Source organism: Pan paniscus, chromosome 2 (assembly GCF_029289425.2).
Source record: "Pan paniscus chromosome 2, NHGRI_mPanPan1-v2.0_pri, whole genome shotgun sequence".
NCBI lineage: Eukaryota > Metazoa > Chordata > Mammalia > Primates > Hominidae > Pan > Pan paniscus.
The window spans coordinates 90,395,212-90,467,300 of NC_085926.1; the positions used below are offsets into that span (position 1 = coordinate 90,395,212).

A 72,089-nucleotide genomic window follows, 5' to 3' on the forward strand; every position below is an offset into this window, starting at 1 on the left:
AGTGCATTTTAAACTTAAACAGTGGCTTGATTTTGAGTATAGGTTTTCATTAAGAGAAAAAAATCCTTTCTTTGATAATAGTTGAAAATATTTTGAATTTTATTTAAGTTTTCCTTTTCAAAGTATTCTTCAGATGGACAGTCTTTTTCAGTACAAGCGAGCTTATCTATCACAAGCCCTCAGCGGATCTTAATGATTTTTAACACTTCAAGCCCCACCTGCCTCTCCTACATCATCCAGTGGTAACTTTTCTGCTTTCAAGTTCTATATTTGCTTCTAGCTGTGGCCCTGGGCTCTAAGATGTCTTGTTTATCTTCTTTGTTTGTTTGATTGAGACGGAGTCTTGCTGGAGTGCAGTGGCAGGATCTTGGCTCACTGCAACCTCTGCCTCCCTGGTTCAAGCGATTCTCCTGCCTCAGCCTCCTGAGTAGCTGGGATTACAGGTGCCCACCACCACGCCTGGCTAATTTTTGTACTTTTAGTAGAGACGGGGTTTTGCTACATTGGCCAGGCTGGTCTTGAACTCCTGACCTCAGGTGATCCACCCGCCTCGGCCTCCCAAAGTGCTGGGATTACAGGTGTGAGCCACCGTGCCTGGTCTTGTTTTTCTTCAGTGGCATTTATAATATGGGTTTGTCTTGCCAATCAGACTCTAAGTCTCTTCGGACACAAAACTGTTTGCATTCTTTAGCCTCCATCAAGCATCCTGCCAGGCTCAAGACATGTAAAAGCCATTTCATAAATGATTGATACTTTTTGAATAATTTATTTTACTTTTAAAGTGTATTACTTTCTCAGTTTCAAACAACAGGTATACTCATGTCAACATGGGTTAATTAATTCAAGCTTAATATCATATAATAGAGATCTTTTAAAAGTTAAAGTAACTACGAATTGCCAGGAATGAAAGACGGATATAAGATAGTAAATATTTAAGTTAATCGACAAGTGTATCTGGCAGGGCTGTGACTTCAAATGAAATTTTTAAAATTCTTTGAAGAGTTAGTGGTTAGTCTCTTTCATGAAACCTATTCTATAGCTATTAAATATTATATTTAGAAAAACATGTATTATATCTAATTTCAATTTGTGACAGGCTATAGTTGTACCCTCAGTAAAGAGGTATTTTTTTAACAATAAATTTCACCTTATGTGCTATTCTTTAGCTCTTGCATTTAAGTCCTAAAAATAGACTTGAGAAAGTCCTCTGACTGGCTTTTACAAAATAGCATAATTTTGGACTTAAATATATGAATTTATATGTTTAATGACTGAGTATGGATTATCATGATGTTAACACCGAACTGTAGTATTAACATTCTCAAGTGTTAATTTGAGAATTTTAGAAATCCACTTCTTGATTTATGCTGGGGATTTAAATGGGCACAAAACCACTACATCATTTTTTTATTTCATTAATATAATTTCAAGGGTTACTAATGTTATTCTTCCATGATCATTTCAAGTCGTCACATTTAGTATGCTTAACAAAACAACTTCTATTGACTCACAGAAAAACACATATTCAAATCTATTATAGACAAAAGGAATTCATCCATGATGAATGATACAAGCTTGGATCATTACCGGTTTAATGAGTTCACTTTCCACTTTCTGTGGGAATCCTGCAAAGTATACTTTGGTTTCCAGCAATCCATTTTCAGGCTTAAAAAGGGGTCCAGGTTTATCTATATCCATTACAGCTTCTTTAGCTATTTTAATGCTAATACTATGTTCTAATTCTTCCACAGACACCTACAATTAAAAAGAAAACTTACCAAATAACCAAGCATTACTACGTGTCATTTGAAATACTGGGATCTAAAAATTATGTTATTATTCCAATAAAATACTTCTGTAATCATTTTAATGTAATTATTAATTTGCTACAACTCATTTGGAATGTCAAATTATGATAAATGTGATAAAAAGGCATTTAGGGTGGCAGCACCCTATATTGGCAGTACTTGATCAAAATTTAAAAGTGTACCATATTTTAAAGTTAAAAAAAGTACTATTCTGTTAAGCTTAAACATCCCGTTATACATCTTTCAATTCCCGGCTGCTAGAAAATTAAGTTAAGTGAGCCATTCTATCTTAGGAAAAATTTAAGTGGTCTTATTTTGCAATTGTCTGATAATACACATATGGAATCAACAGTGTAAATCAGTTCTTAATATAAAGTAAGAAAAATCAATATGTTCAGTATTCTGTTAATTGCACACAAATTATTCTTTCTTTTTTTTTTCCTTTTTTTTTATTATACTTTAAGTTTTAGGGTACATGTGCACATTGTGCAGGTTTTACATATGTATACATGTGCCATGCTGGTGCGCTGCACCCACTAACTCGTCATCTAGCATTAGGTATATCTCCCAATGCTATCCCTCCCCCCTCCCCCCACCCCACCACAGTCCCCAGAGTGTGATATTCCCCTTCCTGTGTCCATGTGATCTCATTGTTCAATTCCCACCTATGAGTGAGAATATGCGGTGTTTGGTTTTTCGTTCTTGCGATAGTTTACTGAGAATGATGATTTGCAATTTCATCCATGTCCCTACAAAGGACATGAACTCATCATTTTTTATGGCTGCATAGTATTCCATGGTGTATATGTGCCACATTTTCTTAATCCAGTCTATCATTGTTGGACATTTGGGTTGGTTCCAAGTCTTTGCTATTGTGAATAATGCCACAATAAACATACATGTGCATGTGTCTTATAGCAGCATGATTTATAGTCCTTTGGGTATATACCCAGTAATGGGATGGCTGGGTCAAATGGTATTTCTAGTTCTAGATCCCTGAGGAATCGCCACACTGACTTCCAAAATGGTTGAACTAGTTTACAGTCCCACCAAAAGTGTAAAAGTGTTCCTATTTCTCCACATCCTCTCCAGCACCTGTTGTTTCCTGACTTTTTAATGATTGCCATTCTAAGTGGTGTGAGATGGTATCTCATAGTGGTTTTGATTTGCATTTCTCTGATGGCCAGTGATGATGAGCATTTTTTGATGTGTTTTTTGGCTGCATAAATGTCTTCTTTTGAGAAGTGTCTGTTCATGTCCTTCGCCCACTTTTTGATGGGGTTGTTTTTTTTTCTTGTAAATTTGTTTGAGTTCATTGTAGATTCTGGATATTAGCCCTTTGTCAGATGAGTAGGTTGAGAAAATTTTCTCCCATTTTGTAGGTTGCCTGTTCACTCTGATGGTAGTTTCTTTTGCTGTGCAGAAGCTCTTTAGTTTAATTAGATCCCATTTGTCAATTTTGTCTTTTGTTGCCATTGCTTTTGGTGTTTTGGACATGAAGTCCTTGCCCATGCCTATGTCCTGAATGGTAATGCCTAGGTTTTATTCTAGGGTTTTTATGGTTTTAGGTCTAACGTTTAAATCTTTAATCCATCTTGAATTGATTTTTGTATAAGGTGTAAGGAAGGGCTCCAGTTTCAGCATTCTACATATGGCTAGCCAGTTTTCCCAGCACCATTTATTAAATAGGGAATCATTTCCCCATTGCTTGTTTTTCTCAGGTTTGTCAAAGATCAGACAGTTGTAGGTATGCGGCATTATTTCTGAGGGCTCTGTTCTGTTCCATTGATCTATATCTCTGTTTTGGTACCAGTACCATGCTGTTTTGGTTACTGTAGCCTTGTAGTATAGTTTGAAGTCAGGTAGTGTGATGCCTCCAACTTGGTTCTTTTGGCTTAGGATTGACTTGGCGATGCGGGCTCTTTTTTGGTTCCATGTGAACTTTAAAGTAGTTTTTTCCAATTCTGTGAAGAAAGTCATTGGTAGCTTGATGGGGATGGCATTGAATCTGTAAATTACCTTTGGCATTATGGCCATTTTCACGATATTGATTCTTCCTACCCCTGAGCATGGAATGTTCTTCCATTTGTTTGTATCCTCTTTTATTTCCTTGAGCGGTGGTTTGTAGTTCTCCTTGAAGAGGTCTTTCACATCCCTTGTAAGTTGGATTCCTAGGTATTTTAATCTCTTTGAAGCAATTGTGAATGGGAGTTCACTCATGATTTGGCTCTCTGTCTGTTGTTGGTGTATAAGAATGCTTGTGATTTTTGTACATTGATTTTGTATCCTGAGACTTTGCTGAAGTTGCTTATCAGCTTAAGGAGATTTTGGGCTGAGACAGTGGGGTTTTCTAGATATACAATCATGTCGTCTGCAAACAGGGACAATTTGACTTCCTGTTTTCCTAACTGAATACCCTTTATTTCCTTCTCCTGCCTAATTGCCCTGGCCAGAACTTCCAACACTATGTTGAATAGGAGTGGTGAGACAGGGCATCCCTGTCTTGTGCCAGTTTTCAAAGGGAATGCTTCCAGTATTTGCCCATTCAGTATGATATTGGCTGTGGGTTTGTCATAGATAGCTCTTACTATTTTGAAATACGTCCCATCAATGCCTAATTTATTGAGAGTTTTTAGCATGAAGGGTTGTTGAATTTTGTCAAAGGCTTTTTCTGCATCTATTGAGATAATCATGTGGTTTTTGTCTTTGGCTCTGTTTATATGCTGGATTACATTTATTGATTTGCATATATTGAACCAGCCTTGCATCCCAGGGATGAAGCCCACTTGATCATGGTGGATAAGCTTTTTGATGTGCTGCTGGATTCGGTTTGCCAGTATTTTATTGAGGATTTTTGCATCAATGTTCATCAAGCATATTGGTCTAAAATTCTCTTTTTTTGTTGTGTCTCTGCCCAGCTTTGGTATCAGAATGATGCTGGCCTCATAAAATGAGTTAGGGAGGATGCCCTCTTTTTCTATTGATTGGAATAGTTTCAGAAGGAATGGTACCATTTCCTCCTTGTACCTCTGGTAGAATTCAGCTGTGAATCCATCTGGTCCTGGACTCTTTTTGGTTGGTAAGCTATTGATTATTGCCACAATTTCAGCTTCTGTTATTGGTCTATTAAGAGATTCAACTTCTTCCTGGTTTAGTCTTGGGAGAGTGTATGTGTCGAGGAATTTATCCATTTCTTCTAGATTTTCTAATTTATTTGCATAGAAGTGTTTGTAGTATTCTCTGATGGTAGTTTGTATTTCTGTGGGATCGGTGGTGATATCCCCTTTATCATTTTTTATTGTGTCTATTTGATTCTTCTCTTTTTTTTTTCTTTATTAGTCTTGCTAGCGGTCTATCTATTTTGTTGATCCTTTCAAAAAACCAGCTCCTGGATTCATTGATTTTTTGAAGGATTTTTTGTGTCTCTATTTCCTTGAGTTCTGCTCTGATTTTAGTTATTTCTTGCCTTCTGCTAGCTTTTGAATGTGTTTGCTCTGGCTTTTCTAGTTCTTTTAATTGTGATGTTAGGGTGTCAGTTTTGGATCTTTCCTGCTTTCTCTTGTGGGCATTTAGTGATATAAATTTCCCTCTACACACTGCTTTGAATGCGTCCCAGAGATTCTGGTATGTTGTATCTTTGTTCTCGTTGGTTTCAAAGAACATCTTTATTTCTGCCTTCATTTCGTTATATACCCAGTAGTCATTCAGGAGCAGGTTGTTCAGCTTCCATGTAGTTGAGCGGCTTTGAGTGAGATTCTTAATTCTGAGTTCTAGTTTGATTGCACTGTGGTCTGAGAGATAGTTTGTTATAACTTCTGTTCTTTGACATTTGCTGAGCAGAGCTTTTCTTCCAAGTATGTGGTCAATTTTGGAATAGGTGTGGTGTGGTGCTGAAAAAAATGTATATTCTGTTGATTTGGGGTGGAGAGTTCTGTAGATGTCTATTAGGTCCACTTGGTGCAGAGCTGAGTTCAATTCCTGGGTATCCTTGTTGACTTTCTGTCTCGTTGATCTGTCTAATGTTGACAGTGGGGTGTTAAAGTCTCCCGTTATTATTGTGTGGGAGTCTAAGTCTCTTTGTAGGTCACTCAGGACTTGCTTTATGAATCTGGGTGCTCCTGTATTGGGTGCATATATATTTAGGATAGTTAGCTCTTCTTGTTGAATTGATCCCTTTACCATTATGTAATGGCCTTCTTTGTCTCTTTTGATCTTTGTTGGTTTAAAGTCTGTTTTATCAGAGACTAGGATTGCAACCCTTGCCTTTTTTTGTTTTCCATTTGCTTGGTAGATCTTCCTCCATCCTTTTATTTTGAGCCGATGTGTGTCTCTGCACGTGAGATGGGTTTCCTGAATACAGCACACTGATGGGTCTTGACTCTTTATCCAGTTTGCCAGTCTGTGTCTTTAATTGGAGAATTTAGTCCATTGACATTTAAAGTTAATATTGTTATGTGTGAATTTGATCCTGTCATTATGATGTTAGCTGGTGATTTTGCTCGTTAGTTGATGCAGTTTCTTCCTAGTCTCAATGGCCTTTACATTTTGGCATGATTTTGCAGTGGCTGGTACTGGTTGTTCCTTTCCATGTTTAGCACTTCCTTCAGGAGCTCTTTTAGGGGAGGTCTGGTGGTGACAAAATCTCTCAGCATTTGCTTGCCTGTAAAGTATTTTATTTCTCCTTTACTTATGAAGCTTAGCTTGGCTGGATATGAAATTCTGGGTTGAAAATTCTTTTCTTTAAGAATGTTGAATATTGGCCCCCACTCTCTTCTGGCTTGTAGGGTTTCTGCCGAGAGATCTGCTGTTAGTCTGATGGGCTTCCCTTTGAGGGTAACCCGACCTTTCTCTCTGGCTCCCCTTAACATTTTTTCCTTCATTTCAACTTTGGTGAATCTGACAATTATGTGTCTTGGAGTTGCTCTTCTCGAGGAGTATCTTTGTGGCATTCTTTGTATTTCCTGAATCTGAACATTGGCCTGCCTTGCTAGATTGGGGAAGTTCTCCTGGATAATATCCTGCAGAGTGTTTTCCAACTTGGTTCCATTCTCCCCGTCACTTTCAGGTACACCAATCAGACGTAGATTTGGTCTTTTCACATAGTCCCATATTTCTTGGAGGCTTTGCTCCTTTCTTTTAATTCTTTTTTCTCTAAACTTCCCTTCTCGCTTCATTTCATTCATTTCATCTTCCATTGCTGATACCCTTTCTTCCAGTTGATCGCATCGGCTCCTGAGGCTTCTGCATTCTTCACGTAGTTCTCGAGCCTTGGTTTTCAGCTCCATCAGATCCTTTAAGCACTTCTCTGTATTGGTTACTCTAGTTATACATTCTTCTAAATTTTTTTCAAAGTTTTCAACTTCTTTGCCTTTGGTTTGAATGTCCTCCCGTAGCTCAGAGTAATTTGATCGTCTGAAGCCTTCTTCTCTCAGCTCGTCAAAGTCATTCTCCATCCAGCTTTGTTCTGTTGCTGGTGAGCAGCTGCGTTCCTTTGGAGGAGGAGAGGCGCTCTGATTTTTAGAGCTTCCAGTTTTTCTGTTCTGTTTTTTCCCCATCTTTTTGGTTTTATCTACTTTTGGTCTTTGATGATGGTGATGTACAGATGGGTTTTTGGTGTGGATGTCCTTTCTGTTTGTTAGTTTTCCTTCTAACAGACAGGACCCTCAGCTGCAGGTCTGTTGGAATACCCTGCCGTGTGAGGTGTCAGTTTGCCCCTGCTGGGGGGTGCCTCCCAGTTAGGCTGCTTGGGGATCAGGGGTCAGGGACCCAGTTGAAGAGGCAGTCTGCCAGTTCTCAGATCTCCAGCTGCGTGCTGGGAGAACCACTGCTCCCTTCAAAGCTGTCAGACAGGGACATTTAAGTCTGCAGAGGTTACTGCTGTCTTTTTGTTTGTCTGTGCCCTTCCCCCAGATGTGGAGCCTACAGAAGCAGGCAGGCCTCCTTGAGCTGTGGTGGGCTCCACCCAATTCGAGCTTCCTGGCTGCTTTGTTTACCTAAGCAAGCCTGGGCAATGGTGGGTGCCCCTCCCCCAGCCTCACTGATGCCTTGCAGTTTGATCTCAGACTGCTGTGCTAGCAATCAGTGAGATTCCGTGGGCGTAGGACCCTCTGAGCCAGGTGTGGGATATAGTCTCGTGGTGCGCCGTTTTTTAAGCCGGTCTGAAAAGCGCAATATTCGGGTGGGAGTGACCCGATTTTCCAGGTGCGTCCGTCACCCCTTTCTTTGACTCAGAAAGGGAACTCCCTGACCCCTTGCACTTCCCAGGTGAGGCAATGCCTCGCCCTGCTTCGGCTCGTGCACCATGCGTGCACCCACTGGCCTGCGCCCACTGTCTGGCACTCCCTAGTGAGATGAACCTGGTACCTCAGATGGAAATGCAGAAATCACCCATCTTCTGCATCGGTCACGCTGGGAGCTGTAGACCGGAGCTCTTCCTATTCGGCCATCTTGGCTCCTCCCAAATTATTCTTTCTTTAAAATTCAAAAATGATTGAGGCAATAAGAAAAAAATACATAAATTGGAGTTTCGCAATTTTGAGAGTTGTTTGGGTTTTTAAAAAAGGTTTCAAGTAAGGATAAACAACAATAAAAATTCCTTCCACAAAGACAAGTTGAAGAACCACTGCTGCAATCGCTTCAAGTAAAACTATAGCACTCAAAGAGTAAACTCTTCACTCACTAACCAATAATATAAGCCAAACAATAAGCATATGAAAACACCATGATAGGAAAGGAAAAACTATCCTCCAACATAAAATAAATTTAGAAACACAAATTTAAAGTTGGTCAACACTCCTTCTTTAATATAGCCAATTAGCAGCATGTGAACAACTATTCTCTCCTTTACAGACTTTCTTAACTTAGCCTACAACACCTGACCCTGCTTGCTTCTCTTTCTACACTCTAACCACTACTTCTCAGTCTCCTTTGCTGTATCTTCCCCTTCCCACAGCTCAGGCCCCAGATCTTTTTCCTGTAGCCATTCAAGTATTTTAAGTGAGACACCATGATTCCACTCCAGGGCATTTGGAAAATTTGGAGGTGAGGAACACTTTTATTTGTCACAATGAGTAGGGGCCATGCTGGCATTGCAAGATGATAGACAATCTGCATTATGTACATAGGCTAGTCATGCAGAATTAATAATAATAAGTAATGCAGAACTAAAAATAAAATATCAAGTATTCTTAAAATCTTTTGAACACCCCTGCTAGGTATTCATGTAGGTAATATTCATGCTTAAAATCATCTGAGTTTGTACATACATAGACACAAAATATTTGCTGCACTATTTTAGCATTCATTACATTTTTCAAGAATGTAATAATCTTGAAAACTAAGAATAGATTGATATTTGTTTTGTTAATATCTTTACCAGGAACTTCTCACCACTTTGGGAAGTTAATAATACCAATGGCAACACCATGTATGCACTTAATGGTATTTGAGTTGCTAGTATAACTCCCCAGCATTAGTCTTCATTTGTAGCTTTTACTTTATGCATAGAAGCAAGCTTTGACTAGTGTTGTCATTATAGTTGACTACGTACATATTGAAATACATATTATTTTCTTCTAAATTACCGTCCTTTTATTTATCCATATTAATATAATAATGAGAGCATTAGATTGGTTTTGATTGGGTATATGTGAAGGTAGTTTACATTATTGATGCATTTCATTATAGAATAGTAAAGGAGCATTATATATTTTCAGACATTGGATGAGATAGTGTTTGGAACCACTGGTCAACACAAACAGTTTCATGGCCTTAAAACCCCTCTTCATGCTGAGTATTCAAAAATTTGAATTGAACGCTTAACTTTAAAAATATATCCAGAATCTGACCACTTCTTACCACTCTTACCATCAGCACACCAGTCAAAGCTGTCATCTTCTCTCCGTGGGGTTATTCCAACAGTCTCCTAACTCCATATCCTGTTCTACTCTCATTCTGGTTTCCACAAAGCCATCAGCTTCTGATCGGGATTATCTTTTAAGATGCAAACTAGATCATGTCCCTTCTCAAAACCATCCAGGGCTTGTCCATTTAGCATAAAATCCACATCCTCATCATGGCCCCCAAGGCCCTAGATGATCTTATTCTAGACCACGTTTCTAATCTCATTTTCTAACTAACTACTCTCCCCTGCTGCTACATTACTCTTTGTATTATTCCTCAAATACCAAACACATCCTATTCCAAGAAATTCTGTACTTGCTGTTCACATGGTACAGAATCATTTTATATTCCCTCATGTATTTCTCATGACATGTGCTCTCAAGTCTCAGCTCAGATCTAATCTCATCAGAGATGCCTTTCCTGATTCTATATGCATACTAACCACCATCACTCTCTATGTCTTTGCCTGGCTTTTCTTTTTCCTTATAACATGAATAACTATCTGGCATATTTATTTTTTCATGCTTTTGTTGTTTGCATCTCACCATTAGAATGCAAGCTCCATAAGAGCACTGACTTTTTTTTATTTGCTGTTGTATCTTTACCACCTAGAATAAGGATTAGCACATAGAAGTGCCAATAAATATTTTGCTGAATGAATTATGATACATTTACAATTAAAATTCCTGTTAATATTAGACTCATAATCAAAGATAAGATGTAATCATTTATAAATTCACCACGTTTGCCCAAGTGTGCTTTGTTCATACCTCTACTGTAATATATTTCATGTTACATTATATTATTTCCCAAAGAAGCACCAGCTACTTACCTGTGAGGTACTAAGCTCTAGAGTGAGGAAAATTTCCTGCTATTGTTGCGGGAAGTTAGGGACCCCAAATGGAGGAACTGGATGGAGCCGCGGCAGAGGAACATAAATTGTGAACATTTCATGGATATTTATCAGTTCCCAAATAATACTCTTATAATTTCTTACACCTGTCTTACTTTAATGTCTTAATCCTTATCTTATCTTCATAAGCTGAGGATCTGTGTCACCTCAGGACCACAACTGTGTTAACTGTACAAATTGACTGTAAAACATGTGTGTTTGAACAATATGAAATTAGTGCACCTTGAAAAAGAACAGAATAACAGCGATTTTAGGGAACAAGGGAAGACAACCATAAGGTCTGGCTGCCTGTGGGGTTGGGCAAAATACAGCCATATTTTTCTTCTTGCAGAGAGCCTATAAACAGACGTGCAAGTAGGGAAGATATTGCTGAATTATTTTCCTAGCAAGGAATATTAATAATTAATACCCTGGGGAAGGAATGCATTCCCCAGGGGAGGTCTATAAATGGCTGCTCTGCGAGTGTCTGTCTTATGCAGTTGAGATAAGGACTGAAATATGCCCTGGTCTCCTGCAGTACCCTCAGGCTTACTAGGGTGGGGAAAAAAACCCATCCTGGTAAATTTGAGGTCAGATCAGTTCTCTGCTCTCGAAACCTGTTTTCTGTTGTTTAAGATGTTTATCAAGACAATACATGCACCGCTGAACATAGACCCTTATCAATAATTCTGCTTTTGCCCTTTGCCTTGTGATCTTTGTTGGACTCTTTATCAGTAGTTTCTGATTTTGCCCTTGTCCTGTTTCCTCAGAAGCATGTGATCTTTGTTCTCCTTTTAGCACTTTGAAGCATGTGATCTTTGTGACCTACTCCCTGTTATTACACACCCCCCCTTTTGAAATCCTTAATAAAAACTTGCTGGTTTTGTGGCTCAGGTGGGCATCACAGTCCTACTGATATCTGATGTCACCCCCAGAGGCCCAGCTGTAAAATTCCTCTCTTTGTACCCTTTCTCTTTATTTCTCAGCCAGCTGACACTTATGGAAAATAGAAAGAACCTACGTTGAAATATTTGGGGCAGGTTCTCCTGATATACTATCGTTCTAATGCCTTGAACTCAGGAACTTAGTATCAAAAGCACTCACTAAAAGCTTATTGAATAAATGAGTGCATGTCTGCATAAAAGAAGGACCAAAATAATTTAGTGATGACCTCACATGACTTCTCAATACAAACTTCTTGTCTGGGTGCAGTGGCTCACACCTGTAATCCCTGCACTTTGGGAGGCTGAGGACAGCTGATCACCTGAGGTCAGTAGTTCAGGACCATCCTGGCCAACATGGTGAAACCCATCTCTACTGAAAATACAAAAACTACCCGGGCATGGTGTCAGGCACCAATAGTCCCAGCTACTCGAGAGGCTGAGACAAGAGAATCACCTGAACCCGGGAGGTGGAAGTTGCAGTGAGCAGAGATCATGCCACTGCACTCCAGCCTGGGTGACAGAGCAAGACTCTGTCTCAAAATAATAATAATAATAATAATAATAGTGATGATAAATAAATAAATAACATAAATAAATAAATTGACATCAGCAAAAACTTCTTGCCAGCTCCTCTAGGCATAAAAGATGTCTCTTTTGTGCACCACATTCTAAGGTGAAGCCAATCTTCTCTCCGCTATCCTCTGCTGATGGCAGCAATGACTCTGTACTTCAGAAAAGACTTCTCCCCACTATCAACTAGCAGTAATCCCTTCAGAAAAGTCCCACTTTAATCCAGTTGATTAAAGTGCTATTCTTGATCATTAGAATAAAGGCTATATGTAGGATTAAATTAAAATGCTAATTTCTTTTCTTTCTTTTTTTTTTTGAGACAGATTCTTGCTTTATCATCCAGGCTGGAGTGCAGAGACATGATCATGGCTCACTGCAACCTCAGCCTTCCGGGTTTAAGCGACTCTCCTGCTGGGATTGCAGGTGCGTGCCACCAAGCCTGACTAATTTTTGTATTTTTAGTAGAGATGGGGTTTTGCCATGTTGATCAGGTTGCTCACAAACTCCTGACCTCAGGTGATCCACCTGCCTTGGCCTCCTAAAGAGCTGGGATTACAGGTGTGAGCTACTGCACCTAGCCTAAAATGCTAATTTCTAAGCACACTGGTACCTGCTACTGTATATCGCTTTCACAAAAACTGACTACTAGGTCTGCTACAATGGCTTACGCCTGTAATCCCAGCACTTTGGGAAGCCAAAGTGGGAGGAGGATTCCTTGAGTTCAAGACCAGCCTGGGCAACATAGCAAGACCCTGTGTCTATTTTTTTTAAAGGATTACTTATCTATCTGCTTATATTTGAATTTGAATTACCTTTTTGAATTTGTTACTATGTTTATTTCTCCTTAATTTAAAAAAATTATTGGCAATTGAGGAGAGTTTTATTTGATCAGTGGTATCTTTGCATAAATTGTTATGCCAGCCGGGTGTGGTTGCTCACTTTTGTAATCCCAGCACTTTGGGAGGCTGAAGTCGGTGAATAGCTTGAGGCCAGGAGTTTGAGAGCAGCCTGGCCAACATGGTGAAATCTGTCTCTACTAAAATTACAAAAATTAGCCAGGTATGCTGTTGCACACCTGTAATCCCAGCTACTCAGGAGGCTGAGGCACAAGAATCTCTTGAACCCATAGGTGGAGGTTGCAGTGAGCCAAGACCATGCCACAGCACTCTAGCCTGGGCAACAGAGTGAGAGTCTGTCTCAAAAAAAAAAAAAGGCTAGGTGCGGTGGCTCACATCCATAATCTCAGGACTTTGGGAGGCCAAGATGAGAGGATCACCTGAGGTCAGGAGCTCGAGACCAGCTGGACCAACATGGAGAAACCCTGTCTCTACTAAAAACGCAAAATTAGCTGGGCGTGGTGGCACATGCCTGTAATCCCAGCTACTCGGGAGGCCGGTGGCACATGCCTGTAATCCCAGCTACTCGGGAGGCCGAAACAGGATAATTGCTTGAACCCGGGAGGTGGAGGTTGCAGTGAGTTGAGGTCGCGCCACTGCACTCCAGCCTGGGCAACAAGAGCAAAACTCCATCTCAAAAAAAAAAAAAAAAATTAGGCTGCCTAATAATCCCTAACACCGCTGTTCACCAAACAGCCACTAAAAAAGGTAAAAAGTTAAAGACAGAGTAGTTCAAGCAAATAACTAAAAACAATGATTCTAATATATTAAGTGAGAATATTATTTCTCAGGATGTTTCAGGTATTTACAGTATGTAGAATATACCTCATATAGAATCAGATAACTCCAAATCCATTTTGGTTTGGTATCTCTATAAAAATAAATTATGATTTTATACAGACTGCATCAAAGGGGGAAAATATTGATAAAATCTGCAAACGTACCATTCCATAGACCATTATTAATAACGTCACCTTCAGTTGTGATTTTGGATGTATGCTCATTCTTAAGCTGAACTTCAATCTTTCCACCACGAAGTGCAATCAGGAGCCATGCTGAGTGATTGACAGATTCTGCTTACAGTATCATGCCTTCTGAATCATATGTCCAGAAATGAAATTCTGCTGAAAATCTAAACAATGGACAAAGAGAGATCCTTAAGAGTGAGAAATACAGAAGGCTCAATGCATTATTCTTTTTTTCTTGTACTGACAAATGGTAACACAGACAAAGAGTCAATTATTTTTTTCTGTTTCTCGAATTAATTAAAGAGAAGGGCAGAATTAAGCTGCTCATGTATTATCTCTGGCTCCATGTATGTTTAAAATTAAGTTATTATATTTTGTTGTTTATTCTTGCAATTTTTTCCCCAGGGAACAGATGCTTTGGTAATTTGTCATCTTTCTTTGGCATATGTTTTGAAAGCACTTTCCAAATGCTGGAATTAATACACAGGTATAAGTATCAGGCATACTATATCTCTCCTGGAGCCTTTTATACACTACATAATCTGACATTAAGAAGTGGTAGTTTTTTGTTTGTTTGTTTTTGTTTTTGCTATATACATAAGTGATCATAAAATGTGCTACAATTTCATTGTTGGTTTATTCATTAAAAGCCATATTTTCCCTATAATTTCGCATATCAGGAATCACTCTTGGAGATCTACAAGATGGCATATGGATGACTGCAGACATCATTAAGCCTTCACATGTGGTAAGAAAGGTAAAATTTAAAAACTTAAAATACATCTATTAGCTTTCCTAAAACTCTAATTGCATAAGTCACTGTAGTAGAATACACATAAGGAAAACTTAAAAGACATAGTCTACCCATGAGTGCTGGCAACATCTGTTGCTATTAAGACTCTAGATATACATGTAGCTATTACAGGGGAGAAAAGTCTTAGGATGCAGGACTTAAAATAACATGTGTTGATTCAGCATCCTTAAAACACTTCAATGAGAATCAGCATTGAAGTTTCCAAGGGACTAGCAAATCCAAATGATTGACGAAAGACAAACAGGGAAAAGGAATGATAGGTGAGTAACTATTAGTCACCTAAGTTAAAATAAAGGTAATTTAAGTTAAAGAGTCTGGACTTCAGATAATTGCTAAATTAGGCAGGACAGAATCCCACACTCTTACCACAATATAGTATAATAGTAATAGTAATAGAGGCACCATTTGCAATGGGGCACAGATCTCCCTCAAATGGAACAAAGAAAAGGTGACAAAATGAATGTTTTCATCTTTAGAATTCCAAAGAAATACTTAAAAAGAGGTAAAATGTGGAGTAAAGTATGTTGGATGGATAACAATGTAGTAGGAATTTACTGAACTCAGATTATGTGAAAAAGAACAATTTTGCTTGGAATAAGGACTTCTATCCTCTTTCATAATTATCTGGGCATTTTGCTGATGTGAAGCAATATTATCTTGCCAAAATCCAAATCTGTGTATGCTCAAGAACTTCCAGCAGTTGATTCTATTATGGAGATAATTTCCTTTACTTTGTAAAATCAGGCTGAAATCATAGTTTCAAAGGTTCGTGTTCTGCATATTTTGTTTCTGGAATATATCATCAGCATATTGATTCATTACAATGGGGAACAATTCATTCTTTTTCACAAGCATGGTAAAGTGGAAAATAGAGTGAATTTGTTGACATTTACATAGGGAAAGTATTTGATCATAAGCAACAGACGTAAAGAAATTTGCAAAAATAAATAAAAGCACTAGCTATTCTTAGTGTTGGTCACACGGGGCAGTTTATTAAAACTCATCAAGCCGTACATTTAATCTAATGTGTACATTTCAATACATACTTTATATTTCAATGAAAAGTTTAAAATAAATAATAAATTCTGGAAAAAATAATTTGGCCAATTCTGATCCCATGTTAGAGATCAAACTACTGTGAATCGTCAGTGAGAAATGAACAAACTCCTGGAGATTGGCTCCAGGACCTCTGGATGGTATCAATATCCACAGACGCTCAAGTCCCTTATATAAAATGGCATAGTGTTTACATATAACCTATGCACATCCTCCCAAGTACTTTAAGTCATCTCTACATTATGTATAATACTCAATACAATGTAAATGTTATGTAAATAGTTGTCATACTGTATTGTGTCTTATTTGTATTATTGTGTATTGTATTGTCATTGTGTCTTTTTCTGAATATTATCTATCCGAAGTTGGTTAAATCCACAGATGAGGAACTCAAGGATTTGGAGGATCAATTGTATTCCTAAAAGCGTTATTTACTACAACAAATATTTTTCTGTCATTCTCATTATTCTCATAGCAGGGAAGGGTTTTCTCCAATCTCTATCATTAGAAGATATTACTTGCTCTGTGATGTTAAAGGAAAAAACCACATATTGGGAGAAATAAAGTGTGGAAGGAGCACAGTTGCTTAAGTATTTATGTAAGTTATTGATTTTAGAATAATTTTCAATGTTTTTAATAATGTCTATGAATTTAGTTGAATTATTTAATGAATAATCATTCATGTATCTAACATTAAATTCTAAAGACACATGCTTATTTAATTAAAATATTTTAAAATTTGAACTGTATAATCTGTCTCAAGTATTTTTCCTTCTCATTATTCCAAAAAAAAAAAAATCCAATTTCTTTCTTTTACTTCCAACAATGTATGCTTCTGAGAAAATCTGATAACTAAAGTACAATTATGGCAGATCACCTGAGGTGATCACCTGAGGTCAGGAGTTTGAGATCACCCTGGGCAACGTGGTAAAACTCTGTCTCTACTAAAAATACAAAAAGTAGCTGGGTGTGGTGGCTCACGCCTGTAGTCCTAGCTACTCAGGAGGCTGAAGCAGGAGAATTGCTTGACCTGGGAGGTGAAGGTTGCAGTGAGACAAGATTGTGCCACTGCACTCCAGCCTGGGCAACAGAGCAAGACTCTGTATCAAAAATAAATAAATAAAATAAAATAAAAATTGGATCATAAACATTGCTATAAAAAAATAAAGTAGAATCATGACTAAAAAAATAAGCAATTACTTCATTTCTTAACTCAATCTAACTATGATAATAATGGATAAAGTATTTAGATAGCCAACTAAAATTATGTAATGTATGTCTTTAAAATGCCACTTAAGCAAGTTTAAATTTTTTCCTTAATAATTTTGAATATAATGATATTCTAAAAGCAATACTGAGTATTTTTTATTACCTAGTTTTCATAACATGTGTAAAGAATAATGGAAATTTCACAAGTACATTAAATCTACTTTCCCAGCTTCTTAGTAAATATGCATTTTCTACAAAAAGAATAATATGGAATAATGTAAAATGTTCATGGGGGAAAGTCAGCCTAGAATGACTCAAAAAGGTTTTAGCATGAAAATTACATGTGTGAAGGAGTAAATTAACTTTAGGGTTCCCCAAATCATCTGATTGGTAATATGACTATATTATCTGATAGGTAATACAATTTCACACATTTCAAACCTTTTCAGCCACTTTTCTTCTGCCCTTATCTGCTTAACCTCTAGAAATTATCATTGGTATTGGTTCCTCACCTGCTGATTTCTGGCAAATGAAATTTTAAATATAAAACAACCCCTGAAATCTGCTCTGCCAAGTAAAGTAATTCATACTGTGTGTCAAGTTTCAAGGGAAGGCACACTGAAACAACCTGGAATTGAAGAAACCAAATAAACTACAAGAAAATCAAAATGCATAGGTTATTGCTTAATGTTTGTGTGAGGTCATGTATTTTTGTTTGGTTACTAATGTATCATCTGTAATACACTAAAATAATTAAGAATATTTTTGGTAATAATGAAGACATATCTTCCATTTCCTTGTATAGTCTATCTATCAGTATAACCTCCAAGAATACGTGTGTTTTAAAGTCTCGTTCAATGTGCATGGCTTTCGATCTTTGTCTTTAATACTTCCTTTGCAAATTTTCGTCCTAAACACAAACTCTTTCTTCAAGAACCAATATATATTTCTTTAATTAACAGTCAGGTATAATATCTCCCATGAATTATGTCTGAAAATTATTTTTATTTGAAGTCAGAAATAGGTGTAAGAATTAATGTATCAATAAACAGCACCTCATTCATTCACTCATTCATTTATTAAGCAAAAGTTTTCTGAGCAAGAATGTGCTATCTAGATAGTAAAGGGAATACTGGAAAACATGAAGGAAATAAATATAAATTAAAGTCTCATAGTCTCCAAGGAATTTACAAGAAGATTATTTAAAGTGATCACATATGGTATCAAGTGTTTTTTTCTATGAGTGAAAACAAACATTAAAATGAAAAGCTTTAAACATATAAATTATTGAGCACCTATGAGGATATTTTAAGGAGAACTACGTACATAGCACTGTATTAAGTATAGGCCCAGAAATAATACTTTATTTCCCCTTAAAACTTTAATAAGTCTATTTCAAGGCAGACGGTGATATGTAACTACACCAAATAGTTACACCAAATGATAAAGGACTAAAGTACAAGATAGATGTTCACACAGCATGGCATTTCAATTAAGTAGTGCCATACCAAAATTACTACACGCGCCAATTAGCTTATTACCAAGTAGGTTGCACATGATTGAATGTGACATTTTTCTGGACACATACAGCTTTGTCTTGGCAACAGATATAGAGGTATGTGTGTACACTTAGTTAAATCATTATTTAGGCATTTTTTTTATGGTCTGCCTCATAATTATATATAATTTTACCTTCACTTGTCAAAAAAATATGCAGGAAAAAAAAGAGCTCAGATGGTGACATTTATTTCAATGAAGTAAAAATGAGCACCTACCCCCAATATTCAATTCCTGGGTCAATTATGCATTAAATCTAAGTAACTAAAAGCAAGTTTGAGAGACACAGATTAAGAAATCAACCTCTCTGAATTATGATATACGTAACCCCACTAAATCCTAGAAATGGTTAAAAGGGTACATTAAAACTGCACTTGTACCCTCTGAAACTTTATGAGCACTTTATAAACCTTAAAATGCCTAAGGCATGATCAAACTAGTCAGAGTGGAATCCAGAAAAGTAGACACTGGAAAATGTTTTCACCGAAGTTTCTGTGGGAGAATTTTTCACAATGAGGGCTATTAAACTCAGCTTTTCTTGATTTCTTAAGTAAACATACAAGTTGTATTTTATAAATGTACAGGCTACAGATAAGTACTCTCTAAACTGTGACTCTATACTCTTTTTTTTAAACCCAGTCACTAATTATCCCCAATGTTTATTACTTACATGACCATAATTAGTAAATAATAATGACTCATAACCTGCTTAAAGCTACAGCAATTATTGTAGAACGTCTGTATTTTCCTGACCTAACTCAGCTATGTGAAAATAAGTATCTAGGATCTCTCATTTTAGAAAACGGTGAAAAGTTAAGCTTTGTAAAATGTTTACCTCACAACTCTTCTGATCTTGGGCAAGTTTGAATCCTTTCTTCCCATCACAGTAGCAAGTGTAACCTCCAGGGTAATTGACACAAAGCTGAGCACACATGTTCTCAGAGCATTCATCTATATCTGAGGTAAACACGCGCACACACACACACACACACACACACACACACACAAACTTTAATATCTCCTAAATGTTCAATCTTATAGGCACAGGAATGTTATGATTGTAGTATGATATAATCAATGATAATCAAGCCTTAGGGAAAGAAATACTATGACATCAAACTACATTATATTTAAATGTAGTTTAATTATATATGTAAGTATTATATTTAAATACTTAACATGGAAATTTAAACGACTTACAAGTATAATTTTTATTTATTTACATATTTGAAACAAAAATTAATTTATGACTTTCAGTGATTAAGTAAAGTATAACAATTCTACCAAATTTCTCATTTTGAATTTGAAGGAAAAAAAGATTGAGAATCTCAACCTAACTGTCATTTCTGATTATTTGAATCCCATTGAGATTACCTCACAATTCATTGCTTTGAAAAAAAGAAAAAAGAAATGAGAAGGGGAAGAGGAAGGGAGAGGATGATGGGGAAGTAAAGGAAAGGAAAGGTAGGGAAGGGAAGGGAAGAAAAGACCCCTTTAACTGAAGGTTGATACAATCAAGAATTAAATGACAATATCAAGAACATTGGAACCCTCATAATGCCAAAATTAATGGTGCCAGTGAATTTAGGGAAATATCTTTCTGTTTTTTTTTTCCAAATAAAAACCTCACTGTGATATAATCTCCCATATTATGAAATCTTCTACATGGTCCCTGTCCCTACTCCATACTTTAAGAAAATCATTCTTGGAAATTTATAATATTATGTTGAAGCAAACATCTATCTCAGAGTTATATAAGATCATTGACATTTTCATTGGATATGCCCTATGACCTTTAAAACTCCACAAGTTCATAAATGCTATTATTGATTGTTCTCATAAAATAATTTAAAATAGATTCCCAAAATTAATAATCCTTAGTATTAAAATGGCTTATTATTAAAGTTATAGATAGATAGAGTCATATAGAAATCTTTTTAAAAAATATGTCATTCATTAAATAAAACTACAGTACAGGTGATGAAGTTGGCTAATGATAAATCTTGCAGACATCTAGAGTTTTCCACAGTAATTTCTATCTGCAATGGTGGGAAAGGAGAAATGTGTGTGTGGGGGGCAGGGGAATATTTTTGGTGAGTGCAAAAGGAGATAGGACATCAAAATCTCAAAAACAGCATACGTAGTTAAAAAATATATTGTAAAATTATTATTGATTTAGGCAACTTCATAGAGACAGAAAACAAGATTACAGGTTACCGCCATCAAGGTAACTAATAAAAGAAAACTCATTGCTTAATGGTTACTACTTAAAAGTTTCTGTTGGGGGCTGAAGAAAAACTTTGGAAATAGCAGTGATGGCTGCATAAAGGCATGAATGTAATTAATGCCACTGAATTGTACATTTAAAAATGGTTAAAATAGTACATTAAGACTGTACTTGTACCCCCTAAATCTATTTTTTAAAAGGTACATTATACGTGTGTGAATATACAAACACACACACACACACACACACACATATATATATACAGCCACAATAGAAAAATTAGTATTGATTAGTTCCAGCCATGGCATTAAATCTGTTTTAAAATTTTAAGAAATCGAAAGGAAGGTATGAGATAATCTGTATATCATAATAAACAAACCTACAAACAAACAACTATAATATATTGAAGCTTCCTGAGGCACACAGGGCAGCGCCACTGCAGTCACATGAAGTAATAGCACCTTCAAGGGGTTGCCCCAAACCCACAGGCTCTGACATTACTGATCAATACTTCTTAAATTTCTAAAGTATTGTTATCATTTCTTTATCATGATATAATAGAACTGTGTCATTTTTTTATTTTAGAATAAATGATTTATTTATATATGCACAGAAAAATCACTGAAAAGCTTGGAATAAAAACTAAAGTTTTTAACCATGCTCATTGTCTCACTCAGATGATTTTTAAGTTTGTGTCTTTCTTTTCTATCTATTGTTTTTCCTTCCAAAGTGAAATTCTCTTTATCTTTGAATATGATGTAAATGACGTGAAAATATGTTTATCTTGTTTTTATCACACATGGAAGTCTCCAATTCATAGGTAGCTCAAAGGGCCAATTGGCGTGCATAACATTAAACTTAAAGAGCATATGCCTTACATACTCTTACTCTGGAAGGAAGGAAGCCAGTGATCACCCAACTGAACAAGCTATATTAGGGATAAGAAAATATGACTGTTGATGTCAAACAAAACCAATGCTTTTAAATACCATTTCAGGGTTCACACCCAACCTCTCCACCATCAGTAATGACACCACCATCATTCTACCTTCACAAGACTTTGATCTGAGATTATATCTGTAGCATTCAGGGCATTCACATTCAAAATCTCCTGGGATGTTCTTGCACACAGCTGTGCCACAAATGCTTGGCTTCAAAGAGCATTCATCCACATCTATAAATAAAATCACTATATTAAAAAACATTTTTCCCATACCAGCAAACACTAGCAAAGAACTCTTGATTTTTGTTTCCTGGATCTAGTTTACTATATGTAATGAGATAACAGATTGGCCTTCGGACAAAAAAAAAAACATTAAATCTATCATCATATGTTAGTTCACTGAATATGATTTCTTTCTACAAATGCACAAGGAATTTGATTGATGTTTGCCATGTTCCTTTCTAGTTATGTTAAGGAGAAGGCTTTAAAAATTTTCTTATTTGCCAGGTTGTGGTATGACAATAAATGGAAGTCTTGGAAACAGATTCACTGCATATTATCACAAGTATTTTTTTGTACATGGGATGGCTCATCTATTCGATCTTGTTTCTTTGGAAAAGAACAAATATCTAATTTATACACTACTATTGTTGTCTAAAGTAGACAATAGTGATTCAAATTTAAAATAAGATTAAAGTCTCTAAGTACTTATAAATCTGCAGTTAATCCAATATGAATTTAGTGCTAAATGGATATTCTAGAAATTTCAGATGCACATATTATATTGTGAAATTAAGAAGGAGACAACATATTGATAGTAACTAGTTACTAGATGAGGACCTGTGAAGAAAACAAAACATGTGACAGAAATAGTTCAACGGAGATGGAATTATTAGTGAACCCTTCTGTGTACTCTCTGGAGAAAGACAAATTCAGAACAGAAAATATGTTTTCTATTCTAAAAGTTGACAGCTTTTTTTCCAGATTAATCATCAAAATTTAGGATATTATTTAAAATAACTTGCACAAAAATAATAAAAACAGTTCCCTTGTAGGAATTTTTCTATATTTTCACTGTATCATTGGCAATGTCTTGAGTGTGAAATTGTACTACCATTTTGTAAAATGTTACCTTTAAGGGAAAACAGGGTAAAGGGTACATAGCATCTCTCTGTATTACTTCTTACAACTTCATGTGAATCTTTAATTAATTCAAAGTAAAATATACAATTTTTTAAAAAGAGCTAAAAACTCTATGTTTTTGAAATAAAGTAAGCCTGAGCAACAGTGGGACACTGTCTCTACAAAGTTTTTTTTTTTCTTAAATTAGCCAGGAGTGGCCGGGCATGGCGGCAGTGCTATAATCCTAGCACTTTGGGAAGCAAAGTGTTCGAGACCAGCCTGAGCAACATGGTGGAACCCGACTCCTATATACTGAAAAAAAAAAAAAAAAAAAAGCAAAAGAGAAAAACATTAGCCAGGAGTGGTGGCATGTGTTCTTGTTACTAAGGAAGATAAGGCAAGAGGATTACTTGAACCCAGAAGCTGGAGTGCCTTGAACTATGATTGCACCACTCCACTCCATCCTGGGCAACAGCGGGAGACCCTGTCACTAAATAAATAAATAATAAAATATAATAAAATCAGTAAAAATATGTCAATAAGTTTATTTGGTTTGAGGCATATTTCGGGGAATTATTTAGATCATACAAGTTTAAGTTACAGTGCATTGGTTTTATGACTCCACACTGACATCTAATGTTTGATTGAAAGGTTTTATGCTTTCAGCTGGGCACAGTGGCTCATGTCTGTAATCCCAGCACTTTGGAAGGCCAAGGCAGGCAGATCACTTGAGCTCAGGCGTTCAAGACCAGCCTGGTCAACATGGCAAAACCCCGTCTTTACCGAAAAATACAAAATTAGACAGGCGTGGTGGCGTGCATCTGTAGTCCCAGCTATTCGGGAGGCAGAGGCAGGAGAATCACTTGAATCCGGGAAACAGAGGTTGTAGTGAGTCAAGCTCACACTACATTCCAGCCTGGGCATCATAGCGAGACTCTGTCTCAAAAAAAAAAAAAAAAAAAAAAAAAGAAGAAGAAGAAGAAGAAAGAAAAAAGAAGAAAGAAGAAGAAGAAAGAGAAAAGTTAAGTTTTATTTATTCTTTCATCTTTAGACAGTTACTGGCAACTGGATCCCAACCATTTCTACATCTTGGCAAACGTCCCATTGTAATAGTTTTTTTTTTTTTTTTTTTCTTTATTAGATGGAGTCTCCCTCTGTTGTCCAGGCTAAGCGCAGTAGCGCGATCTCGGCTCACCGGAAGCTCCACCTCCCGGGTTCACGCCATTCTCCTGCCTCAGCCTCCAGAGTAGCTGGGACTGCAGGCGCCCGCCACCACACCCAGATAATTTTTTGTACTTTTACTAGAGACCGGGTTTCACCGTGTTAGCCAGGATGATCTCGATCTCCTGACCTCCTGATCCACCCGCCTCGGCCTCCCGAAGTGCTGGGATTACAGGCGTGAGCCACCGCACCTGGCTGTAATAGATTTTTATATATTCTTCTATCTGTTTTCTACGCTATTACTTACATATCATGGGTAAACAATAATGCAAATGAATATAAGGACAGATGTGGTCATCAGGAACATTCCTATTAATAAGAGCACTTTTGTAATCATTTACACATATACATGTGTATTAACTGAGTGGATAAGAATTAAATACTTTTTAGTTTTTAAAAAGTCACAAATTTGGCCACGTGTGGTGACTCATGCCTGTAATCCCATGACCTTGTGAGGTTGAATTGGATGGATGGCTTCAACCCAAGAATTTGAGACCAGCCTGGACAATATGAGAAAACTCCATCTGTATCTGTACAAAAGCTACAAACATTAGCCAGGCATGGTGGTGCACGCCTGTAGTCCCAGCTACTTGGGAGGCTGAGGTGAGAGGACCTCCCAGGAGGTTGAGGCTGTAGTGAGTTGAGATCGTTCCACTGCACTCCAGCCTAGGTGACAGAGCGAAACCCTGTCTATCTTAAAAAAACAATAAAAACACAAATTCTTTAGAAAGAGACTATGAAAGTATTTAAGAGTAGAAGTATGAATGGGTACTATTTGTTTACAAAATGCAGATGGTATCCAGCATTGTGATGGTTTTTCTATCATTCATGTTCTAATGACAGTCTTATTCTAAGCAGTCTCAAAATCCAAACTCAGACCTTCAAATAGGCAGATAAGAAACATACATGGTCACAAATTGGATAACTGTTTAGAAGAATTTGTTGTTGATGTAGTTCACTTTAGAGTCATTTAACTGCAGTTTAAATAATATTATAGTACATTTTATCATACTAAACACTGCTATTCAGTAAGAGATAGACGATTTGAACATGAATCCAATTTAGGGCTTTATCAAAACATATATAAAATAAAGAGTTGAACAAGAAATTCACATTTTAACTTACTTTTTTTTTAACATTTTAGCAAAAATAAAAAAAAGTAGTGGAGGAGAGAACTTGGATATTAATTGTATCCTGTTTCTAAAGGCAAATTTTAAGTCCAGGTGGGAAATTTCGTTTTTAGTCATCCATACACCTGGTATGAACACTTGAAGATTTAGTCATAGCATTAACACAGGCAAACTGAAAGACAGTATACAGAGAGAAAAAAAGTCAAAATTTAGGGATAGGAAAACAATGAAAAACAAAAGAAATGCACTAGTAAAATGACTTGTTAGAAAACTAAACTAACAGGGAATATTTAAGTCTGACGGAGAAAAAGGAGTTATGACAAATGATATGATCTTAAAGGTATAAAGAGAAAGAAAACTAGATCTTTTACTTTCCCAAAACCACAGCAGGAAATGAGGTGCCAGATGAAGAGTTGATGTTGGAAATCAGAAAAGTATTTCTGAAAAGGAAAAATGAAATACAATGGAAGAAGTTATTGCAGTGGATTTCTTTCTATGGCTATTTATCTTACTAGAAGAAAATAAAAAAGATAACGTCTGAAAACAAAGGATAAACAATTATTTTGCAAAGTTTGTAGCATGCAAAGACTTGCATTGAAACGTCACTTTATAATAAAATTCCTTATTGAAACATGCACACAAGTCTGTACATGCACATATAATAAGAAAATTTTTAAAAATCGTGTTATCAGTACTGTAAACTAAAATGCAGGTCAGGCACAGAGCTCCCACCTGTAAACCCAACACTTTGGGAGGCTGAGGCAGGAGGCTCACTTGAGTTCAAGATCAGTTTGGGCAACATGATGGAACTCCATCTCTACAAAAAACACAAAACAAAACTAGCTGGGCATGGTGGCATGCACTTGCAGCCCCAGCTACTTCGGAGGCTGAAGTCAGAGGATCAATTAAGCTCGGGAGGTCAAGGCTACAGTGAGCCATGATGGAGCCACTCCACTCCAGCCTGGGAGACAGAGTGAGACCCTATCTCTCAAAAACAAACAAAATCTAAAAAGCAGTTCCACAATATCACAAGGCTTCAATGTTGATAAAAATGTGTTAGTATAAGCACTTACAATCATTTTTCCAAAAATTTGCTAGTAAAATTTCTCTAACTGGGATTATTCTCACACAGTAAATGTGTTTTAATTCTACCATCCTGCTCTTACCTTTACAGTCTTTCTTATTTGAAAGCATAACAAAACCACTTTTACAGGAACAGTGGTAACTTCCAGGTGTATTATCACAAATTTGACTGCAACCTCCATTTATATTTGAGGGATCTTTGCGTTCATTTATGTCTAAAACAGGAAAAAAATAAATTATTTTTAAAGTAATATAACCAGCAGAGAACTTTTCAGGAGACCAATCCTGATGAGCTGGGGGGCGGGAGTTACTATACATACCAAATTCACACTTTTCTCCTTGCCAACCTGGTTTACAAATGCAAGTAAAAGAAGCTTTTCCTTCTTTGCAACTCATATATCCATCTTCATTGCATGGCAGAGGACTACATTGGTCTGGAATGGCTGAAGGAAATAGACATCTATTTATTTTTTTTACCTAATGTCATGGTAAAATAAAATTGTGTGCACTATAATAAAAATCCTGAAGTCTAGAACCAATGGAAAAAAAAACACAACTCCTTCTTTTAAATAATACTTTTCTTAAATTAAAAAGTGAGCCCATTGGGCAAATATTTATAATTATTTTGTAAAAGTAAACTACAGATGGCAGCAGTGGCCCGGCAGCAGTGGCCCGTCTACAGTGGCCACTGCCAAGATGCCTGCTGCAGCAGGGAGGTGGGCCAGGGCCTCCCACTCCACGGAGCAGGTAGGAGTCCCACACTCCTCGGATGCTGCTGCAGCTTCCCTGTCATGGCTCCGGACCTGGGTGTCTCTGTGCTCTTGGGGTCCTCCTCCTGCTGCCAGGCTTCTCTCCGCAGCAGGCATCCACTCTGATCTTAGAGGCATGGCTGGGGCTGCACATGCCCCAGAGCTGGTGAAAACCAAGGACAAGGGGGAGCCCCACCCCTTCCAAACTGGTGGGACAAGAGTGCCCTGAGTGCAGCTGCAGCTGCCCAAGCCTGGCTGGAAACCTGGGCATCTCTGTGCTCTTGAGGGCCTGGGAAGGCCAATTCTGCCCACCACAGGCTCAGCAGTGCCTGCTCTTGCTTCCTGGCCTCTCCTCACTCCTGGCACCCACTCTGGTCATGGAGCAAGGTTGGAGCTGAAGCCAGCTGCTCTTGCAGCCAGGCCGGGTGGGCATAGGTTCAGGGCAGTGCTAACATGCCAGCTCCCTGCCCCCTCCAGTCTTTGGGCTCCAACAAGCATGGGAAGGGAGCTGAGGGCGGTGCTGAGGGCAGCTCAGTGCTGGCCTGCAGACACCCCCTCGGCACAAACAGCCTGGGTGCCATGAACAGTGGCAGGAGGTAGACAGCTTCCTAGGTGGAAAAGGGTGGGTCCCTGTGAAGTCCCACCTTCAGGCTGGGGAAGGCCTGGGGCCTGTGGGCTGGGCTGTCAGTCCTGCTGACTGAAGGCGGAACACTTGGTGCTTTTTCCTGGGCCCACCCATGGCAGCCCATGGACCAGTCAGCATGTACTTTCCTCCTCTGAAGACCATAAAAATGAAGACCATAAAAACCCCAGACTCAGCCAGAGCACAGCAGATATCCAGACAACCAGCTGCAGAAAGGAGCTATCATCTCCAGGGCCTCCTCTGTACTGGGAGCTGCAGACATCGAATGACCTGTCTGCAGAGAACCACCCTCTCCAGGCCCTCCTCTGCTGAGAGCTGCTGATGGGACAACCAGCTGCAGAGAGAAGCCACCCACTCTAGGCCTCCTCTCTACTGAGAGCTGCAGAGACAATGGGATGACCTGGCTTCAAGTCCTCCTGTTTGCTGAGAGCTGAACACTTGATGGGACAACCTGCCTACAGAGATGAGCTACCCACTGAGGGTCTCCTCTGAGCTGTTCTAATGCTCAGTAAAGCTCCTATTCATCTTGCTCACCCTCCACTTTTCTGCATATCTCATTCTTCATGGATGCAGGACAAGAACTCAGGCAAAGGCACCACCAGCCACAGAAGTTTCCAGCCAGAAAAGCAACACCCCAAAGATCCCATAACACTACTTTTGCATTGCAAGTATATATAGTATTTCATAGTTGTAATTTAGATATTTTTCCAAATATATTACCTCATTTGAGCCTTAGAACAATTCCATAAGGTAGACAGAACAATACTATTCTCAACATTAAGAGAAAAAAGAGGCTAGGCATGATGGCTCACACCTGTAATCCCAGCACTTTGGGAGACCAAGGCAGGCAGATCCCTTGAGGCCTGGACAACAAGGTGAAACCCTGTCTTTACTAAAAATACAAAACTTAGCTGGGTATAGTGGCACACTTCTGTAGTCCCAGCTACTCGGGAATCTAAAGTACAAGAATTGTTGAACCTGGGAGGCAGAAGCTGCAGCAAGCCGAGATCATGCCACTGCAATAGAGCAAGGCTTTCTCTCAAAAAAAAAAAAAGAAAGAAAAAGTAAAAAGAAAACTTTCAATTTGGGCTAAGATGATGTAACAAGGAACAGATTTATCTTCCTGCCTTAAATAAGTAGAGATTCAGTCTAACTATGTAAAATAATGGTTTTTCAAACATTGGAGAACAGGAAGGAGAACACTGTGATTCCTAAGGAAAAGAAAATGAACAAGCTGAGACCTACAATTGGACCACATTACTGCCTGGAGATAGCTTCTATGCAACAGTGCAAGAAACACAAACAGATCCCAGTGGTCTCCCTGGGTTGAGAAAACAAATATTGGAGTTTGGGGAGATCAAATTAGAATTTTGCTGGTCAGAGTACCATAAAGGAAGAGAAAGGGAAAAAATGTGTGTGTATGGAAAGAGAGAGAGAAAGAGAGATAGAGGAAAAAAGAAAGACAGTCTCCAGAGATCTGCAAAAAGATCCCCTAGGGTCTTTGGCTGAATGATGATTTACACAGGAAAATTTCCAGAGCTCATAGAGGGATAGAGATAGTTTGTTTTAGACTGCCCAGACCTAAAATATTTCATAGTACAAAGGGCATCAGGTAGAATCCTCACAAGGATATAGACTTATTATTGAGGCTAAATTAGTTTTAAGCTAATGTCTACTCGAGATTGCCTTAACAGAGCTTAAAATCAAACCTCAAAACATTTGTTTTTAATGTATTTCACATAAGTTACCTAAATGCCACTACAAAATCAAACACTATTTGGAAGAAGACAAGAAAATCCAGGACCCAGTAACATAAGCTGTAAGCTTATTTTCTTTTCCTTAGGAGTCACAGTGTTCTGCTTCCTGTTCTCCACTGTTCAAAACCATTATTTTATATACTTAGACCAAAGTTCTACTTATTTAAGGCAGGAGGATAAACTTGGTCCCTATTACATCATCTTAGCCCAAATTGAAAGTTCCAAGTTCTTTTTTCTATTTATACTGAGAATAGTATTGTTTGCTTTGTCCAGTAAACAATTAAAAATAAGTAGAGGTCAGATGCAGTGGTTCTCTCTGCACTATGGGAGGCAGAGGAGGGAGGACACTTGAGGCCAGGAGTTAAGACCAGCTTGGGCAACATAGCGAGATGTAATCTTTAAAATTAATTTAAAGAATAAATTCCCCAGCTGTGGTTGGGGGAACATGCCTGTTGTCCCAGCCATTTGAAAGGCTAAGGGAGGGGTATAGCTTGAGTCAAGGAGTTTGAAGTTACTGTGAGGTATGATCACACCACTGGACCCCAGCCTCAGTAACGGTGATACCTTATATCCAAATAAAATAAAATACAATATAAAATTAAGTTAAAAAATAAATAGGCATGTAAAGAAACAAGAAAAAACTAATTTATAACCAAGAGAAAAATCAATAGATGAAAATATATCCAAAATTAAAGAGATGACCAAAACTCAGAAAAATAAATAAATAAAATTATTCTAAATGCACTCCACATGTTCCAGTAGTAAATATAGGCATGATAAAAAAATAAAATAAAATAGAAGATGTGGAGCAGACCCAAATGGAACTTATTGAAATGAAAAATAAACTATATAAAATGAAAAATACACTAAATGGGATTAAAAGTAAATTATACATGAGAGGAGAAAAGAAGAGTGAACTTGAAGACATAAAAACTATCCAAAATCAAGGAAGTACAGATAAGAAGTATAAAAACAATAAATACATAAATAAATTGATAAATAACTAGAGCATGAATGACTTGTTAAACAATATGAAATGGCCTAATACATGTTATTGACATTTAAGAGAAGAGGAAAGATAGCAGGGAAAAAGAAAAAAGAAATATGAATAAATAATAGTAAATCGTTTTCTAAATTTGATGAAAACTATGAACACACAGATCCAAGAAGCCCACTAAACATCAATCAGGATAAACCTAAAAATACTATGTCAAATTAGAGAACACCAGGGAAAAACAGAAATCTAAAACACAGTGCATACATAGAGAAAAAAAAAAAGCTAAGAATAACAGCAGATTTCCCATCAGCATCTATTCACGTGAAAGGACAATAGAGAGACATCTTTGACATACTGACAGAACACTATCAACATGGAAGTCTTTACCCAATAAAAATATCTCCCCAAAATAAAGGCAATATACTATTTTTTAATTAAAAAATATGAGAAAGGCTGGGCGTGGTGGCTCATGCCTGTAATCCCAGCACTTTGGGAGGGCAAGGGAGTTGAATCACAAGGTCAGGAGATCGAGACCATCCTGGCTAACATGGTGAAACCCCGTCTCTACTAAAAATACAAAAAATTAGCCAGGTATGGTGGCTGGCACCTGTAGTCCCAGCTACTCGGGGGGCTGAGGAAGGAGAATGGCATGAACCTGGGAGACGGAGCTTTCAGAGAGCCAAGATTGTGCCACTGCACTGCAGCCTGGGTGGCAGAGCAAGACACTCTCTCAAAAAAAAAAAGAGAAAATCCATCTTCATCAGATATGTAGCTTAAGAAATGTTAAAGGAATTTCTTCAGGCAGAAGGAACATGTTGTCAGATGGAAATGTAGATCTACAAAAAAGAATATGGAATGCCAGAAATGATAAACATAAGAGAAAATACAGAACAATGTTTTCTGGGCCAGGTGCCAATGGCTCATGCCTGTAATCCTAGCACTTTGGGAGACCAAGGTGGGTGGATCACTTGAGGCCAGGAATTTGAGACCAGCCTAGGCAAGATGGCAAAACCCTATCTCCACAAAAATACAAAAAATTAGCCAGGCCTAGAATCCCAGCTTCTTGGGAGGCTGAGGCACAAGAAGGATTTGAATCCAGCAGACAGAGGTTGCAATGAGCTGAGATTGTGCCACTGCACTCCAGCTTAGATGACAGCATGAGACTCTGTCTCAAAAATAAATAAATGAATGAATAAACAAATAAATAAATACGTAAATAAAATAATATTTTCTCATTTGATAAGCTATTTATAAATTAACATATCATGGAGTTTATAATGTATAATATTAAAATGTAAGGCAGAAACAGCACAAAAAAATAGAGGAAATGAGGCCTGGCACAGTGGCTCATGCCTGTAATCCCAGGACTTTGGAAGGCCAAGGCAAAAAGATCACTTGAAGCCAGGATTTGTAGCTAGGTGACAAAGTGAGACCCTATCTTTACAAACAAATTTAAAAATTAGCTGGACATGGTGCTACATGCCTGTAGTCCTAGCTACTAAGAAGGCTGAGGCAGAAGGGAAGAAGGATTTGAGACCAGGAGTTCAAGGTTGCAGTGAGCTATGATCACCCCACCACACTCCAGCCTGGGATAGAGGGTGAGATCCTGACTGAAAAAAAAAGAAAGAAAGAAAAGAAAAGAAATGAGTAAAAGAAGTTTGAGAAGCATAATTAATAACAGAGGAGATAAAATGGAATCAACTCCCCCCCACCGCAAAAAAAACTCAATTAATCAATACAATTGCAGTAGGAAAAGAAAAAAAAAAAAAGCAAAGAACAGATGGGATTAACAGACTTTAGCCATCATCAATGGTAACATTAAATGTAAATGTCTACAGTCTAACACTCCAATTAAAAGACAGAGATTGTCGGATTGGAGAAAACAGCAAGACCTAAAGAAACTCACTTGAAATACAAACACACTGGTATGTTCAAAGTTAATGGATGGAAAAGTAAACCATAAAAACACTAATCAAAAGAAAGCCAGTGACAATATTAATATAAGATAGATTTTAGAATAAGGAATATTACCAGAGAAAAAAGCAATATTAAGAAGTACAAAGTAAGGCCTGGAATGGAGTTTCATGCCTGTAATCCTAGCACTTTGGGAGGCCCAGGTAGGAAGATTGCTTGAGGCCAGGAGTCTGAGACCAGCCTGGACAACACACCCAAGACCCCATCTCTATGAAAAATAAATTAGCAAGGAGTAATGATATGTGCCTATAGTTCCAGCTACTCAGGCAGCTGAGGCAGGAGGATTGCTTGAACCTAGGAGGTTGAGGCTGCAGTGAGCCATGATTGCACCACTGCACTCCAGCCTGGGCAACAGAGCAAGAGCTTGTCTAAAAAAAAAAGATAAAGTACAAGTAAAGATCAATTATAGTACCTTGTTTATTTTCTTCCTAAAATATCAAAGCACTTTATCAGTATGGCAAAAGACATGCCTTTTTTTTTATTTGTAATTTCTGTCCCCTCGTTAGATACTGCAATAGTCCCTTGGTTTCTGCACATTTCCACACCAGCTTCTCAACTTCCCAGTCAACTCTACATGTTCTTCCCATCCTTCTGATACTTCCAATACTCCCAATACTGCCAATATTTCTACCTCTTTGCATATGTTAGCCAAAGACAATTTTTGTTGTTAAATAAATAAATAACCAACCTAGCTAATGCCTAATTAATTCCACAATTTTTTTAAAAAGTCTTCATCAGATCAAGTTTTTTTGAGATGTGGCAATACTTAGGTATTCGTTAAAAATCATAGAAAAGAAACTAATAGAAAAATTTTATCAAAATTATTATTCTTCTGTTCTTTGGTAAATTTTAAGAAAAGATAAAGCATGAATTAAATAATTAAATATAAGTGTTCAGACAAACTATTCTATCTGTGTAATTACAAGCACTTTAAATTAGAGAAAAACACAGTTAAATGAATATCTAGAGAATGTAAATTCTGGATGCAAAATATTCTCTGAACAAACATCACAATTTATATCTTGCAGTTGCACCATTTGCTTTTACTAATTTACCAATTTTCCAACAAAGAGTCAAAAATAATGTACCAGAATTATCATTAGGCCCCTTGTGAACTTCAGAGCAAGAAAGCTAATTTGATTAATGTAACATTTTCCACTTTTATATTATCAGTGCCAAAAAGTTAGAAGAATAAACATGGCTCTACTCTGAGCTATTAATCTACTTTAACATTTAGTCACACTACATGATTATGCAACAACAGCCAAAATGAAACTGTTGGGAATAAAAATTCCGAAGCTGATGACCTAAAGCTTACTAAACAGAGAACACTGTTCAGTTTAAACATTAGGCAAAAAAATTCATTTTGAGTAATACAGCAGCATTTACAACTATAAACAAGTATTTTAAATGTAGTCTGAAAATACTTCCTTGTTGGGCATACAACCCATCAAAGGATCATTTCTCAATTTTTAAACATTAGTTTATATTAGCATGGGTGTACGTTACCTACAGAGTTTTTATTTTGTTTTTTCAGTTGATGGTAGAAGTGCTTACCATTGACACAGCTTCTTAGGTCAGGATAAGCATTAGTTGACTAATGTGCAGCAGTGAATAACCCAGTTTGAAAAGAGAGAAGACACACTGAAAATAAAAACGAACATAATCTTCTTGGAGTAGACACATATACTTGATCTGAATTCATGGTAGGAACTGTCCCAAGAGGTAGGATATTTATGCTCCTGTGTATTCACAAGATTCAGTCTTCAAAATGCAACACTAAATGTTTCCATCTACCTTTCTGAAAAATTAAAAATCTACAAGCAAGACGGCAACAGATACAGAATCATAAAAAATAGGTCTGTGACAGCTTCTTCTCTCTGGAGAAGAACCTTAAAGTCAGAAGTGAAAAAAACCTTGGTTTAGCACAGAAATTTATTGTCATATAAGTCTATGTTTTTAATTCCATAGCAGAAACGAGATGTTACCTTCAAATCTATTGACCAGAGTCTGATTTATAAAGTATACATATTTAAGTCAATACAATCAGTTTGTGTTTCTACTTGCTATAGAAACACAATACAGCCTGCTATAGAAACACAATTAAACCCTGAGATTAATACAATAATGTGTGTATAATGCTTCTATATTACAAAACAGGTTTACTTCATTCCCTTCATTCTTCACTACAACCCTGTGAAATCAGATATAGCAACGTACTAGCAATATCTACTAGGAAACTAAGAAATAACAGCTGGAATTGTAAAGATGAAATACTTTGCAACTTTAACGTAACTAGGAGTTTCTTATTGCCAAAAATATATTTCTTAAGAGGCACTAAAGACACTATATGTATTACTTCATTGTTCAGACAGTCACTGGCTTACTATAGAAAAAAAAGGTGTTTTACTTAGCATTTGCCGAGTAGCAAACCATCCCCAAAATTAGTAGCTTAAATAATCATTGTATTTTTCTCATGATTTGTGGGTCAAATATTTGCAGAGTTTGGTTGAGTTGTTTGTCTCTGCTGCCAATGGAGTCAACCAGTATGGCTGGGGCAGGGGACTGCGTCCAAGATGGAGCTAACGTTCTTTGGCATCTCTCTTTCCATATGATAGATCATGCTTCAAAGTTCTCCATGTGGGTGTTTCTCTTAGCATGCTGGTCTTAAAGTGGCACTTCTTTCATAACAGCTAGCTTGTAAGAGAGAGAAAGCAAGCTGCCATGGCAGTTATGGGACATTGTATCACTTCTATCATATTCTATTGATCAAAGGGGTCCCAGGGTCCACCCAGATTCAAAGAGTAGGGTGTGGGTGGGGGATTTATTCTACCTCTTGATGAGGACACAGCAAAATGACACTGTAGAAGGGTATGTGGAATGGAAGACATTTTTGAACCATCTTTGGAAAAATACAATGTATCACAGACAGATTAAAAGATTCATTTGAAGTCAGTATGTGTTTAAGTTACCTATGGCTGCTATGACGAATTACCACAAATTTAGTAGCTTTAAATCATAAAAATTTATTGTTTTACAGTGCCGAGAGTCCAAAACCAAAGGGCTAGCAGGGATCCATTCCTTCTGGAGACTTCAAGGAAGAATCCCTTTCCTTGCCTTTTCCAGCTTCTAGAGGCTATCTGCATTCCTGGACTCATGGCCTCATCCTTGTATGTCTACCAATTCTTGCTTTGTCATTCCATATCCTACTACTGACTCTAGTCTCCTGCCATCCTGTTATAAGGACCCTTATGGTTTTATCGGGTACTCTCAGATATCCCAGGATAATGTCTCCATGGAAAGATCTTTCATCACATCTGCAAAGTCTCTGTTTGCCATATAAGGTAACAGTCACAAGTTCTGAGGATTAGGACATAGATATGTTTGGGGAGGGGAGGGGCAGGCAGGTTGGAGGAAGGAGGTCATTATTCAGCCTATCATGGTGAGTTAGAATATTTTCCCAAGTAAATCTTAGCTTACACATCATGGGGGTGTTTCTGGAGCCCCTATCTGAGTCCACTTTGTGTTGCTATAACAAAATACTACAGACTGGTTAATTTATAAAAGAAAGAAATTTACTTCTCCCAGTTCTGGAGACTGGGAAGTCTGATATCAAGGTGCTTCAGCATCTCATGAAGGCGATCTTACTACACCATCCCACAGCAGATGGCAAAAGAGTTAGGGGGAAAGAGCAGGAGGCTGAACTTGCAGCCTCAAGCCCTTTTATAATTGGTGTTAGGCCATTCATGATGGTGGAGCCCTAATAACCTAAACACCTCCCATTAGGCCCCACCTCCCAACACTGTTCCATTGGGAATTAAGTTTCCAGCACATACTTTTTGAGGGTCACATTCAAAGCCTAGCATTTGCTCCAGCCCCCAAAATTTATGTCCTTCTCATGTGCAGAATACATTCATTCCATCTCAATAGCCCTGATACGGTTTGGCTGTGTCACCACCCAAAATCTCATCTTGAATTCTAATCCCCACAATCCCCACGTGTCAAGGACAGACCAGGTGGAGGTAATTGAATCAGGGGGGCGATTTTCCCCATGCTGTTCTCATGATAGTGAATGAGTTCTCATGAGATCTGATGATTTTGTAAGTGTTTGGTAGTTCCTCCTGTGTTCATTCTCCTTCCTGCTGCCTTGTGAAGAAGGTGCCTTGCTTCCTGATACTGTTTGGCTGTGTCCCCACCCAAATTTCACTTTGAATTGTAATAATCGCATGTGTCAAGGGCAGGGCCAGATGGAGATAATTGAATCATGGGGGGCAATTTCCCCCGTACTGTTCTCATGGTAGTGAGTAAGTCTCACAAGATCTGATGATTTTATAAATGGGAGGTCCCCTGCACAAGCTCTCTTGCCTTCCACCAGGTAAGAAGTAACTTTGCTCCCTATTCACCTCCTGCCATGACTGTGAGGCCTTTCCAGCCACGTGGAACTGTGAGTCTATTAAACCTCTTTTACATTACAAATTACCCAGTCTCAGGTATGTCTTTATTAGCACCATGAAAATGAACTAATACACTTTCCCTTTGCCATCTGCCATGATTCTAAGTTTCCCAAGGCCTCCCCAGTCATGCTGAACTATAAGTCAATTAAACCTCTTTTTTTAATAAATTATCCAGTCTTGGGTATGTCTTCATAATAGTGTGAAAACAGACTAATACAAGCCCCAATGTCTTAACTCATACTAGCACCAACTCAAAAGTCCAAAGTCCAAAGTCTCATCTAAATCAGATATGGGTAAGACTCAAGGCATGATTCACCTTAAGGCAAACTCCCACCAACTATGAGTTTCCAAAATGCAATGAGATAAGCATGATGAACATTTCCATTACAAAACAGAAAAACAGGTAAGAACAGTAACTGGTCCTAAGGAAGTCCAAAACCCATTAAGAAAAACAACATAAAACATTAAATCTCTAATATAGTTTTCCTTGACTCTATGTCCTGACCTCTGAGCACACAGGGGTAGGAGTTGAGCCCTCAAGGCCTTGGCCAGCCCATCCCTATGGCTTTGCTGGGTGTAGGCCATGCTGTGGCTCTCAAAGTTTGGAGTCTTGTGACTGCAGCTCTCCCAGACAGAAGTTGCATACTGGTAGCCCTGTAGTTCTGGGCTCTTGGGGCTTCCCAACTCCCATGGCTTCACTAGGCATTGCCCTGGTGGGGGCTCCCTACAGTGGCTCTGCTGCTGTAACAAGTCTCTGCCTGGGCACCCCCAGGCTGTCCATAATAACCTTTGAAATCTAGGGGGAGGCCACCGTGACCCCACAGCTCTTGCATTCTGTGCACCTGCAAAATTAACACCACATGAATGCCACCAAGGCTTATGAGGTATGTACATTCCAGAGTGGTGGGTTGAGATGCACCTAGGCCCACTTGAACCATGGTTGGGATGGCCAAGGGACACTGTGCTGAAATTCAAGCAGCAGAGTCCCTAGGTCATACAGAGCAGTGGTGGTCCTTCAGGTGCCCCTCTGGAAACTGCATCAAGGTCCTGCTCTGGGCCAGTGATGGGAGAGGCAGCCTCAAAAATCTCTCAAATGTCTTTGAGGTCTTTCACCCATTGTTTTGAAAGACAGCACCTGGCTCCTTTTACTTACTTATTTATTTATTTATTTATTTTCATTTCAACAGGTTTTTGGTGGAATAGGTGGTGTTTGGTTACATGTATAAGTAAGTTCTTTAATAGTGATTCCTGAGATTTTGGTTCATCCGTTACCCAAGCAGTGTACACTGTACCCAATATATAGTCTTTTGTCTTTCACCCCACTTCCACCAGTTCTCCCGAGTCCCCAAAGTCCATTATATCATTCTTATGCCTTTGCATCCTCATAGCTTAGCTCCCACTTATGACTGTGAACATACAATGTTTGGTTTTCCATTCCTGAGTTACTTCACTTAGGCTAATGAGCCCATGGCTCCTTTTTATTCATGGTAGTCTCTTTGGCAAATGGTAACTTGGGACACACCCTTGGTTTGCTCTCCTAAAGACCTTTTCACTCTTTATATGACCAGGCTGTGAATTTCCCAAATATTTTTGCCCTGATTCCCTTTTAATTATAAATCCCATCTTTAAATCATTTCTCTTTTTCTTATATATTACTGTATGCAGTTAAAAGTAGCCACAAAGGCTGGGCACGGTAGCTCATACCTGTAATCCCAGCTCTTTGGGAGGCCAAGGCACACGGATCAGTTAAGGTAAGGAGTTTGAGGCCTCCTGGCAAACATGGCAAAACACTGTCTCTACTAAAAATACAAAAATTAGCCAGGTGTGGTGGCACACGCCTGTAATCCTAGCTACTCGGGAGGCTGAAGTACAAGAACTGCTTGAACCTGGGAGGCAGAGGCTGCAGTGAGCCAAGATCACATCACTGCACTCCAGCCTGTGTGACAAAGCAAGACTCTGTCTCTAAATAAATAGAAAAATAAATAAATGTAACCACACAGTTCCGTCAATATTTTCTTAGAAATCTGCTATCCTAGTACTTATCTCTTAAATTCAGCCTTCCCTAAAGCCCTCAGGCATGGAGATAATTCAGTCAATTTCTTTGCCACCTTGTAACAATGTTGGTCTTTACTCTAGTTTCCAGTGCTTTGTTTCTCATTTCCATCTAGGATCTCATCAGAATGGCCTTTAGCATTCATATTTCTACCAACAGTCTAATCACGACACTTAAGTAATCTCTAAGAAGTTACTTTCTTTTCCTGCATGTCTTCTCTTTTTCTGACCCCCTCACCAGAATCATCCTCAATGTTCCATTCACAGCAATCTAGGCTTTTCCTAGCCTGCTCCTCCAGATTCTTCCAGCCTTTAGCCATTACCCACTTCCAAAACTGCTTCCATATTTTCAGATATTTGTTATAGCAGCAACCCAATGTCTGGCACCAATGTTTTGTCTTAGCCCTTTTTGTGTTGCCATAACAGAATAGCACAGACTCCGTAATTTATAAAGAAAATATATTTTTTACTGTTCTGGAGGCTGGGAAGTCCAATATTAAGGTGCTAATCATCTGGTAAGGGCCTTCTTACTGCATCATCCCATGACAGAAGGTAGTAAGGCAAAAGGGTAAAAGAGATAGAGAGGGGAAGGGAGCCAAACTCAGCCCCAGTAAAATCTAAGTAGTTTTAGGTCTCGAGTAGTCTTATCTTTGGTTCATGTGTCCTTCCTCTTGAATCATCTACTCTCAGACTTCATTTATTCTAGTGTGAATGCTTCATTAGAATCGTTTTTGAGAAGCTTCATTTTGCATCTCTGGCAAATTTTACAGTGAATAACAGCCAAAATTTGAAAGCTCTGAGGCTGGAGACCCAATTGAAATGTTTCATATGGGTTTAAAACCCCAGGCCAGACTTCATTAGCTTAAACACATAAGGCACATTATATAGAAGCCTACATTAATATTCATGATAATACTTTCATGGAAAAGTGCATTCAGAATTAAACTGTGAAGAGCCATTTGCTTTGCTACTCCAAAGCAGTGCAATACAGAACCCTCATATTCCCACTTCTCTTTCTTACCACACAACAGGAATAGTAAAAATTGAGGAGGGTAAACAGGAAGGTGAAAGCTGGAGGGAGATTGTCTCTGCTTCTATAAACTGATGCAGAAGCTCCCACAAGAAAAGGGATTAAAAACAGAAATTAGGCCCATATGAGAGAAAGGCTAAGAAACAGACCCTTTCCAGCCTCTTAGGAAAAGATCTTGCTACATGTACCTTTACTTGTATTTTTCACCATTAGTTTTATTAACAATCAAACTGGTTTCCTTTTGCCACTTTCTATAGGCACCACTATCCTAGCTATCTTGATTTGTCAATTCTAAAAAATAGTTCAAACAGCCACTGACTCCTAGACAAAGGTTGTATTGGAATTATAATGGATCAAGAGTCAGGTAAAATTTTTATTTCTCCAAGAAACTACTTTATACTCCTCTATCTTTAAGTCACAGAAGAGGCATCACATAAAAGGCTGAATGTTTGCTTGTTTTGACTGGAGGAGCACAAGGCTGAGTTATTCATACCCTACCCCTTTGACAGTATATTATGATTGCTGGTCTTTGAAAGGCCCATCACTTGCTTTCAAAAAATACATATATATTCCTTTCTATCTCTATTTCCTCCATTTCCACTTTCATTCACCCTTTAGGCAGTCATTCTAATGGGTTATGTGGTTTTTGTCTTTTTGTTTGTTTGTTTTGTTTTGTTTTTTGTTTCTTTGTTTTTTTCTTTGAGACAGAGTCTCTGTCGCCCAGGCTGGAGTGCAGTGGCACGATCTTGGCTCACTGCAAACTCCACCTGCTGGGTTCAAGTGATTCTCATCCCTCAGCCTCCCCAGTAGCTGGGATTACAGGCCTCGCCACCACTTCTTTCTTCCTGGCTAATCTTTATGTTTTTACTAGAGATGGGGTTTCACCATGCTGGTCAGGCTGGTCTCGAACTCCTAACCTCAAGTGATCCATCCTCCTCAGCCTTCCAAAGTGTTGGAATTACAGGCATGAGACATCATGCCCAGTGGTTTTGTGTATTTTTAAAATTTGCAAGTGTTCTTGAAAATATATATTTACAATTTCATGTCAATATTTTTTTTAATGTGTGTAAATGGTTTTGTGTTATATATCACATCCTCTAATATTTTTTCTCAGAACTTGGTTTTTATAATCAATCCATGCTGCTACATATAATTCGTTGCTACTAACCACTAAGTGTTACACCACAATATGCAACCACCACTTTATAATTCTCTCTACCCATGATAAGACACTCAAATTACCTCCAAATTTCTACCGCTACAAGAAGGTGGAAAATACATCCTCATGTATGTCTCCTTAGTACCTGCATAACAATTTCTTTGGAATAGATACCCAGCGGTGGAATTGTGTGATCATTAAATAGGAATGTACTTAATGGCTCTGCAGAGGTACGTTCTCACCAGTGGAGTATAAGGATTTCTACATCCTTGCTTTCTAATTTTTGGCAGACTAATAGGTAATAAAGTAATATCTCATTGTTTTTCTGATTTCTAAGGAGCTGGAGCATATTTTCATGTCATTTTCCAAATCTGAAAGTTTTCTTCTTTGAAAATTTTCCCTATTTTTTTTACCATTTTTCTATTGATCCTTATTTGTTTTTCCTGCAGATTTGAAAAAAATTAAACATTTATAAATATCATCTCTTGATATTTATATTTTTGATATTTATTTGACAGAGACAGATCTGTCATTTGTCTGTTAATCTTACTATTCATGTCTCTCTTGTAAGATAAATTCTTAATTTTGTTATAATCCAATTTATTATTTCATCTTACAGTTTGTGAATTTAAAATTTTCTCCCATGCCATCAGTCACAAAGATATTCTCCCATATTGTTTCTTTAATTTCATAGTTTTATTTTAACATTTTTGTCTTTATTCCATCTAGAATTCACCTTTACACTTGGTGGTAATTAGAAACCCACATTTATTTGTCTGCTAATAGCTGGCCACTCTTCACAATACCATCTTTAAATAATCCACAGTGACTTACACTATCATCTTTATCAAATATTAGGTTGTCATAGATATGAGTCTTTCTCTGAACTTTCTGTTCAGTTTCATGTTCTGAAAATACCATATAGTTTTATTTCTATAGCTTTGTATTATTAGTATTTGATAAGGTATTTCTCTCTTTTATATTTTAGACATGTGTGGATTTTTAGTCCCTCACTTAAATTTTAAAATGAGTTTACTGAGTTTCTCAAAAATATTTTTTTAAACATATTCTGAATATGTAAATTTGAGGATGGCCACACATAGTAGCTCACACCTATAATCCCAGCACTTCGGGAAGCCTGGCCGGAGGATTGCTTGAGCCCAGGAGTTTGAGACCAGCGTGGGCAACATAGTGAGACCCCATCTCTAAAAATATAAAATATAATAAAATAAAATCAATTTAATCACTTTATAGCATCACTCAATTCAACATCATGAAATATCTTTCCATGGTTTTAATTCATTTTCTATGTCTTCAATTTGAGTATTAACATTTTCTCCATAGGGTTTTTATGTGTTCTTAAGATATTTCTAGATATTTTATGGGACTTGCTGCTATTATGAATGGCATCATCTTTTTAATTTCTACTAGACTATTGCTTGCATAAAGAACTACTATGGATTTTTATAGGAGAGTCATAGAATTATCTGAATCTTTTATGTACTCTTATATTTTGTCTATGGATTCTATTTTTTTCCAGTATTATATCAATTAAAAGTAATGACAGGAATATATTATAGCTTATGATCTATAAAATCCCTATTTTTCTTTCCTTATTGCATTGAATGTAACCTCCAGTACTTTTCTTTTTCTCCTCAACCATAAAGAAACTATATCTAAATTTTATCCATTAGGTATAATGTTTACTGCAGATTTTGTTCACTTTCTTTTTCTTTTTTCTTTTCCCTCTCTTTCTCTTTCTGTCCCTCCCTCCCTCTCTCCCTCACTCCCTCTTTTCTCATGATAATTTGCTCAAAACAACCCTATCTTATTCTTGTTCTAGCTGACATTATCTTGTGCATTATTAATCCTGAACTGAAGTGTGAAAATTTGGAAGATTAATTATATGGTTATTCTATATTTAACCTTTATCAACCTCAGAACCTTTTCTTATATTCTTAGTTTGAGAAAAGCTTTTATCATAACTAATTAGTGATCTCTATCAACTGCTTTTTCTGTATGAACTGAGGTTAATATACTTTCAGGGATGGGGTCTTACTATGTTTTCCAGGCTGGTGTCAAACTCCTGGCCTCAAGTGATCCTCCCACTTCAGCCTCTTGAGTGGCTGGGATTACAGGCATAAGCCACTGCACCCAGCTGATTTCCTGATGTTAAATCATCTTTAAATTTCTGGAATAATTCTACTTGATCATGATATTATTTTTAACACACTTAAGATCGGACTGAATATAATTTTATTTAGAATTAATTCAGAAATCAAAAGGAATGCTATTTTTCTTTTCTTTTATTCCCTCACTTAAATTTTAAAATCAGTTTACTAAATGTTGTCTTTATTTGATTTTGGAGTCAGGATTATACAAGCCTCTTAGAATAAGCTCATTTTTAAAGGACAATATCTTAATACGGGAAACATTAATAATTTCTTAAAATTTGGAAGGGTTCATTTGTAAAACCATCTAGATCTGGGTTTCCGGAGAAATAGGAAGAAGAGGGCTTTGGCTGAGGTTTTAACTTGTTTAATACTTGTTTGTATAACTGAGTTCTCTATCGCTTCCTGTGAAATTACAGATATTTTATGTTTTTCTAGGAATACATCCATTTTATTTAGGTTTCCAAAAGTATTTGATTCAGCTGTTTGTAATATTTTATAATAATATTTTTAATCTGTGTTGAGTTTAGAATATTTTCCCTTTCTATCTTGTACTCTATGTATTGGCATTTCCTCTTTCTCCTTTTTGTTTTTCCTTGATTATTCTTGCCAGATGTCAGTCTCACTTACTAACCTTTTCGAAGAATGAGAATTTGCTTTTGTTAATGCTCACTTTTGTTTTTCTGTTTCACTTATTTCTATCTCTGTTTTTGGTATTTTAAAACTTCTTGTTACTCAGGGTTTGCTCTATTGTATTTTTTTGTGTTTGTTTTCTCAATTGGAAAGTTCAGGTCATTTTTTAAATTGTCAAATCCGTTCTGTCACTACTGCCTTGTTAGTTAGAACCCAATCCCCCACCACACATACCAGCAGGTCAGGCCAGCTTTTCGCCTACCCAGGCATTTCTTAAACTTCTCGTTGTCATTTTATTTTGTTATTATTAGTGCTTGGAATCTTATTGTTTCTTTAGAGAAGATTTGAAGGGAGGGACTCAGCATTCTGAGGTAATTCACCAACTTATTTTAGAAACTAAAAATAATTTCTTTATTTTTTATTTTTCAGGTTTTTTCCTTATTTTATTTTTTGCCAGCTCACATCAAAAAATGATTTCTAATCTTTATATTTAGGCTCAGAGTTCACCATTCTTCCCAGAAAGTTTCTCTCTCTTTAATAGAAACACCCACTCTATTAGGTGATACTAGGCCTATGGAAATGGTAGTTACTTATTCTACTTCTTACAAAAGAGAAGAACACAATTTAAAAGCTATAATGAAACCCAGAGTACTTATTTCCAAATCGCATGTTTTCAAGATAGTACATGGAATATGTAGGCCAATTGAAGTGCTTTATTAGCCCCTGAAAACAAAGTCCAAATATTGCCCCAAATATATGGGTTGCAATTCTTTAATTTCTTTGGTGACTTTATCTCACTTTAGGGACCTTCCTGTATGAGCTGTTGTAGTTAGTAAAACTACTGTTAGATTTACCAGGGAAAGGATTGTTTTGTTTTGCTTTTCAAATTAGAGCCATTGGCCTATAGAATACACACACCAAATAACAAAAAAAGTGTAACTTAGGCAGGACATTTTTAAAAATTGTTTTTAACAGTGGAATTCACCACACATGCCTATATACAAATAAAGACCAAAATATGAAATTTAAATTTAAAAAAATCCTAATAAAAAGCACATTTTTTGTTTCACATGATGAGTTGATTAAACAAGAATACATTTGAAGAAATTTTGACACAGTAAGTTATTTATATACATTGATTTATTTGGTGATTTAAAAGCTCTGAAGTTAGAAAATATAGTTACAGTGCACACTTAAAACTACAAAACCTGGAAAGCTAAACAACTGGTTTAACATGACACAGCTAAAAATTTTTAGGTCTGAGGCTGGAGCCCACATCTTGTGTTTCTGTTTTAGTTTGTTTTATTTTATACTTTGGTTTTTTTTACTATGTTGCCAAACGAGATAGGCAAAGAGAAGAAAGAGTTGGGTGGGGCCAGAAAAGCGGAAGTTAAGAGAGATACGAGGATAAAAGAAACATACTTTATCTAAGGAACTTCCCCAGAACACATAATGCTGTATTAACAAGGTATTTATCTTTATCCAAATGTACTCTGATCAAAAGAATGTATCCTCTACAGTAGTGTGCATGCAAAAATGCAGCCTCATTACATGGCCATAAGAAGCAAGAGTTAACACCGTATTTTTTAATGCACACATAACATTTAACAGCCAAATATTGTCTATTTTTATTATAAAATATTTACATTTTTATCTAAAATTAAAAAGCTGAAATAGTCATGATATACTCTGTTTTCTACACTTTAATAGTACAAATTCTTGGGTTTCATTTTGAAAAGTGAGGAGTAACATGTAACTTTACAAAAGAAAACGTCTTTTTCATGGATGTATATCCATATCCCACTGCCCTTTTAAAATACACCAGCTAAGGCTGGGCAGGGTGGGTCATGCCTGTAATCCTAGCATTTTGGGAGGCTGAGGAGGGTGGACACTTGAGACCAGGATTTCAAGACTACCCCGGCCAATATGGCGAAACCCCATCTCTAATAAAAATAAAAAAATTAGCTGGGTGTGGTGGCACATGCCTGTAATCCCAGCTACTCGGGAGGCTGAGGCACAAGAATCACTTGAACCCAGGGAGGCAGAAGTTGCAGTGAGCCGAGAGCAGGCCACCGCACTCCAGTCTGGGTGACACAGCAAGGTCCTGTCTCAAAAAAGAAAAAAAGATAACCAATGAAAACGCATATGCTCATAGACTATGTCTAGCACCTCAGTATAACTGAGCATCAGCCCAAGAGCTTCACGAGAAAGACATGAAAAAGAAAAACACTAAAATTTAAAATGCCACATGGTAATTAAAAAACCGTTCCAAATTTCTCAACATTGTCTTAAATATAAAGACAGCAAAATTGCATATAAAATGAAATCTCACTCCCAAGGATAATGAAATTACATTGGATGGAATAGATAGGTGGAGAGTTAAACAGGAATATATCTAAATTCCCTTCCATTTCTAAGATTATATAACTGAGATGTTTTGAACTTACCTAAGTATTTTGGATAAAAATAATCCTAGAAAGAAGAAAAAGAAAACATACATCTTAGCAAACCTAAATTTCATTACAGAGTTAAAACTTAATTTTATAATGTTTTTATATTAAATATGCAAATAAATTATATATAACCATCATTTTCACATTATAATTTTTATATAGCAAAATATACCAAGAGAAAACAATAAAATTAAACCAGTAAGATACTTAGGCTTAAAGAAATATTGATCAGTTAATCATGTTTCAAAAGTTTCTAATCTGAAAACAAGCTCTATTTAAGATGGTAAATATAATTATACATGCCCTTTTTTGTACATCCTTTAATTTTCCCATAATGATTAGATAACCATTTGACACATTTTATGTCATAACGATCACCCACACCAGATTCAATGTTGAATCACAGTAACATACTTTATTTTTTATTTATTTATTTTTTGAGACGAGGTTTCCCTGTGTCACCCATGCTAGAGTGCAGTGGCATGACCATGACTCACCGAAGCCTCAACCTCCTGGGCTCAAGTAATCCTCCCATCTCAGCCCTCTAAGTAGCTGGAACTACAGGTACAGGCCACCATGCACAGCTGATTTTTTGTTGTTGTTAATAATTTTTTTGTAGAGATGGGGTCTCACTATGTTGCCTAGGCCTCAAACTCCTGGGCTCAAGCGATCCTACTGCCTTGGCCTCCCAAAGTGCTAGGATTACAGGTGTGAGCCAAGGTGCCCAGCTAACAGTGACATACTTTGAAGTGAATTAAAGTAGACATTTCTCTTGTACATCTTATGTACATGTAATATGTTACTTATAAATTGGTTGTGTACCAAAAGTTTTTATGTCGATCAGTTATTTGAAGTAAAGAATGTGCTTTCTTAAAGGGAGAAAAATGTTAAACATTTCTGATAGTAAAGTTCTCAGGCTGGTTTATGAAAGCATTCTTAAGCCATAATATATCTAATGATGTGTTCCATTAACAGCACAAGAATACCTCATGAGAAACCAGAATTTCTGCACAAAGACATATTCAGTGTTACCACTTAGTAAGTACAGAACATAAACTCATCCAGAACTGAGCCAAAGGCCTCATTCTTACCTCCTCTCACATGTAAACCTACACAATAGATAGGATTCAAAGGTGATGTTGCGACCATCAAAGGAATATATTAGAGATGTTGAGGCATAAGTAGTACTGTGGGGACTGGAAATGTGGACTATGGTATTAGGGATGTGGACAGGGATTGGTTGGCTAGGGTTGAAAATGATCACACTTGTGATCATGAGAATCGTAACACAGTAACAAATGTTTGGTGAGGGTGGGGCAGGGGGGTCACAGTGGTCACACGTGTAATCCTAGCACTTTGGGAGACTAAGGTGAGCAGATTGCTTGAGCCAAGCCTGGGCAACGTGGCAAAACCCCCTCTCTACAAAAAATACCAAAATTAGCCAGGTGTGGGGCTGCACACCTGTAGTCTCAGAGACATAGGAGGCTGAGATGGGAGGATTGCCTGAGCTGGAGGGCGGGGCTGCAGTGAACCATGATCATGCCACTGCACTCTAGCCTGGGCGACAGAGCAAGACCCTGTCTTAAAAAAAAAAAAAAACATTTTTTTTTTTCATTTCTCCTCTTTCTTTCTTGCTCTTTCTGTCACTTTTTTCTATTCTGTCAATGAGACCAATGATAGAACTAGTGGAAGGGAGGAAGTGCACAAATGAGTTTTCCTTCCTCATTATCTCTCCTCCTCTGCATCTAGGTCTTCTCCCTCACTGGGCTTTTGCTGCTTAGAGGGTAAGCTGATAGAATATATCTACTATGCTAGAAATACACACTTAATGTTAATAAGTGATGTACTAATATGGTATCTTGGGCAGACAGGCATGCCTTACAATATTCCAGAATACCAAAACAAAAATTAGAATGGATGGGGTAAAAAATAGGTAAAACAAGAATGGCAGAGTGTTGACCATTATTAAAGGGGTGGGGGAGTTTGTATACTGAAATTTATTACACTTTTCTCTCTACTTTGAGGTCTATTTAAAATCTATTTAAAATTTCAATATTAGATGATACCTACAATCATGACTTAAAATCTTTCATGTAAAGTAACAGTAGGCCGGTTGTAGTGGCTTATGCCTGTAATCTCAGCACTTTGGGAGGCCAAGGCAGGTGGATTGCTTAAGCCCAGGAGTTTGAGACTTGCCTGGCCAACATGGCAAAACCCGGTCTCTACTAAAAATACAAAAATTAGCCAGGCATGGTAGCACACACCTCTAATTCCACCTACTCAGGTGGCTGAGGCATGAGAATCTCTTGAACCCAGGAGGTGGAGGCTGCAGTGAGCAGAGATTGCACCACTGAACTCTATCCTGGGCAACAGAAAGAGGCTTTGCTTCAAAAAATAAAAATTAAAAAAAATGCCAATGTAGAAATTTAATGAAGCATTGTGATAACAATCCAAACTAGCATGCACACACACACACACACACACACACACAAAGTTAATACTTCAGATATCCTCTCGCCTCCCTCTAATGCTATCAAATTCTAGTTAGAAGAAAATATTTGCAAACCATAAGGTCAATACTATTTGCTGATAATGAGGTGTAACTGAACTATAGTTTAGTCAGGACAAGCTGTTATTGGTGATCATGCCTGCCTAACAAGCCCACTTTCCTTTGAAGGTAGTTCCTCCTGAAATGGAAGTGGTTACATATGGAAGGTGATACACAAAATTATTGACTTTAAGATGGAACAGAAGGAAGTACAGGCTGAAAATGTTCAGTCTGTAGTTGTATGTCTAGATGTGTGAACTTGATAGTTTCCATAAATGCTTACCATTTCAGGGTCATTTTCAAAGACCTCCCTGGCTGCTTCTTTATTGCACAGTTCTTCGATGCATTCTCTTTCAAGATTACCCTGTTTGGTTTCTTCAAGTAAAGAACTTGCACGACGCTTCCTAACCAGGACTTGTGAAGCCTGTTGCTTTGACAAAACTGAAGGAAAAAATAAGTTTATATGAATTAATCATTTTTCCATCGAAAATATATTGTTTTATTAAACAATAATAGTTAAAATCATTTTCTGTCTATGAATTGTTTGACATTTAAAATCAGTATGATCGAACTGAGAAAAAAACGCAGATATAGAAGCTTGTTGGTTAACAATTCACAGAGCAGGTTTGGTGTGCAGCTGTAGCCCTTGTATGATGGTCTACACTAATTATTCAGGTTTATACTTGAGGTTAAACACACCAAATAAGATTCAATATTTCCTTCATTATGCCTACATCGGAGAAAACATACTGAGGCCAGGTGTGGTGGCTCACCTTCGTAATCCCAGCACTTTGGGAGGCTGAGGCGGGAGGTCCACCTGAACCCAGGAGTTCAAACCCAGCCTGGGCAAATTAGCGAGACCCCATTTCTACAAAAAGCAAACAAACACACATATATATATATTTTATTTTTTATTTTTTTTGAGAAGGAGTCTTGCTGTCACCCAGGCTGGAGTGCAGTGGCACGATCTCGGCTCACTGCAACCTCTGTCTGCCAGATTTAAGCAATTCTCCTTCATCGGCCTCCTGAATATCTGGGATTACCGGAGTGTGCCACCACATAAAAAATATTAATTGGGCATGGTGGTATGCACTTGTAGTCCTTGCTACCTGGGAGGCTAAGGCAGGAGTGCCACTTGAGTGCAGGAGTTCAAGGTTATAGTGAGCTATGATTATACCACTTCACTCCAGTAAGACCCTCACTCTAAAAAAAAAAAAAAAAAAAAAAAAAAATCTGAAAAAAAAAAAAAAAAGATGAAATGTGTATGTCAAAAGCCACAGTCTTAGCCAGGCCTGGTGGAACATGCCTGTAATCCCAGCTATTTGGGAAACTGAGACACGAGAATCGTTTGAACCAGGGAGCCAGAGGTTTCAATGAGCTGAGATCGTGCCACTGCACTCCAGCCTGGGCAATAGAACAAGACTCTGTCTCAAAAAAAAAAAAAAAAAAAAAGCCATACCATCTTTAAAGCAAGAGTAATAAACTTTCTCAGTTTTAATGAAAAACCTTTAAGATCTCTGTGGATATTGTTGTTGAACAGCAACAACAAAAATAACATAACAAAGTTCAATATCAAGCAACAGACTGGAGGAAAATACTTACAGCATAGAAAATAGAAAAAATAGCATCCAGATAAGCCGACCAATACAGAAATGCATGTATGGTTGTATATAGAATCATTTCTAAAATATAAAAAAAACTATAAAGAAAACAATATAAACAATCCTATAAACCATCATGACAGAGAATAAATGGGCAATAAACATTATAAAGTGTTCAAATCAAACTATTTTTAAAAATATATTTTTGCATATTAGACTGGCAAAACTTTAAAAGAATGATAATATCAATTATTGGTGAGAGTAAGGGAAAACATGTATTCTTGTACACTGGTAGTGGAGCATAAACTGGCAGGTTTTATTTGAAGGTATTTTGGTAAAATTTCAAGCACATATACTCTTCATCTCAACAACTCTGCTTCTAAGTATGTCGTACATATATGCGCATGTGCTGGAAAAAATAGCATTATTTATTGAAAGACTGTTTGTGAGATCAAAAAATTAAAAATGACTTAAATATCTATTAAGAGGAGCACAGGATCAGGCACGGTGGCTCATGCCTGTAATCCCAGCACTTTGGGAGGCCAAGGCAGGAGGATCACTCGAGCCAAGGAATTCAAGACCAGCCTGGATAACAAAGAGAGACCCCATATTTCCAAAAAATTTTAACAATTGTCCAAGTGTAGTGGTGCACGCCTGTAGTCCCAGCTAGTCAGGTGGCTGAGGCAGAAGGATCACTTGAGCCTGTGAGGGGTCAAGGCTACAGTCAGCTATGATCACACCATTGCACTCCAGTGTAGGTGACAGAGCAAGACCCTGACTTAAAAAAAAAAAAAAAAAGAGGGGAATGGAAATAAAAGCTATAAAAACTTGTACTGTGGAATAATATGCAGTTGCTAAAAGGAAGATACTCTCGTACTGAAGATCTCAAAGATATCCTAAGTTAAAATGCAAGTTGTAAAGTGCCACACTCATAGCATAATTCTCTATAAATCAGTTAAAGTAGTAGATATGTAAATATGTGGAAAAATACATAGAAAAGAGTTTGGAAAGACAAACTGCTAATACAATGATTATTTTTGGAGAAAAGTATGGAGAGTATCGAGTTTTGGTTTATTATTTTAGTATGTTAATATAGCTTTTTAATGAAAAAATGTAAAAAAAAATAAAATCTACAAATAACTTTTTTCCTGATTTTAACCACAAATGGTTCTTTCACTAAGAAGATAAATAAGTAATACAAATGTCTGAATTTCTTTCCCTTTTCTTGTCTCTTATTACCTGGTAAACAATAAGCAATAAATACTCAAAAGTTGACTAATAGAAGAAAAAAGAAGCAAAAAGACTGATCAACAGTCACTCAACTTATTTATTAGTTAAGTAACTAAAAAATCTTTCAAGAGTGAAGTAATATTACTTTATTTCTCTGACTTGCCAAAGCAGAAGTTTAAATGTAATGGATAAATAAATACATTGTTTGGGTTAGATTTATAACCCTATCTCTTGCCATGTTTATCATCATGCTCATTAAAATAGAGATTAAGTCAAGGCAGTGTGTATATAAAAGATGGTACTCTGTGATCATGCTATCTATCTGCCAAATGTGTTATTGACTTATCAATGACAGTCCTGTCAACAATGAAAGAGCCTGATGTGGGCAATTATCTCATTTAGTTGAAGTAGTTTTACTCATGCTGGTTTGTAATAAATACAACAAAAAATTTGGACTGTTTGAACTTCACAGCAACTATGTGATTCTTTCTGGGGAAAACGATAACACTTTCATTGAAGGGTGAATACACTGATTCAATTGTAAAAATCAAGGTGAAATGCACTTAGGAAATAAAGCTCCATATATATTCACTTCTTGGCATTTTTTCCTTACACAATATTAACTTTTGGAATTAGGAGTTTGATGGTGATTTTTAAGAACATCTCTTTCCCCGTATGGGCCCCCATTAAAGGGTACAAAGCAGGTGTAATAACACATACTGTATTCATGCTTGTGAAAGCAAAGGTCTAAATCACCCAGAATACCCAAGGTTTTCGAGTTCTTGGGAATGTCCACTTAAGTTTATAAAAGTAAACATAACCACCTTTATTTTTTAAGAGACGACAAAACTCAGGTAAAAAGCATGCAACATATTTTTCCATAATTGCAAAGTGAATAGACAACAAACCTACAGCTAGATCATAGGCATCCCAACTCTCAGACCTGCAATCCATTGTTTATTGTCTGCTGCTTTTCAAAAATCAGGAAGTTTTATTGTCTCCATTGTTGAGAGGAATATTAAAAAACAAAACTGTTACGCTTCTGTCCTACAGGAAAATTAAGCTAACAACAAAAAATTTTGTCTAAATATATTTGCACCAAATTTGGATTTCATCTAATTCAGCGCAACAATGCTTTAAATTGGTATGATACATGACAATGTTCAAAGCATGAATTAGTAATTTCATTTGATTTTCACATAATGAAATAAACTATAAGTCAGAATTATTATCCTTATTTTCCTATTGAAGAAATTGAAGTTGAGAGAGGTGACATGATTTGCTACAAGTTGTGCTAATGGAATTCAAATAAACCCATCCCCTTAGCCCAGTGCTCTTTTCTGCAGTGTATTCTGCTACTCAAATGTCCACGATGTACCTGATTTAATTTTTTTATTTACATATTTTTATCTGGAAATGTGTTTATCAGTACAGTGAAACTAAATTATAGAGACACTGATGTCATTAATTTAGACAAAATTACTTTATAATAAAAGACATGGTAATTAATATATTATGTAAGATTTTAGAACTTCAGTGGAATGGGCAGCTTCATGTTGATGCCATTTCAACAGTGAATTATTTCAGTCTACCTACTTTCTAAGAATGTCACTATCTCTAAATAAAAAAATAATCGTTGTGGTCTAGAATTACTTTGGTGCCTCCATATTCTGAGAGAAGTACTTTATCTCCAGCTTTCACACTAACTGCTTGAATCCCTTTTCTTTAGGGCCCAATCCAACAGTATTGCTTGCAATACTTTTCCTCAGAATTTTCTGGAAGCATAATGCCTTCTTTGGTTATGGTTTTGGCTGCACTACTTTTAGCCAAACAACACTCTGTCAAAGAGCAGAAGAAACTTTCTACATGTTTGGTCTCCCATGACTCCCGCTGCCACAGCTCATACTCTGTTCTTGCACAACTGCCACGGGCTGATTTTAATTTTTGTAAAAGAAATTATGTGGTTGTGCAGTGGGTAAGGTCACTATCTTAAATAATTAACTGTCCTTTACAAAATAAACCCATCCATCTAAGAGAATGGCTTTTGAAACAGTCTACTGTTTCTTGCCAGAAAGATACAGGCATGACATCATGAACCCAAATTAAAACTACAGGACTGTGGGATGAGACAAGCACCGGGTGTGAAGTACTTTCACCAATTGACTCAAAGTCCTTCTGCCTAAAAATATTCACCCTGCTGACATGCAGCAATATCTAAAAAGTTCCATTATTTACCACAATAACCATGACATATGAGCACATAAATGCTGTTTTACATTATTTCCTTTAATCTGAATCATAACTGTTATAAGTAGACTAAAATTTTCCATTTCATATATGAATAAGCTAAAATTTAGAGTTGAGTTAATTTTAGCAAGTTCCCACAGCTGAGAACACAGACAACCAGCATCCAAAACCTGTCCTGTTTTTATATTAGCACACTGTCCCTTACTCATTTTTTTTCACGTCTTTGTATTAAGAAGCAGCTCAAAAAAGTCTTTGTTAAAACCCAACTATGTTGCTTGAAAAGTGTTACATTCAGATTCAAAATTTTAGGTTATAATGTGGAGTTTATGAGTCTTTCAAGACAAGAAGTACAACTGAGTCAACTTGATTTTTTTAACTTCTCTGAGTCACTCCTTCTTCAAAATGATGATCAAAGCAGGTGGAACAATTATAACAATAAAACCATTGTGCAAACATGAACTGGAATTCTCTTTGAAATTGTATTCACAGCCCGCATATGTTCTCTTCATGTGAGGGGTAAATCTTCATTTTTTGAGTGTAAATTTGATTGACTTACCTTCAAAAAAGTAATTTAGTGGTATTGGTTTCTTAGTCGCCCCTGTGATGATAGTGATGCTAGCACTGCCTCTACTAATGCCATCCTTTGTTCAAGGAGGGCAAGACCAAAGATCCGTAGGTTGTCCAAAACTGATCAGTCAGGTAAGGATGAGGTGGAAGACGGAGGAGGGTCCAGGCAAGAAAGCTACTTTCTAGTTTTTATGTGAGGATATTTCCTTTTGCACAAGGAATCAAAGCGCTCCAAAATATCCCTTTGCAGACTCTAGAAAAACAGTGGTTCCAAACTGCTGAATCCAAATAATGGTTCAACTCTGTTAGAAGAATGCACACATCACAAAGCAGTTTCTCAGAAAGCTTCTTTCTAGTTTTTATGTGAAGATAATTCCTTTTTCACCATAGGCCTCAAAGTGCTCCCAAATATCCCATTGCAGATTCTACAAAAATAGTGGTTCCAAATTGCTCAATCAAAAGAATGGTTCAACTCTCTGAGATGAATGCACACACCATGAAGCAGTTTCTCAGAAAGCGTCTGTCCAGTTTCTCTCAGAAAGTATTTCCTTTTCACCACAGGAATCCTTGGGAATCCAAATAGCCCTTCGCAGATTCTACAAACACTGTGTTTCCAAACTCAATCAAAATAATTGTTCAACTTGGTGAGATGAATGCACACATCCCAAAGCAATTTCTCAGAAAATTTCTTTCTAGTTTGTATGGGAAGATGTTTCCTTTTTCAACATAGGCCTCAATGCACTCCCAAGTGTCCCTTTGCAGATTCTAGAAGAAAAGATTTTCCAAACTGCTCAAGGAAAAGAAATGTTTAACTCTGTGAGATGAATGCACACATCACAAAGAATTTCCTTCGAATGCTTCTGTCCAGTTTTTATGAGAAGATATTTCATTTTTCACCATAGGCCTCAAATTGCTCACAAATATTAAATTGTAGATTCTACAAAATCACTGTTTCCAAATTAATCAAAAGAGAGGTTTAACTCTGTGAGATGAATGTACATATCACAAAGAAGTTTCTCTGAAATCTCTGTCTAGTTTTTATTTGAAGATATTTCCTTTTCAACAGGCCTCAAAGCCCTCACAAATATCCTTTTGCAGATTCTCCAAAAAGACTGTTTCCAGTTGTTCTATCAAAACAAATGTTGAACTCTGCGAGATGAATGCACACATCACAAAGAAGTTTCTCAGAAAGCTTCTGTCTAGTTTTTATATGGAGATATTTCCTTTTTCACAATAGGCATCAAACTGCCCACAAATATCCCTGTGCAGACTCTACAAAAAGACTATGTCCAACTGCTCAATCAAAAGAAAGGTTCAAATCTGTGAGGTGAATTCAAACATCTCAAAGAAGTTTCCCAGAAAGCTTCTGTCTAGTTTTTATATGCAGATATTTCTTTTTTACCACAGGCCTCAAGCTGCTCATGAATATCCCATTACAGATTCTACAAAAATGATGTTTCCAAACTGCTCAATCTAAAGAAAGTTTCAACTCTGTGAGATGGATGCACACATCACAAAGAAGTTTCTGAGAATGTCTCTGTCTAGTTTTTATCTGAAGATATTTCCTATTTCACTGTGGGCCTCAATATGCTCACAAATATCCCTTTGCAGATTCTACAAAAATATTGTTTCCAAACTGCTCAATCAAAAGAAAAGTTCATATCTGTCAGATGAATGCACACAACACAAAGATGTTTCTCAGAATGATTCTGTCTTGTTTTTATGTGAAGACATTTCCTTTTTCACCACAGGCCTCAAACCATTCACAAATCTCCCTCTGCAAATTCTACAAAATGACTGTTTCCAAACTACTCAATCGAAAGAAAGTTTGAACTCTGTGAGATGAATGCACACATCACAAAGATGTTTCTCAGAAAGCTTCTGTTTGATTTTTATGTGAAGATATTTCCTTTTTCACCATAGGCCTCAAAGCGCTCCAATTATCTATTTGCAGATACTACAAAAAGACTGTTTCCCAACTGCTCAATCAAAGGAAAGGTTCAACACTGTGAGATGAAAGCACACATCACAAACCAGTTTCTCAGAAATCTTCTGTGTAGTTTTTCTGTGAAGAAATTCCCTTTTTCTCCACAGGCCTCAAAGCACTCCAAATATCCATTTGCAGATTCAACAAAAAGACCATTTTCAAACTTACCAATCAAAAGACAAGTTCAACTCTGTGAGATGAAATCACGCTTTGGTATCAGGATGATGCTGGCCTCATGAAATGAGTTAGGGAGGATTCCCTCTTTTTCTATTGATTGGAATAGTTTCAGAAGGAATGGTACCAGTTCCTCCTTGTACCTCTGGTAGAATTCGGCTGTGAAGCCATCTGGTCCTGGATTCTTTTTGGTTGGTAAGCAATTGATTATTGCCACAATTACAGATCCTGTTATTAGTCTATTCAGAGATTCAACTTCTTCATGGTTTACTCTTGGGAGGGTGTATGTGTCGAGGAATTTATCCATTTCTTCTAGATTTTCTAGTTTATTTGCATAGAGGTGTTTGTAGTAATCTCTGATGGTAGTTTGTATTTATGTGGGATCGGTGGTGATATCCCCTTTATCATTTTTTATTGTGTCTATTTGATTCTTCTCTCTTTTTTTCTTTATTAGTCTTGCTAGCGGTCTATCAATTTTGTTGATCCTTTCAAAAAACCAGCTCCTGGATTCATTAATTTTTTGAAGGGTTTTTTGTGTCTCTATTTCCTTGAGTTCTGCTCTGATTTTAGTTATTTCTTGCCTTCTGCTAGCTTTTGAATGAGTTTCCTCTTGCTTCTCTAGTTCTTTTAATTGTGATGTTAGGTTGTCAAGTTTGGACCTTTCCTGTTTTCTCTTGTGGGCATTTAGTGCTATAAATTTCCCTCTACACACTGCTTTGAATGCATGCCAGAGATTCTGGAATGTTGTGGCTTTGTTCTCATTGGTTTCAAAGAACATCTTTATTTCTGCTTTCATTTCATTATGTACCCAGTAGTCACTGAGGAGCAGGTTGTTCAGCTTCCATGTAGTTGAGCGGTTTTGAGTGAGATTCTTAATGCTGAGTTCTAGTTTGATTGCACTGTGGTCTGAGAGATAGTTTGTTATAATTTCTGTTCTTTTACATTTGCTGAGGAGAGCTTTACTTCCAAATATGTGGTCAGTTTTGGAATAGGTGTGGTGTGGTGCTGAAAAAAATGTATATTCTGTTGATTTGTGGTGGAGAGTTCTGTAGATGTCTGTTAGGTCCACTTGGTGCAGAGCTGAGTTCAATTCCTGGGAGACACAACCAAAAAAAAGAATTTTAGACTAATATCCTTGATGAACATTGATGCAAAAATCCTCAATAAAATACTGGCAAACCAAATCCAGCAGCACATCAGAAAGCTTATCCACCATGATCAAATGGGCTTCATCCCTAGGATGCAAGGCTGGTTTAATATAAACAAATCAATAAATGTAATCCAGCATATAAACAGAACCAAAGAGAAAAACCACATGAGTATCTCAATAGATGCAGAAAAGGCCTTTGACAAAATTCAACAACACTTCATGCTAAAAACTCTCAATAAATTAGGTATTGATGGGACGTATCTCAAAATAATAAGAGCTATCTATGACAAACCCACAGCCAATATCATACTAAATGAGCGAAAACTAGAAGCATTCCCTTTGAACACTGGCACAAGACAGGGATGCCCTCTCTCACCACACCTATTCAACATAGTGTTGGAAGTTCTGGCCAGGGCAATTAGGCAGGAGAAGGAAATAAAGGGTATTCAATTAGGAAAAGAGGAAGTCAAACTGTCCCTGTTTGCAGATGACATGATTGTATATCTAGAAAACCCCATTGTCTCAGCCCAAAATCTCCTTAATCTGATAAGCAACTTTAGCAAAGTCGCAGGATACAAAATCAATGTACAAAAATCACAAGCATTCATATACACCAACAGACAAACAGAGACCCACACCATGAGTGAACTCCCATTCACAATTGCTTCAAAGAGAATGAAATACGTAGGAATACAACTTACAAGGGATGTGAAGGACCTCTTCAAGGAGAATTACAAACCACTGCTCAAGGAAATAAAAGAGGATACAAACAAATGGAAGAATATTCCATGCTCAGGCGTAGGAAGAATCAATATCGTGAAAATGACCATACTGCCCAAGGTAATTTACAGATTCAATGCCCTCCCCATCAAGCTACCAATGACTTTCTTCACAGAATTGGAAAAAACTACTTTAATGTTCATTTGGAATGAAAAAAGAGATCGCATCACCAAGTCAATCCTAAGCCAAAAGAACAAAGCTGGAGGCATTACACTACCTGACTTCAAACTATACTACAAGGCTACAGTAACCAAAACAGCATGGTACTGGTACCAAAACAGAGATATAGATCAATGGAACAGAACAGAGGCCTCAGAAATAACGCTGCATATCTACAACTATCTGATCTTTGACAAACCTGAGGAAAACAAGCAATGGGAAAGGATTCCCTATTTAATAAATGGTGCTGGGAAAACTGGCTAGCCATGTGTAGAATGCTGAAACTGGATCGTTTTCTTTCACCTTATAGAAAAATCAATTCAAGATGGATTAAAGACTTAAACGTTAGACCTAAAACCGTAAAAACCCTAGAAGAAAACCTAGGCATTACCATTCAGGACATAGGCTTGGGCAAAGACTTCATGTCTAAAACACCAAAAGCAATGGCAACAAAAGACAAAATTGAGAAATGGGATCTAATTAAACTAAAGAGCTTCTGCACAGCAAAAGAAACTACCATCAGACTGAACAGGCAACCTACAAAGTGGGAGAAAATTTTCGCAACCTACTCATCTGACAAAGGGCTAATATCCAGAATCTACAATGAACTCAAACAAATTTACAAAATAAAAACAAACAACCCCATCAAAAAGTGTGTGAAGGACATGAACAGACACTTTTCAAAAGAAGACATTTATGCAGCCAAAACACACATGAAAAAATGCTCACCATCACTGGCCATCAGAGAAATGCAAATCAAAACCACAATGAGATACCATCTCACACCACTTAGAATGGCGATCATTAAAAAATCAGGAAACAACAGGTGCTGGAGAGGATGTGGAGAAATAGGAACACTTTTACACTGTTGGTGGGACTGTCAACTAGTTCAACCATTGTGGAAGTCAGTGTGGCAATTCCTCAGGGATGTAGAACTAGAAATACCATTTGACCCAGCCATCCCATTACTGGGTATATACCCAAAGGACTATAGATCATGCTGCTATAAAGACCCATGCACACGTATGTTTATTGTGGCATTATTCACAATAGCAAATACTTGGAACCAACCCAAATGTCCAACAATGATAGACTGGATTAAGAAAATGTGGCACATATACACCATGGAATACTATGCAGCCATAAAAATGATGAGTTCATGTCCTTTGTAGGGACATGGATGAAATTGGAAATCATCATTCTCAGTAAACTATCACAAGAACAAAAAACCAAACACCGCATATTCTCACTCATAGGTGGGAATTGAACAATGAGAACACATGGACACAGGAAGGGCAATATCACACTCTGGGGACTGTTGTGTGGTGGGCGGAGGGGGAAGGGATAGCAATGGGAGATATACCCAATGCTAGATGACGAGTTAGTGGGTGCAGTGCACCAGCATGGCACATGTATACATATGTAACTAACGTGCATATTGTGCACATGTACCCTAAAACTTAAAGTATGTTAATTAAAAAAAAATCATGCAACACAAAGAAGTTTCTCAGAAAGCTTCTGACTAGTTTTTATATGAAGATATTTCCTACATCATCAGAGGCATCAAAGCGCCCAAAATATCCATTTGCACATCCTACAAAATACTGTTTCCAAGCTGTTCAATCGCAAAAAGATTCATCTCTGTGTCATGAAAGCACACATCAAAAAGAAGTTTATCAAAAATCTTCTGTCTAGTTTTTATGTGAAGATATTTCCTTTTTCACCATAGGACTCAAACCGCTCCCAAATATCCCTCAGCAGATTCTGCAAAGAGATTGTTTCCAAACTGCTCAATTGAAAGAAAGGTTCAATTCTGTGGGATGAAAGCATACATCACAGAGAAGTTTCTCAGTATGTTTCTGTCTAGTTTTTATGTGAACATATGTCCTTTTTCACCACAGATCTTAAACCATTCACAAATATCCCTCTGTAGATACTACAAAAAGACTGTTTCCCCAGTGCTCCATCAAAAGAATGGTTGAATTCTGTGAGATGAATGCACATATCACAAAGAAGTTTCTCAGAATGCTTCTGTTCAGTTTTCATGTGAAGATATTTCCTTTTTCACCATACACCTCAAAGCACTCCAAATATCCATTTGCATATTCTACAAAAAGACTGTTTCCAAACTGCTCAATGAAAAGAAAGTTTCAACTCTGTGAGATGAAAGCATACATCACAAAGAAGTTTCTCAGAAAGATTCTCTATAGTTTTTATATGAAGATATTTCCTATTTCACCATAGGCACAAAGCGCTCAGAAATATCCAGGTGCAGATTCTACTAAAAGAATGTTTCCAAACTGCTCAATCAAAGGAAAGTTTCAACTCTGTGAGATGAATGCACACATCACAAAAAGTTTCTCAGAATGCTTCTGTCTAGTTTTTATGTGAAGATATTTCCTTTTTCAATGTAGGCCTCAAAGTGCTCCATATATCCACTTGAAGGTTCTACAAAAAGAGTGTTTCCAGGCTGCTCAATCAAAAGAAAGGTTCAACTCTGTGAGAGGAATGCACACATCACAAAGAAGTTTGTCAGAATGCTTCTGTCTAGATTTTATGGGAAGATATTTTATTTTTCACCATAGGCCTCAAAGTGCTCCAAATATCCATTTGCAGATTCTACAAAAAGACTGTTTCCAAACCGCTCAATCTAAAGAAAGGTTCAATTCTGTGAGATGAAAGCATATATCAGAAAGAAGTTTCTGAGAGAGCTTCCATCTGGTTTTTATGTGAAGATGTTTCCTATTTCACCATAGGCCATAAAGGCCTCAAAAATATCTGTATGCAGATTCTATGAAAAGACTGCTTGCAAACCACTCTATCAAAACAAAGGTTCAACTCTGTGAGATGAATGCACACATCACAAAGAAGTTTCTCAGAATGCTTCTCTCTACTTTTTCTTTGAAGATATTTCCTTTTCCCCTATAGGCCTCAAAGCGCTCCAAATATCCATGTGCAGATTCTACAAAAATATTCTTTCCAAACTGCTCGATCAACAGAAAGGTTCAACTCTGTGAGATGAAAGCATACATCAGAAGGAATGTATCAGAAACCTTCTGTCTAGTTTTTATTTGAAGGTATTTCCTATTTCACCATAGGCCTTAAAGGGCTCACAAATATCCCTGTGCAGATTCTACGAAAAGACTGTTTACAAACTGCTCAATCAAAAGACAATTTCAAATCTGTGAGATGAATGCACACATCACAAAGAAGTTTTGCAGAATGCTTCTGTCTAGTTTTTATGTGAAGGTATTTCTTTTTCACCATAGGCCTCAAACAGCTTGGAAATATCCATTTGCAGATTGTACAAACATACTGTTTCCAAACTGCTCAATCAAAAGACAGCTTCAACTCTGAGAGATGAATGCAGGCATCAGAAAGAAGTTTCTCAGTATGTTTCTGTCTTGTTTTTATATGAAGCTATTTCCTTTTTCACCACAGGCCTTAAAGTGGTCACAAATATTCTTCTGCATATACTAGAAAAAGACTGTTTCCAAACTGCTCCATCAAAAGAAAGGATCAACTCTGTAAGACGAATGCACACATCACAAAGAAGTTTCTCAGAATGCTTCTGTCTAGTTTTTATGTGAAGATATTTCCTTTTCCACCACAGGCCTCAAAGTGTTCCAAATATCCACTTGCAGATTCTACAAAAAGACTGTTTTCAAACTGCTCTATCAAAGGAAAGTTTCAACTTTGTGAGATGTAAGCATACATCACAAAGAAATTTCTCATAATTCTTCTGTCTCGTTTTTAAGTGAAGATAGTTCCTAATTCACCATAGGAAATAAAGGGCTCACAAATATCACTGTGTAGATTCTACGAAAAGACTGTTTCCAAACTGATCAATCAAAAGAAAAGTTCAACCCAGTGAGATGAATTCACATATCACAAAGAAGTTTCTCAGCATGCTTCTGCCTAGTTTTTATGTGAAGATATTTCTTTTTCACCATAGGCCTCAACCAGCCTGTAAATATCCCTTTGCAGACTATACAAATGGACTGTTTCCAAACTGCTCAAAGAAAGGTCAATTCTGTGAGATGAATGCAGACATCACAAAGAAGTTTCTCAGAATGTTTCTTTCTAGCTTTTATGTAGAGATATTTCCTTTTCAACCATAGGCCTCAAAGTGCTCCAGGTATCTATTTTCAGATTCTACAAAAATACTCTTTCCAAACTGCTCAACCAAAACAAAGGTTCATCTCTGAGATTAATGCACACATCACAACGAAGTTCTCAGAATGCTTCTGTCCAGTTTCTATGTGAAGATATTTCTTTTCCACCATAGGCTTCAAACAGCTCAGAATTATCCCTTTGCATATTGTTCAAAAAGACTGTTTACAAACTGCTCAATCAAAAGAAAAATTCAAAGCTTTGACATGAATGCAGGCATCACAAAGGAGTTTCTGAGAATGCTTGTGTCTGGTTTTTGTGTGAAGATATTTCCTTTTTCACCTTAGGCCTCAATGCGATGCAAAAATCTATTTGCAGTTTCTACAAAAAGACTGTTTCAAAACTGCTCAATCAAAAAAAATGTTCAACTCTGTGAGATGAATGCACACATCATAAATAAGTTTCTCAGAAAACTTCCGTCTAGTGTTTATATGAAGATATTTCCTTTTTTACCTCAGGCCTAAAAACATTCCAAATATCACTTGGCACATTCTACAAAAAGACTGTTTCCAAACTGCTCAATTGAAAGAAAGTTTCAACTCTGTGAGATGATTGCAAACACCACAAATAAGTTTTTCAGAAAGATTCTGTCTAGTTTTTATGTTAAGATATTTCCTTTTTCACCAAAGGCCTCTAAGCGCTCCAAATATCCCTTTGCTGATTCTATAAAAAGACTGTTTCCAAATTGCTCAATCAAAAGAAAGGTTCAAGTTTGTGAGGTGAATCTGCATATCACAAAGAAATTTCTCAGAAAGCTTCCATCTACTTTTTATGTGAAGATATTTCTTTTTTCCCCATAGGCCTCAAAGCACTCAAAACTATTACTTTGCAGATTCTACAAAAATACTCTTTCCAAAACTGATCAATCAAAACAAAGTTCAACTCCGTGAGATGAATGCACACATCACAAAGAAGTTTCTCAGAAAGCTTCTGCCTAGTTTTGATGTGAAGATATTTCATTTTTCACCACAGGCCACAAAGGGCTCACATATATCCCTTTGCAGATACTACAAAAAGACTGTTTCCAAACTGCTCAATCAAAAGAATGGTTCAACTCTGTGCGGTGAATGCACACAACATAAAGAAGTTTCTCAGTAAATTTCCATCTAATTTTTATGTGAAGATATTTCCTTTTTCACCATGAGCCTCAAAGCGCTCCAAATATCCCTTTGCAGATTCTCCAAAAAGAGTGTTTCCAAACTGGTCAATCAAAAGAAAGGTTCAACTCTGTGAGAAAAATGCACATATCATAAGGAAGTTTCTCAGAAAACTTCTTTCTTCTTTTTATGTGAAGATATTTCCTTTTTCACCATAGGCCTCACAGAGCTCCAAATATCCATTGGCAGATTCTACAAAAAGACTGTTTCCAAACTGATAAATCAGAAGTACTTTTCAAATCTGTGAGATGAATGCACACATCACAAAGAAGTTTCTCAAAATGCTTCTGTCTAGTATTAATGTGAAGATATTTCCTTTTTCACCATAGAACTCAAACTGCTCTCAAACATCCCTTTGCAGATCCTTCAAAAAGACTGTTTCCAAACTGTTCAATCAAAGGAAATGTTCAACTCTGTGAGATGAATGGAGACATCAGAAAAAAGTTTCTCAGAAAGCTACTGTCTAGTTTTTCTGTGAAGATATTTCCTTTTTCACCATAGGAATCCAAGAGCTCACAAATATCCCTCTGCAGATTCTACAAAAAGACTGTTTCCAAACTGCTCAATCAAAAGAAAGGTTCAACTTGGTGAGATGAATATACAGATCACAAGCAAGTTTCTCAAAAAGCTTCTGTCTAGTTTTTATGTGAAGATTCATCCTTTTTCACCATAGGCCTCAAAGGGCTCACAAATACCCCTTTGCAAATTCTACTAAAACACTGTTTCCAAACTGCTCAATAAGCAGGAAAGTACAACTCTGTGAGATGAATGCAAGCATAACAAAGAAGTTTGTCAGTAATCTTCTGCCAAGTTTTTATGTGAAGATATTTCCTTTTTCAACATAGGCCTCAAACCACTCAGAATATCCTTTTACAGATTCTACAAAAAGATGGTTTCCAAACTGCTCAATCAAAAGAACCGTTGAACTCATTGAGATAATTGCACACATCATAAAGAAGTTTTTCAGAAAACTTCCATCTAGTTTTTATGTGAAGATGTTTCCATTCTCAGAGTAGTCCTCAATGCACAACAAATGTCTTTTTGCAGATTCTAAAAAAAAAACTCTTTCCAAACTGCTCTATCAAAACGAAATTTCAACTCTGTGAGATAAATCCACACATCACAAAGAAGTTTCTCAGAAAGCTTCAGTCTACTTGTTATGTGAAGATATTTCCTTTTTCAACGTAGGCCACAAAGCGTTCCAAATATCCATTTGCTGATTCTACAAAAAGACTGTTTCCAAACTGCTCCATCTAAAAAAAGGTTTAACTCTGTGAGATGAATGCAAACATCACAAAGAAGTTTCTCAGAATGCTTCTGTGTGTTTTTTTGTGAAGATGTTTCCTTTTTCACCATAGTCCTCCAACTGCTCACAAATATCCCTCTGCAGATTCTACAAGAAGACTGTTTCCAAACTGCTCAATCAAAAGAAATGATCAACTGTGTGAGAAGAATGCACACATCACAAGGAAGTTTCTCAGAATGCTTCTGTCTAGTTTTTTGTGAAGATATTTCCTTTTTCACTATAGTTCTCAAAGCACTCCAAATATCCATTTGTAGATTCTACAAAAAGACGGTTTCCAAACTGTTCAATCAAAAGAAAGGTTCAACCGTTTGAGATGAATGCATACATCACAAAGAAGTTTCTCAGAAAACTTCTGTCTAATTTTTACGTAAAGATATTTCCTTTTCACCATAGGCCTCAAAGGGCTCACATATATACCTTCACAGATTCTACAAAAAGTCTCTTTCCAAAGGGCTCACATATATACCTTCACAGATTCTACAAAAAGTCTCTTTCCAAAGTGCTCAATCGAAAGAAAGTTCAACTCTGTGAGATGAAATCTCACATCACAAAGAAGTGTCTCAGAAAGCTTCTGTCTAGTTTTTATGTTAAGATATTTTCTTTTTCAACATAGGCCTCAAACAGCTCATCAACATAGGCCTCAAAGCACTCCAAATATCCCTTGGAATATTCTACAAAAAGACTGTTTCCAAACTGCTCAATAAAAACAGAGGTTCACCTGTGTGAGATGAAGCCACACATCACAAGAAATTCTTTCTAGTTTTTATATTAAGATATTTCCTTTTTAACCATGGGCCTTGAAGGGCTCTGAAATATCCCTTTGCAGATTTTACAAAAAATTGTTTTGAAACTGCTAAATGAACAGAAGTGTTCAGCTCTGCGAGATGAAAGCACACATTAAAAAAAAGTTGCTCAGAAATCTTCTGTCTACCTTTTACATGAAGATATTTCCTTTTTCATCCTAGGCCTCAAAGTGCTCCAAATACCACTTGGGAGACTCTACAAAAAGAGTGTTTCCAAACGGCTCAATCAAAAGAAAGTTTCAACTCTGTGAGATGAATGCACACATCACAAAGAAGTTTCTCTGAAAGATTCTGTCTAGTTTTTATGGGAAGATATTTCCTTTTTCACCGTAGGCCTCAAACAGCTCAAAATATCCCTTTGCAGATTCTACAAAAAGACTGTTTCCAAACTGCTCAATCAAAAGAAAGATTCAACTCTGTGAGATGAATGCACACATCATAAGAACATTTCTCAGAAACCTTAAATCTAGTTTTTATGTGAAGATATTTCCTTTTTCACATTAGGCCTCAAAGCATGACAAATATGTTTTTGCAGATTCTACAAAAAGACTGCTTCCAAACTGCTCAATGAACAGGAAGGTTCAACTCTGTGAGATGAATGCACATATCACAAAGAAGTTTCTCAAAAAGCTTCTGTCTAGTTTTAATGTGAATATATATCCTTTTTCACCATAGGCCAACAAGGGCTCACAAATATCCCTTTGCAGAATCTACAAAAGACTGCTTCCAAACTGCTCTGTCAAAACAAAAGTTCCCCTCTGTGAGACAAATGCCCACATCACAAAGAAGTTTCTCAGAGAGGCTCCGTCTAGTTTTTTTGTGCAGATAGTACCTTTTGCACCATAGGACACAAAGTGCTCAAAATATCCCCTTGCTAATTCTACAAAAAGACTATTTCCCAACTGCTCTATCGAAAGAAAGGTTCAACTCTGTGAGATGAATCCACACATCACAAAGAAGTTTCTCAGAATGCTTCCATCTAGTTTTTATGTGTAGATATTTCCTTTTTTTTAACAGTTTCAATCACGTTTATTTCCTTTTTTTAAAATTTTATTTTATTATTATTATACTTTAAGTTTTAGGGTACATGTGCACAATGTGCAGATTAGTTACATATGTATACATGTGCCATGCTGGTGTGCTGCACCCATTAACTCCTCATTTAGCATTAGGTATATCTCCTAAAGCTATCCCTCCACCCTCTCCCCACCCCACAACAGTCCCCAGAGTGTGATGTTGCCCTTCCGGTGTTCATGTGTTCTCATTGTTCAATTCCCACCTATGGGTGAGAATATGCAGTGTTTGGTTTTTTGTTCTTGAGATAGTTTACTGAGAAGGATGATTTCCAATTTCATCCATGTCCCTACAAAGGACATGAACTCATCATTTTTTATGGTTGCATAGTATTCCATGGTGTATATGTGCCAAATTTTCTTAATCCAGTCTATCGTTGTTGCACATTTGGGTTGGTTCCAAGTCTTTGCTATTGTGAATAGTGCCACAATAAACATTAGTGTGCTTGTGTCTTTATAGCAGCATGATTTATAGTCTTTTGGGTATATATCCAGTAATGGGATGGCTGGGTCAAATGGTATTTCTAGTTCTAGATCCCTGAGGAATTGCCACACTGACTTCCACAATGGTTGAACTAGTTGACAGTCCCACCAACAGTGTAAAAGTGTTCCTATTTCTCCACATCCTCTCCAGCACCTGTTGTTTCCTGACTTTTTAATGATCACCATTCTGAGTGGTGTGAGATGGTATCTCATTGTGGTTTTGATTTGCATTTCTCTGATGGCCAGTGATGGTGAGCATTTTTTCATGTGTTTTTTGGCTGCATAAATGTCTTCTTTTGAGAAGTGTCTGTTCATGTCCTTTGCCCACTTTTTGATGGAGTTGTTTGTTCTTTTCTTGTAAATTTGTTTGTATTCATTGTAGATTCTGGATATTAGCCCTTTGTCAGATGAGTAGGTTGAGAAAATTTTCTCCCATTTTGTAGGTTGCCTGTTCACTCTGATGGTAGTTTCTTTTGCTGTGCAGAAGCTCTTTAGTTTAATTAGATCCCATTTGTCAATTTTGTCTTTTGTTGCCATTGCTTTTGGTGTTTTAGACATGAAGTCCTTGTCCATGTCTATGTCCTGAATGGTAATGCCTAGGTTTTCTTCTAGGGTTTTTATGGTTTTAGGTCTAACGTTTAAGTCTGTAATCCATCTTGAATTAATTTTTGTATAAGGTGTAAGGAAGGGATCCAGTTTCAGCTTTCTACATATGGCTAGCCAGTTTTCCCAGCACCATTTATTAAATAGGGAATCCTTTCCCCATTGCTTGTTTTTCTCAGGTTTGTCAAAGATCAGATAGTTGTAGATATGTAGCACTATTTCTGAGGGCTCTGTTCTGTTCCATTGATTTATATCTCTGTTTTGGTACCAGTACCATGCTGTTTTGGTTACTGTAGCCTTGTAGCATAGTTTAAACTCAGGTAGTGTGATGTCTCCAGCTTTGTGCTTTTGGCTTAGGATTGATTTGCCAATGTGGGCATTTTTTTGGTTCCATGTGAACTTTAAAGTAGTTTTTTCCAATTCTGTGAAGAAAGTCATTGGTAGCTTGATGGGGATGGCATTGAATCTGTAAATTACCTTGGGCAGTATGGCCATTTTCACGATATTGATTCTTCCTATGCATGAGCATGGAATATTCTTCCATTTGTTTGTATCCTCTTTTATTTCCTTGAGCAGTGGTTTGTAGTTCTCCTTGAAGAGGTCCTTCACATCCCTTGTAGGTTGCATTCCTAGATATTTTATTCTCTTTGAAGCAATTGTGAATGGGAGTTCACTCATGATTTTGCTCTCTGTTTGTCTGTTATTGGTGTATAAGAATGCTTGTGATTTTTGTACATTGATTTTGTATCCTGAGACTTTGCTGAAGTTGCATATCAGCTTAAGGAGATTTGGGGCTGAAACAATGGGGTTTTCTAGATATACAATCATGTCATCTGCAAACAGGGACAATTTGACTTCCTCTTTTCCTAATTGAATACCCTTTATTTCCTTCTACTGCTTAATTGCCCTGGCCAGAACTTCCAACACTATGTTGAATAGGAGTGGTGAAAGAGGGCATCCCTGTGTTGTGCCCGTTTTCAAAGGGAATGCTTCCAGTTTTTGCCCATTCAGTATGATATTGACTGTGGGTTTGTCATAGATAGCTCTTATTATTTTGAGATACTTCCCATCAATACCTAATTTATTGAGAGTTTTTAGCATGAAGTGTTGTTGAATTTTGTCAAAGGCCTTTTCTGCATCTATGGAGATAATCATATGGTTTTTTCTTTGGTTCTGTTTATATGCTGGATTACATTTATTTATTTGCATATATTGAACCAGCCTTGCATCCCAGGGATGAAGCCCACTTGATCATGGTGGATAAACTTTTTCATGTGCTACTGGATTCAGTTTGCCTGTATTTTATTGAGGATTTTTGCATCAATGTTCATCAAGGATATTGGTCTAAAATTCTCTTTTTTGGTTGTGTCTCTGCCCGGCTTTGGTATCAGGATGATGTTGGCCTCATAAAATGAGTTAGAGAGGATTCACTCTTTTTCTATTGATTGAAATATTTTCAGAAGGAATGGTACTAGTTCCTCCTTGTACCTCTGGTAGAATTCAGCTGTGAATCCATCTGGTCCTGGACTCTTTTTGGTTGGTAAGCTATTGATTATTGCCACAATTTCAGATCCTGTTATTGGTCTATTCAGAGATTCAACTTCTTCCTGGTTTAGTCTTGAGAGGGTGTATGTGTCGAGGAATTTATCCATTTCTTCTAGATTTTCTAGTTTACCAACAAGATCAAAAGAGACAAAGAAGGCCATTACATAATGCTAAAGGGATCAATTCAGCAAGAAGATCTAACTATCCTAAATATAAATGCACCCAATACAGGAGGACCCAGATTCATAAAGGAAGTCCTGAGTGACCTGAAAAGAGACTTAGACTCCCACACAATAATAATGGAAGACTTCAACACCCCACTGTCAACATTAGACACATCAACGAAACAGAAAGTTAAAAAGGATACCCAGGAATTGGACTCAGCTCTGCAGCAAGTGGACCTAATAGACATCTACAGAACTCTCCACCCCCAATCAAGAGAATATACATTTTTTTCAGCACCACAGCACACCTTTTCCAAAATTGACCACATAGTTGGAAGTGAAGCTCTCCTCAGCAAATGTAAAAGATCAGACATTATAAAAAACTGTCTCTCAGACCACAGTGCAATCAAACTAGAACTCAGGATTAAGATATTTCCTTTTTAACCATAGACCACAAAGCACTCCACATATCCCTTGTTAGATTGTGCAAAAGACTGTTTCCAAACTGTTCCATCAAAAGAAAAGTTCAACTCTGTGAGATGAATGCACACTTCACAAAGCAGTTTCTTAAAATGCTTCTGTCTATTTTTAGTGTGATAATATTACTTTTTTCACCATAGTCCTCAAACAGCTCACAAATATCCTTTGCGGATTCTTCAAAAAGCCTGTTTCCAAACAGCTCACTCTAAGGAAATGTTCAACTCTGAGACATAAATTCACACATCAAAACGAAGTTTCTCAGAAATCTTCTGCCTATTTTTATGTGAAGATATTTCCTTTTTCAACACAGGCAACAAACGGCTGACATATATCCCATTACGGATACTAAAAAAACACTGTTTGCAAACTGAAAAATCAAAGGAAAGTTTCAACACTGGGAGATGAATGTGCACTTCTCAAAGAAGTTTCTCAGAAAGCTTCTGTCTAGTTTTTATTTGAACATATTCCCTTTTTCAGCATAGGTCACAAAGCACTCTAAATGTCCATTTACTGATATTTCTAAAAGACTGTTTCCAAATTCCTCAATGAAAAGAAAGGTTCAATTCTGTGAGATGAATGCATACATCACAAAGAGTTTTCTCAAAAAGCTTCAGTCTAGTTTTTAGGTGAAGACATTTACTATTTCACCATAGGCCTCAAGGGGGTCACAAATATCCCGTTGCAGATCCTACAAAAAGATTGTTTCCAAACTGCTCAAGGAAAAGAAAGCTTCAACACTGTGAGATGATGGCACACATCACAAAGAAGTTTCCCAGAAATCTTCTGTCTAATTTTATGTGAAGAAATTTCTTTTTTACCATAGGCCTCAAACCGCTCATAAATATCCCTCTACAGATTCTACAAATGACTGTTTGCCAACTGCTCAACCAAAAGAAAGGTTCAACTCTGTGAGATGAATGTACACATCAGAAAGAAGTTTCTCAGAATGCTTCTGTCTAGTTTTTATGTGAAGATATTTCCTTTTCCACCACAGGCCTCAAAGCGCTCCAAATATCCATTTGCAGATTCTACAAAAAGAGGGTTGTGAACTGGTCAATCAAAAGAAAGGTTCAAGTCTGTGAGATGAAGGCACTCATCACAAAGAAATTTCTCAGAATGCTTCTGTCTAGCTTTTATGAGAAGATATTTCCTTTTTCACCAGAGGCCTCAAAGCACTCTAAATATCCTTTGCAGATTCTACAAAAAGACTGTTTGCAAACTGCTCAATCAAAAGAAAGTTTCAACTCTGTGAGATGAATGCACACATCACAAAGAAGTTTCTCGGAATGTTTCTGTCTAGTTTTTATGTGAAGATACTTCCTATTTCACAATAGGGCATAAACGGCTCACATATATCCCCTTGCAGATTCTATGAAAGGACTGTTTCCAAACTGCTCAATGAAAAGAAAGTTTCAACTCTGTGAGATGAAACACATATCACAAAG

At 37.1% G+C, this 72,089-nt stretch overlaps 1 protein-coding gene across 1 annotated transcript; it reads right to left on the reverse strand.

Moving 5' to 3' along the window:
• Positions 1–21,805: 21,805 nt before the first annotated feature.
• On the reverse strand, positions 21,806–26,739 carry LOC100987890 (vitamin K-dependent protein S-like). Its single transcript, XM_055110858.2, has 3 exons — positions 26,663–26,739; positions 26,426–26,557; positions 21,806–22,017 (listed from the first exon to the last, which is right to left on the reverse strand). Exons 1-3 carry the CDS (start codon positions 26,736–26,738, stop codon positions 21,806–21,808), a joined length of 420 nt encoding a protein of 139 aa, XP_054966833.2. The 5' UTR covers position 26,739.
• Between the last annotated feature and the right edge of the window lie 45,350 nt (positions 26,740–72,089).

Excerpts from the sequence above, each read along its gene's own strand:
- LOC100987890 (XM_055110858.2), bottom strand. The coding sequence starts at position 26,738 with ATGAGTTGCAAAGAAGGAAAAGCTTCTTTTACTTGCATTTGTAAACCA. Across the intron at positions 26,558-26,662 it reads AGGAGAAAAGTGTGAATTTG|ACATAAATGAACGCAAAGAT; the intron begins GTATGTATAGTA and ends TTCCTGTTTTAG. Across the intron at positions 22,018-26,425 it reads AAATAAGAAAGACTGTAAAG|ATGTGGATGAATGCTCTTTG; the intron begins GTAAGAGCAGGA and ends TTTTATTTATAG.